This window comes from Rissa tridactyla, chromosome 11 (assembly GCF_028500815.1).
Source record: "Rissa tridactyla isolate bRisTri1 chromosome 11, bRisTri1.patW.cur.20221130, whole genome shotgun sequence".
In the NCBI taxonomy this organism is placed as follows: domain Eukaryota; kingdom Metazoa; phylum Chordata; class Aves; order Charadriiformes; family Laridae; genus Rissa; species Rissa tridactyla.
The window spans coordinates 10280816-10352904 of NC_071476.1; the positions used below are offsets into that span (position 1 = coordinate 10280816).

Here is a 72089-nt window from a genome sequence, read left to right on the forward strand (position 1 = left end):
GGAGCCGCATTTTGCCACGGAGTTACGGGTGATTGGCACAAACCTTTGAAAGCTCAGTCTTGGTGTCATCCACATTCTAGAGCCACAGAAAACTTGCTATCAGGACTCGTGAGAAAATTACAGATTTGAAGTATTATGAAGAGCTTTACCAGTACAGCTGTGGTTGATTTTCATGGGTGCAATTGTGCTAAAACTCTCCGCATTGTCTCAGAAACTAGGAAACCAGCATCCAGTGCAGGGGAGCGGCAGTAAAAGCACAGCAGCATTATTAATAGCATCATTCCAGAGCACAAATGTATGGAAATTCCCAGAAGACAATCTGTGAAATTCAGATCAAAAATATGAGGTAATATTTGACTGGTAGTGAAGAAAGACCTTACCCAGCGCCTTTAGAACAGAAAGCAGTTCATACAGTTAAATAAAAACCTCAAAGCAGCGCTGCCAGGCTCTCGGCATTCTGGAGACACAGTTAACTCCCGGCAGCTCCTCCTGATAGCTGCTCGTCTCAGACTCGGCAGAAACTATAACTTCCATTCTCATCTATTTCTCTTTTTCAGAGTTCATAAGCATGCTCTTTTATTAAAAGTTAAAAGCAGCGCATAAATTAGGTGCTTTTTCTTGCGAGGATGAGTCTGCTTTTAAACTGCAGGCAGATGTTAAATTAGAAGGAAGTTAACTTCAGAAATCTTAGAGCAGTACGAAACCGTTGCCAGCAAGAGAGGATGATTTATTCATGCTCTTGCGAGGAGCTTACGCAAGGAGGGGAGTCGTTCCTCTCTTTCCTCTCCAGGTTGCACAATCTGCCTTGACACTTGACCAGCCGAAAGTCCATTAAGAGGTGCTTCATTATTGATATTGTGAATTGATTTAAGATTAAATTAATTATACATGCTCAGACAAAAAACTATAGCAGCATCCCGTAAGCACCTCTCCTGGCCCGTGGCCCTGCAGTTGCCCGCTCTCCGGGAGCCACGGCAGCCAGCCAGGGGTACACACGCGTTAAATACTCCAAACACCTTCCTTGTAATGCTTCGGTGCATTGTGTTTTTTTAATATAGGGAAGTAATCGCATACAAAACTTTGTTCAATGCTTGGCAGTATTTTGGACCATTAGGCACAAAGCCTCCTGTAACAGCTGCTTTTGGCCTTTATGTTCAAGACATTTTTCCAAGTGGTTGGGGTTTGTCTGCATGGACTTATTTTCTACTCTGAATCCATTGTTTGCCCCCAGCTGAGATTAATAATAGTATTTCATCACACCACATGTACTCGCCAGCCTAGGGGAACACTCCCTGATTTGTTGGTTTTTTCTCTTTCCTCCCATAAAATGCTTCATCAGTTCTGACGATGTAAAAAGCATATCAGAAGCCAAAATTGCAGTTAACACATTACCGTGCTTCCCATTTTCTAGGATGAAGTCTAAGTATTGACTCCAGCTATTTCTGTGACAGAAGATGTGCTTGAAGTCCCGCTCAAGTCAAATGAAGGACCCCAAAGGACTCAGCTGGCCCAGGACCTAGCGAACAATTTGCAGCAAAGTTCATAACAGGACTAATTAAATTTTTAAGGTCAAATTTTAAAGATCAAATTGGGCTTGATCAGGGCACATTTAGCAAGCACCTGCGCGAGTAGCAATCTGTTTTCAGATAAAACTGTGTATTTATAAGGATGCTGTTCATTAGATGCTGTGCTTCTGCAAGAGGAGCACATGCATTCCATTTATTTGCATACCTTTGCCTTTTCTGCACAAAAATACGTTCACCGATTTCAGTAAAATCTTCCACTACCTCCTTGTAACACCGGTAATCCTGAAACTGATAAAAAGGGGGAAAGAGAAAGAGTGCAGCAGTAACTGAGCACGAACCCCCTCGGGCCTCACGGCCTCGTTAGCGACACGCCATGCGTGGGCTGTGGGAAAAGCCTGTGGGCAAGCTGAAAAATGAGTTCGTTAAAATCTGTGTACAATAAACAGTCCACATGATGTATGATTTATAAAGCGTAGCAGCGCTCTTGAAAAGGCTTTTAATTTTGGAAGGCTGCTCCGGCAGAAGCGTGCTGCGTGAGGAGCACAAGGGGCCTCCGGGCCGAAAAGCTCTCGGAGGGACAAGGGGCCTGTGGGGCAAATTCCCCTTTTGTAACTGCAAGTATAAGGGGCTAATAAGAGCGGTGCGGGCCAGAAAACAGCAGGGCGAATTTATACCCCGTATGGTAAAGGATAAGCTGTGCAAGCAGAGGAAGAACGAGGAAGGCAGTGGAATGGAAAGGCAGCAGCAAGCTCCCGAGCAAGGGGCAGCGGCCGCCCTGGGTCAGCCCCCCTGCGAGCCACGGGGAACGCCGGCCGCCACATCCTCCTGCCTCCACAGAGTCTTTAGCTAAAATTTTGCACTGTACCAGCTCCATTATTTTGTTAGAACTTTCTGGGAAATAACGACAGTCATGTCCTACACATAACCCAGATCTGTTTACATTTCTAGTAGAATTACTTTAATGATTATTTCTGACAACCGGGTTGCTGAACAACTTTACCCGACATTTCCATACAGATCTGTGGCAGGAGCAATGGTTTTGCTCAGCCGTGAGCGACCCTTGTCTCTGCACAATGTCCCGCCCCGGTGTGTTGGTACAGTTTATATTCCCCGTCCTGGTCAGGGTCACTATCACACACAACCCACCACATCCTTGCAGAGCTTCCTGACGGTTGCAAAAGCAGATTTCTTCTGCATTACTTCCTGTAGATCATTAATCAAGAACTTCAATTTCAGCAGACTCTCCAGTAAAATAAATGGACAAATAAATTCCTTCTATCAATGAAAAGTGATTCATAACCACTTTTTGTTTCTATCCACAGTAATGGAAGACGATGAAATTCATCTTTCTCCAAGTATTTTTTTTTTTTTGCTAACATTATGAGGCAACTGTATCGATAGCCACTTTCGACACTCAAAGTATAAATACAGAATAACTGAAAGAAATCTGTTTTCAGAGTTCTTATTGGGATTTTAGTGAATTTTTAAAATCCCCGTCTTTGAAATGATAGAATCACATTTCATGTTATTCTTCAATTTGGAATGTTTTCAAGGGACCAGTTTCATTTTTCTATGCTTTCCACAGTCCATCAAGAAAATGCCCTCAGAGCAATGGCAAAGTTTTGTTCTGGATTTCAAAGGGACTGACTTTTAATCTCCACTGTACCACTGATCTATACCTCAGCAATCCAATTAATTTCCTTGTGTGTTTGTTTTCTTTCCTTTCAGTTTTCTACCTTGCCTACTTAAAGTTTTCCGGAGCAGGGAATATCACTTATGGGATTTCCCAAAAGTGGGGAACCCCAAAAGATTGGGGCCTTAATCTACGCACTAATACAGTGTAAATGGCTTATTTCCAAATATTAATTTTGTACATCAAAACAAACAGAAGTTTTCAATAATGTAAAGACAACTGGTCTGATTAAAGACTAACTCCTGGGGAAGGACAAACACTGCTTCCATCTTAAGGGATGCATTTGGAAATTATTGCTCCCTTTGGCAGCTGGAAAGATACTGGAATCTATTATTCATCAATCAAGCTGTCATCACCTAGAAGATTAGATGGTGGCCCAAGAGACATAGCCAATATAAGTTTCTAAATTTCTCAAGAATAAATAATAAAAATAAAATCAAACTTGAGCAGGATTTGGGCAGGGAAGAGAAGAGGAGGGCATGGGGGGAGGCACAGGAGGGTCCAACGCCCTCGTCACCGAGGCAGTATGAGGCACTGCCTGCCTCTGTGAGCACAGTTCCATACAGAAGCCCGTAAAACAGTCTCACAAGTAAAACTCAAAAAGCACAGTCTAAATGAAATTAACATAATGCAAGTATGAAGTGTGTTGAAAACCGCCAGGCAAAGAGCGGTTATCAGCGTCCCCTGTGAAGAGGAGAGGAGAGCTGGAGCCCCGCGGTGTGCTCCGGCTCAGGGACTGCGGCAGAGAAGACACTGGTATCATTTGTGGATGGCAGCGAGCTGAGAGTGGTTGCAAGCGCTCTGGAGGACACGACCAGAATTCAAAATGCTCTTGGCGATGGAGGAAGTGTTATGAAATCAGTAAGGTGAAACGCAGTGAAGGGCGGTTACAGAGAGTTGTGCTTATAAAGGGGGAATCAACTGCACAGACAGAAAATGGGGAGCATCTGGCAAAGCAGCAGGAACGGCTCCTCTGGTGCCTGAATATGAAACAGCAGTGAACTAACGTGGTCTCGCCTGCAGACGGGCTGGCCATGGGATGAAGCCTCGGAGAGGGCTTTTGGAGACCAGCTGCTTCAATACGTCTGGAATAAATCCCTGGCTGGCTGTCACCCAGGTGAGGTACCTGTGCGACTGGGAATGTTGCATCAGTCCCCACTGCTGACTGTGCCCAAAGACATCTCCCCATGCTCAACACTGTTTTCTATTTACAAGAGAGGGGGAAACTGTGGAACCAGTAATTTGTGACTGCTTGAACCAAACCACTGCCTGTGAACTGGGGGCTCTCGTGCACCCTCACGTCTTTCCCCTGGTAGTCCCTTGGGTGAGCTCAAAGTGGCTACTGATGTCTCCTTGTCCTAGAGCAGCCCCAGGTGACCTCATTAACAGTGGAGCAGAGGGAACGCAGGAAAAAAGACCATTAAAAAAGTGTATTTTTAGCCAATGTGTAACAAACGCATTTCAGATCATTCACTCTGAGTGTCCCATTATCAAAATACGTATAGTCATCTCTCAACCCTTAATACGGTTGAAATTATCTTACCTGTCCTCTCCATTACTCTTGGTGACAAGTGAACAGCATAAATGCCCCACAGCTCTAGGATAAATATACTTCCCATACAGATTAGGTTAGATGATATACTGCTAACAAACATATCCATGAAAAGAAAATAGACGTGCTAATCTATAAAGATTTAGATAACAGAAGAAGCCATCAATCTGTCAAGAGTTATCAGTTTGTTTTCCTCCCTGTGTTACTACAGAGATTTCTTTTTAAACTATCTACCCTTGCTATTCAGGAGATTATGCATGAATTGCAGCTGGAACACAATTTTTCCTAAAAAACTGGGGATTTACCAAAAAGACATCCATCTCCAAAGTGTGGGAGAATGCCTTGACTAGGAAACTATCTCCTCTTTGAAACTTCTATTTCCCTAATTAGTAAAGCTCTTACCCTGGATTTAACAGTAGGAAAAAAGGCGGAAAACAGACAAAAATAGCATTCCAGCACTGCTATCAAAACAAATAAAAGCGTGGCTTCCAAAAAGCTGTGCCATATGTATTTATATACACTTTGGTCTGGTTTTTGTTGTTGTTTGAGTGCTTCATTGCTTGCTTTCCTCTTTATCTAAGAAGACATTTGTTGTTTCCTGAACCCACTCAACACTTTGTAATTCAGCTGGTACCAGGCTGGGCTCCTCACAGGCCAGGCTATCCATCGCACCAGGGAAATGAGAAACCCAAATCCGCCTCTCGGCTCTTCCCCGGCTCACATCAGCTCCAAGGCCACCAGCCACCGAAGGAGAGTCTCAGCCCAGGCCACTGTCCCTGACCGCGGGGCTCGGCGCTCCCTCACACGCACCATCCCAGAGACACCGAGGGAATCGCTTTCACTGTCACCTTATGCTCTACACCAGCTGAAATTCAAGACAGCCAAATCAGCAGGAAACGTTAGAAAGTTGTTTCAAAAGCTATGAGAAAAACTCTTTTCTTCATGCTACCTGTACCACTTTCAAGCCTAATAGAAATTTTAAACCCCCAGCATTTCATTAAGCTGAAAACTGGGAAAATCAGTGTGCCTGTGCAAAGATTGTCAGCTGGCGTGGTGATGCTGCTGGCTATTTCAGGGCTCAGCCTGAAGGACCCAAAGAGGGACAATCCTTGCTGTCCCCTGGGGCACAGCATGGCAGCAGCCGAATGCTGCATCCCTGCTGGGAAAAGCATGCTGAAGTCAGTGTTCGATCCGTGTGGAACTGCAGGGGAGTTTAAGGAGGCGGGATCCAATTTCCTAACAGGAGTTTGGCAGGACTGTGGACTTTAATGGCTTCCAAAGCAGCAGAGCCATATCCCCGTCAGCACAAAATACGACAAGTTATTTCAGCCGGTCCGCACCCTGCGTATGGCCCCAGAGTTCTATCAGCAAATCTTTAGCAGAAAGGTTTTTTTGCTCTTTGCTGATATCAGTTCCATAAAACCAGGTAGCTCTGCAAGACCACTCTGGAGTCATCCACCACTAACTAAAGAATTAACCAAATTCTAGACAAATGGCACCCCTGACTAATGATGTCTTATCTGGAAAGAAGCCAGTGTTAGATTCTGCCTGAGTTTACCATTGAGGTAAGAGAAAGACATGGGAAACGTTAACTGAGAATCTCACGTTGCCACTGGCAGGAAAAGATTAATTCTTTTTAGTGTGTTATGCTTCTTAAAATCTGCCTTTTTCTGCATATGTTAAGTGATAATTCACGTCATGTTTTCTGCAGTGAATGAGATAGAAATGCCTTCCATTTCTACATAAATTAGAAGCATTTATACTCTGAACAACGGAATAGTTATTTGCTAAACTATAACGATGCAGCTCTAGTCCAACTGATGTCAATAGTGATTACTTGCCGATGTGATTAAGGGGTCACTCACTAATGGCAAATGAAACACCCTTTGCATAACATTGGTATAAAAGTCCCACAACGCTATAAAATGATAGCCAGCTTTCCACAGTTGTTCCCCGCGTAACGCAGGGACGTGTCCCAGCTCCTGCAGCACCCCCAGCCCTTGGACGTGCTCCCCGGGTCCCTCCCCGGCAGCCCATGGACCCAGCCCTGAGCGCCTCTGGGACGAGGTGCATCACGTGCCCCTCGGGAGGGGAAGGAGTCTATGGGACACGGTGTGTGCATGTCGCTTCTCAAGTGGGAGTCAGCAGAGGTTTCTAAATGGCCAAATATTTTAAATGGTCATCTGTTTTGTACTGCACTCTACACCACGCGTACACACTGGGCATGCACAGGGGTGACTGTTGGCATCTCACAACCTCCGCCCACAGACACCATCTCCTCCATCCTTCTCTAAAACGCTGCAGCCACGCACCAGAAACATCAGCAATGGGTTAGGAGAGAGTGAAAAGTAAGAATATACTCTCCCAAAGATCTGAATGCAGGATGAATTACATACCTTTGACTTTGGCCAGGACATCCATTCTGCAGACCGCAGGAAATCAGATTGCACGGCCACATTTGACACATCCTCTGCAGATGGAGCCCATGGTGTTCCAGCAGCCCAGTTCCGAGCTGGGGTATTTGTTCAGCATTGACTCATCGCAGAAAGTGCCATCTTTAGCGACAAACAATTCCTCACAGCATCACGAAATTCCTATGAAATCTCTCATCCAAGTACTGGCCAACCTCCAACCAGCTTAGTTTGCAAGATCTGACGAGATCAAAGACTGAAGTGCAATAGCCCTAGGCAACAGAAAGTACAGAAATGTACATACGTCAATTCAGTGAATACTAATTCTACCCCCAAAAAAGTTAGAAAAATAGGGAAATAACACCTGCGTCTCTCTGTGAATACTCTAAGGCAACCCATAAATTACATGACTATGCCAGAATACATGTGGGCATTAATTTATAGGGTGTGCTATATTGTTCTCCACCTCCCTGAGTGTATAGACAGATATTTTTGACATTAGTACTCACTGCCAGTGTTCCCCACAGCAACAGGTACAGGTTTGTCTCCCAGAAATTTCTGAATCCTCTCCTTTGTGATATCCTTGTGAATAGATTTTGGAGACTTCACTGAGGGTAAGTGGATGTTACCAAGAAACTCAGTATAAGACCCAGTCCTCCTGGCAACTTTTATATGTAGAATATTAAGCTTCTGTCTAAAAACTGGCTAGTGTATCCAGATACTGCTGAATAAGTTCCTGTAGCTCTGAGAGTAACATATCGCTCTTGCTTAGACTGGGCAAGGACAGTCCCTCTAATTCTCATGCTTTGAACTACTGATTTAAACATTGGCACCTTTTCTTTACACAATAGCAATTGTAATGTTAAGCAATAAATACAACAATCCCTTTTGACAGAATACCTTGATATTCTCCAGCAGGAATAACACGGAAGGATAACTGGAGTAACATGGAGGGATAACAGGAGTAACCAAGGAATAGCAGGAAGGCATCAGGACCGAGCTGCTTTCCGCTGCAGAAGAGATGGCTGTATTTTCAAATACCACCAAGCTGTTAAGAGCCGTTGAGTAAAGCGGTAGGTTTGAGCCCCTCACATGAACCAACGCACAGGTGAGGCTCGCGAGAGCCGCTCTCACAGAACAGGCAGAGTTGTCTCTTCCTCCACAAATGACACCAAGAGGTGCGTGTCTGAGTGAGCTGTTTCCTTCTCTGTGTGACAGCCCAGACGTCACCGCACAAGCCACGGGGGACGAGCCTGGACCCGCAGGAGCCCCGGGAGCAGCCTGGGAGCCAGGAGACAAATCATTGCTCCATCGTGAATCCCTTGCTTATTAGGAGAGCTGTTACAAACAACACTAATTGCTTCACGCCATTTAAAGTACTATGAGGGATTAGATACTCCACTGATAATGAGTTGACAACTGGGTTCTGAATCTTTCTGTTATCCCACTGCACAGAAAACTTGGCCAAGAACAGCATTTGTTGGGCTCCCACTTGGGAAACACGCGGTCCCAGGCTGGCAAACAGACACAAGAGGGGCTATTCATCTGTAGAAGACCAGGATTCAGTGCTTTCACTGGACAGTATTGGCATCAGCACAATTTACCAAACTGATGGCTTAGAGGACCTCAGTTTGTCTATCGGCTTTTAAATCCACTTTATAATAGAACATAATTCCTGCTCCAGCTGCTAACCTGGTTAGCATGCTTCCCCAGCTCCAGCTGCTGCTGAACGTAAATGATGTTTCACTCAGTTCTTTCCCCTTCATTTACCAAGAAAAAAAAAACCTTTTAACTTGTAGGAACTTAATAACAGGCAGAGAGTGGACAAATCTTCACACATTTAAGTATCCATTTGACAAAACAAAGATCAATTAGATCTGCCAATTTCCTCTGCAATTCTGTCTTTGGGGAAGCAGCAATAAGGAGATGTGATGAAATGGCTTCCTTGCCGAAGACAAGCTCTTTTGGTACTAATGCACAGCTGATATACAGCGAGAGACCTTCAAACAGGCCGTGAAGGCAGGTAGCACAAAAAATACAGAAAAAAGGTACCAAAGTCTTGCTCAGGGAAACCTGAAATGTATAGTCTCTCATGCTAAGGGAGCTTTTCTGAGGAGAAAACTATAGAGGAGCAGTCTTCTGTAAGAAGGGAAAGCAATAGGTATTTACTTACACATTTCAGCACGTTAAAGCTGTTCTGGTGGCACCTGGGATTCTAGAAATTCTTTTCCATACTGGACACTTCAAGATAGTCACAGTCAACTCCAGAATTCAGTTTACAAAAGTTATTAGGATGTTTGTATCTCATTAAGGACCATTTGACTGTAGATCCATCCTATTAGAGAGTAAGTTGGATGGAGCAGCAAGCAACCCGTTCAAAAGTTTATGGCAAGATAAATCAACAAGGAGCATAATGAAGTGATAAGCAATTTCCCCATGTTTTTAGAGAGCTGTGAATACTGTCCTGTTAGCAAGCGGATGGGCTCCTTCCACCAGCAGGTCCCTTTCATCCCTTGGTTCAGCAGGTCCCTTGCAGTGGGGCTGGCCCTGATGCTCTCCAGCTCCCACCTGCTGGAGGCGGTGGATGTGTTTCACCGCTTTGCTCTCCACTCCTGAACCGTGCCCACCTTCAAATGATGAGCCTCTCGCTGGAGACCTTGCATCTGTGTGTAAAGTAATTCCAACTTTTTGCCAGAGCCGTGCTCTAGCTTCATGATGGCAGTAAATGCATTTGAAGCCTACCACAGCCTTCTCGTCAATACCATTCTCATCGCCGCCAAGTCAAGTTAATAAGCGCAGTTCATCAGCCCTGTCCCTTTGACTGCTTCTTTCCTGAAGGGGAATATAATGCATTTAACGTGTCAGATATTTAAAGGGTTCTTTCATGTGCAGCCTCAGTTCATCGCTAATAAAATACATTTTACTCTGCTGTTTTGTTCCCTGTGTGCTACATGCTGTATTGAATTTAAGATACAGCTTCTCATCACATTTTTTTAGCAGCAAAAAGTCATCTGAAGATTCATTAAAGTCTTCCAGACTGGCAGTTGCCCTATGTCAGATACCATTAAACAAGAACTGTACTGAAGAGCAGCAACAAGCGCAGGCAGGCAACGCTGGCCAGACCCATCTGATGATGCCCTTTCTCCAGAGCAGAAGCAGTTCTTCAAATCGCCCTCCATGCCATGAACTTTTCCGACCACCTCCTTCCTGGCAAGGCAGAGAGCGAGAGACTTGACCTGTGCGGGGCAGAGGTTGCGAGGCAGGGACAGTGCCAACCAGCTGGCTTCCAAGACTAAACTGACCCCATCTATCCTGCTTTTCCAAGAGGAATTACTGCCCAAGATGCATGCATCGCTCACTGGCTTTCAGTCTTTGCCTCAGACACATTTTCTAGAAAGACACAAACTTTGGGATGCTTGTCCTGAGCAAAAGGAATGTCATTCATCACCTTTGGAGAACCACCAGTCACTAAAAGTTAATGCCTCCCAAAAGCTTCATGATTGCAAATTCCTTTCTAATACAAAGTTAAAAACAACCTCTGAAATGCAAATAACCCAACAACCTACACAAGATGATTTATGCCATGCCATCTTTTTCATGCAAATAAATTAAAAGAAAATGTAATTTAGGGTGAACTGCATTGTATAATAAAATAAAAGAGTGACATTATGTCTGCAAAACTCTGAGTGCAACGTGTTGCTGCCATTGCTGCTGGAGGTTTAACCTTCCCAAACATGGAGAAAAAGATTCTGATTTATTTAGTTTGATGTTGTATACAAATCATTTTATGGCTTCAGGCACGTCAGGAAAAGACTCTTGATTTCTTTCTGTTGGTGTCATTTCAAGGGAAGGCAGAAAGTTTGATTCTCAGTTAAGGTTTGAAACAGCAAAGGAGAATTAAGAGCTTCCTGTAAGAGCAAACCCACACCGGCCCAAATCCCTGCACGAGGCCCAGGAGTGTGGGATGCGCTCCTCGCACAGCAGAATTCCCATGCCGGCACAGTCAGAGGGCACTGGGGATATCAACAGGGTTAGATCCTGCCTGATAAGAAACTGTTGGAAATGCAACCTCAGAACAGGAAAGGTGTTTTGAACAAACAAGAACTGAAAGATGCAACAAAAGGTACACATGGAAGAAGTCAACAGCAACAAAAAACTAACGTTATTAAGGAGCCCTACAGGAAAGATGGGAACAACTCTGTTAGGGAGTGGAATGATGGCACGAGGGGCAACAGTTTTAAACTGGAAGAGGGGAGATTTAGATGAGATCTCAGGAAGAAATTGTTTGCTGTGAGGGTGGTGAGCCCCTGGCCCAGGTTGCCCCGAGAAGCTGTGGCTGCCCCATCCCTGGAGGGGTTCAAGGCCAGGTTGGACAGGGCTTTGAGTGACCTGGTGTGGTGGGAGGTGTCCCTGCCCAGGGCAGGGGGTGGCACTGGATGGCCTTTAAGGTCCCTTCCAACCCAAACCATTCTATGGTTCTATGATAATACTAAGGTCAACACTCTGTAACTCTTTGTGTTCCAGTAGTACTAATGACAGCAGAGAAGACGGCTTTTTCTGTAGGGGCTACTGGAGACCGAAGTCTGTAACAGCGAGGACGGGGAGCGTAGGGCAGCTGGTGCGGAGCCCCCTTCCCTGGGCAGCAATCTGGGGCGAGTGCAGACAGAGCTCGGGCTCCCCTGACCAACATAACCGCAGCTCCCTTTCCGTTACCTTATGGTTAATGTTAACATTGGGATTTTTCTTCTGCTCTATTAAACGTTATCAAATGGAGGGGAAAAATCTATTCTGATAAACAGAGTGGATATGATCAAGCCAGATGAGGTAACTGTACTCCATTCAGCAAAACTCCCCAGCAGCAGCTCACCCTTACAGCTACGCTGGCTGCTGTACCGTACAGCTCACTTTAGACTGGAAGGTAAATGGGAAAGGACTTATAGATTTGTTTACTATCGCTATGCAGCGAGTCAGGCGGGGCGTAAATGTGCCCTCCTGTAAATAACGGCTGCGAGGGGATGTCAGTCCCAGCACAAGGAGGAACGCTAAAGCTTTCTCAAAGGGATGACTTGCACAGTGCATAAATCTGAACCAAGCGATGCTACTCGGAGCGCCATTAATAGCAAAGAGCTCGTCCTAAGCTGTCGGGCTGTCACCAGACACTGCCAGCTCAAGGACACCCTGTGCAGGCGCCCGGCCACGCCAGCTCCCGTCAGGAGAGACGGGGCTGCCAGAGCCGAGCGTGACAGACAGCTTGTGCGCAGAACTTGGAAGGATTTTGTGGTCTCGCATCCACATAAATTGCCACTAGCAGCTTATAAAACCCAAGGATGGATCTACAAGGCTCGCGGAATTCCATTTTAAATCACAAATTTCATTCAAGTAAAGACATGGGCCTTAGTTTTATTTTTATTAACAGCAGTAAGAAAAAACTGTACTATTAAAAAGCAACACCTACTTATAAATGTACGGATCTTTTCTAAATCAGGGTCATTTCTCCTGGTAACGATAAGACCCTGTCAGGTAATCATAATCCTTACAGAAAAATGCTTTGCCTTCACTGCTGTCCTCTAAGATAGTAAACCTGAAGCAATCTGTCTGGTTCTTAAAATATAATTCCTCTTTACTAGAACTGATCTTCTAAAATGGGCTGGAGGACGTGTCTTCTCATCTCTTCTTTTTCTCCGCGTTTTCATTGGCAAAGCCTCAAATCTGCTTAGGGTTGTTTTGTTCGTCTTCCCCTATGCATGTTTTTTGCAGGAAGGGGAAGTCTTCAAACAGAAAAATACCATAAGCATCAGCCAGGGACTGCAAAATCCCAAACTCCAACTTGAATTCTGCCAAAGAGACAATATGTGGCCTTGGGAAAAATCACCTCTCCTCCCTGCAGGCTCTCCATCTGCTTCTCACTAATAAAATGGGATTATAACACTGCCCCATCCCAAAGGGCAGGTAAAACTTTGAAGGTGGAAATTGTGTTACAAGCATGATACATTATTATAACCCAGGAAAAACCCTTTCAGGCCTCTTTTCTCTTCTATTCAGTGTGGAGCAGCCACATTTCAAAATGAAAGCTGTGGACCCGCTTTTCCATTTGCACAGATTTCTTTCAGCAGGCGGCAGATTAAAGCGGAGAGAATAATCCATAGCAATTAATTTATTCAATGAATTTAGCTTCATTTTCTGTTCACAAAATGTCTGCAAGCCATTTACTATTTTTTTTTTCATGGTTTACTCATTATTCACAATTATCGCAGTGTAACTCTTGGTCTGTAAATTACTCTTGAACAATTAGCTGAACGTATTTTAGAAGCTATTTGGGTTAGTTTCAATTTAATACACAGGGCATATTGTCTCTTCGTTCTCCACTCACCATTAAGAATAAGAAGAAAGGGAACAGATGTGGCCGGGATCCAAACAGCCGCATTCACCAACTGCACCCAAAATCACCCCGGTCACTCTCCTAAGCCTGGCTGGCTCCTGCAAGAGAGAAAAAACCCACTAGAGAGTTCCCTGTACGCTGCTTCCCGACACAGGACTGTTTCCATCCCTCAATGGGTCAAGATTTCCTCTTTAGAAACAGGCCCAAAGAAAAATGCATTTTTTGAGAAATCGAGCATTTTTTTGTGTCTCTATCAGTTTAAGTGTATGTTTTTGCAAGTATTTCCATCAGCATAGAGAATTACTGCAACGTTAACAACTTTGCTTTAATTTTAACCAAAAAAGAGGAATCCTTCAAGGTACGTTACCAGAGAGAACACACAGAGAAGAGGTATTTTAACCAAAATGGATGGGTTTACTGGTGGGTAAAGGAGATGCTGGCAAAGTCCATGCAAGTTACCACCAGACTGGCTTCATATAGGTTCAGAGGCATTTTAGCATTTTAATGTGCTGTTGGCTTAGCAAATAAATAAATTACAAAGTGCAAAAAGAGCTTCTGGAAAATACATTAAGGCAATTTGCAAATAATTGCAGTGAGCTGGGCTATTATGACTTTGACTTCTGAAGTATAAAATCTCCCAGAGATAATGATGATAATCATATTGAAAATAGTTGCCACCCTTTAATCTTCTAAGACAAAACAGAGATCTTTGGGAATTTGGGACCCTGTCACTCTAATTGAACATCTGACAGGAAAGTAATTAGAGTGGAAAGCAAAGGGGTCACCTGATTGCCCATGCAGAATCCATCAGCTTCCGCTTGCCATCACACGGGGCAGCTAGTTCATCTCCTGCACAGGTTTCTCATTTAAATAGCTTCGTTGCCAATAAAAAGGCTGTCAGACAGACTATTTCCAGAACAGATTTGGATCTCAGTAACTCGCACTGGGCATGTAAAGATTCACCATTCATTATAAAGGCAGGTCAGGAAAAATGGCACCAAAACATTGGAACAAAAGTCATTTGCTGACAATTCTGTTAAGACACAGGATTGCTACCTGGAGTTTCATTTTTCTAAAGACAGCAGAAATGCATCAAAAATCGGCTGTGCAGAGAAACACCACCATTTCCAGCAGAAATCTCTTTCTGCCCCCCTCAGCCCCCTCTTCTCAAAGTGCAGCCTGGTTTTATTGCCCATTTATTTCACCGGTGCAGCCAGGCAGCCAGGACGCGGTGACCGCTACCAGCGAGGAGAGCGATGCTCGGGCACCTGCGCCGCATCGTCCAGGACACCCCCGGCCACGTCTGCAGGGACGGCACCACTCGGAGCGCGGTCTCTGCAGCAGCAATGGCCTGGAGGTATGAGAAGGTCCATGGGAAACTGCAGCAAGGCTCCTCCGCAGGCAGAAAAGAGAGGGGGAAAAAATCAGGAACTGCTGCTGTGGTGCTAAAGGAGGTTCTCAGAGCAGGTTTAATTCAAGAGCCTTGGAATTCAATGGAAAAATCCCACTGGCCTCCGAAAAAAAATCAGACTAAACCCACTACAACCTTTCAGAGCTCAGTGGATATCTGTCAGTATAACACGTGACGCGGATGTGCAAAGAAATCAAAAGATCATCCATTCAGTTAATTCAGCAGCAAAAGGACATACCAAGTGATAGTCACAACATATTTCATAGACTTTAATTAGTGTGAAGTATGTTTCATCCATGATGCCTATCTTTGGGAAATAATTTGGGGTTTTTTTAGTTGAAATGTCTGTATCCCATTATGTGTTCTCAACACATAATTCTCACCGTATTTCCACCTGGCTATTTAATAAGGATATTTCCTCTGCTTTTCGTATATTCTTTATAGGTTTTATTTCAGGATATATTAGAGAAACTCCTAGAGGCTACTACCTATTTTTCTTGTTTAATGTATGAACCTAATTCCCATAGAGAGCAGCAAAATATTCTCTACCTCAGGATACAGGACTCTGAGCAACCTGGTCTAGCGGATGGTGTCCCTACCCACGGCAGAGGGGTTGGACTGGATGATCTTTGAAGGTCCCTCCCAACCCAAAGCACTCTGTGACTCTACTTCATCTGAATACCGTGGTTTGGCAAAGCTGGCTCTCATTTCTGTTAAAAACCTTAGAAAATAAAGGACAGAGCCCAGGTCCCACCTCGTGCTTTGGGCTGGAGGTGCTGGATGGGAACCAGTTCACACTCAGCACAGGGGTGACGGACAACACCAGGGACCCAGTGGGGGAAGGACAGTCCAAAGAACACAAACTGCTGTGCCTGGGGGTAAGGAAGGGATGGAGCAGCCTCAAACCAGGACATCGGGATGCCCGTGCCAGCTGAGCTCCATCCCACTGGAACTCACCCCACCAGCCTTCAGAAATTTTTTGTTTTCAGCCACCTTGCAGGCATTCAGTTGATGCTGTTTAACTTTGACTCATTGCTCAAGGCTAACAATAAAAAAGCTTCCCTGCATTTTCAGAGCTCCGGATGAGGTATAAAAACAAATTACCTAGAAAAAGCAGCACTTTGAGAAAGTGAATATGGTAATTGAAAAATAAGTTTGGTGCTCAGCCAGTATAACATTTGGATTTTGAAATAAAAATGATTCCTAATACGAAGGTTAAGCTCATATCAAAAAACTATTTTTCTCCTTCAGATCATCTAAGAAGAGTAAAAGAAAACAAAACAAAACCCAAGCCACACAGCACAGGGGGAATGCAATGCAGTATGGATTATCATTTCCCAAGTCTGTTTTCAATAACCGGTTTAATGATATACTTGGATACAGGTCTCAATTAGCAAAACAATGATATTTTGTATCTTTAGTCATGACAAGATATGTTTTAGTCAAGTATTCTAAAAGTCTCTCCAATTTGCAACCAGTGGGTAGGCAGTAAAACTCCTGTGATTATAATATGATTATAATATGAAATATATAAATATGAAGACAGTGACAACGATAAGCACTTCATCATGCGGGTACTTCTCTGGATGTTCCCTAGAGCCTTCCAGACTACCCTGCTATAGTATGGCCTGTAGTTAATTCCGAGCATTAATTCCTTTTATTTCTACCCTGGTTAATCTGTCACATCGATCAATCTCATCTAGTTTCCAGCCTGGAAACCCGCCATGGTCTGGTAACTGGGATCCAAGGACTGACTAGTTTTTCTGTCCTGTCCATCTTCCACCTAGTGTCTATAATTTTCACATGCAGTGAAAACTGCCCCTTTCCACCCTAGAAATTGATTCTTAACTGTGTCTCAAGACCAATGAGGAGCATGGTACCCCACAACCAGTTGTTCTCTTGATGAGACACCAAGACTACGAGAGGCAGAATATTCAGGTTTGTCTCCATTTGCTGGAGTTCCTGTGCCAGTGGATCTAACACAAACTTTCTTGCCGGCGGGTGGAGGTGTGGCTGTGAGCTGCGTGCAGAGCTGGCTGCCTTTCTGCGAGAGGCGCAGGGACTCTGTGAAAAGACTCTGGGAACCAAAAACCTGAAGAGGTCTCCACAGATCTAAGTCATTCCTGTCATCTCCATGCAGTTAGATTTTGGTTTTCCCTTATACCTAGCCCTGATCACATGGCGTTGCCAGCATCGGTAAATTTACTTTTTCTTAGTATAATCCCATTACTCTTGGTCCTGCCCACGACATGCTGAATGGCTCGTCCAGTCCTTGACATTTTTAACCTTGAAACACTCAGAAAGACTTATGCTTCCCCTTAAGTCATCATTTAGCCAGGCTATACATATTTAATTCTTTAATCTTTCCTCATAAATCCTATCCTAGCTTTAATCATTTCAGCTGCTCTTTGAATCACCTCCATCTCCCCAGAACTGGTGTGATGAGCAGAGCCCCCAGCAGAGGCTGACAAGAGATGTACATTGAGACACAACTGCAATTGCTCTGCTTTGCAACTTAATGCCTGTAATCCATAATTACGTTGTACTTTCATTCAACTATCAGTCTTAGAATTTAACCCACCATTAAAATCGCTTTCGAAGACTCTGTTTCGCATGTGATGCATCTCCATTCTATGGATTTGATTTACATCCTCAATACTTCAGCTCTAGGAAACAGCAGCGAGGCACCTCTCCTCTCCTTGCACCTTCCAGGAGAAAGAGCTGATGGGAGAGCTTGTCTCTAGGGGTGCCAAACGCTTCCCTGCAAAAGTCAGGTCAAGATGATGAATTTTAATTTACTTCTGCTCAATATCTTCAGGTTATTTTCCCCAAAAGTGGGCTGAGAAACTTCATCTGCTTCAGTTCTTTGGCAGTAAAGTCGCGGTACCAAATTTGCTGTGCCTTTCCTAACACCTACCAGCTTACCATTGCAAGGGACCAGCCCAGGTTTTTAAAACGTTGGCGTGGAAAGCACTGACAAGCCTTATGCTGTTCTAGAGGAAGGAAAGGCTGCAGGTTTTGACAGACAGATAGATAGATGGATACAGCCGTAAATATGTTTAATTATGCAATGTCACATTTCTGAGTTTTTCATTCTGTTCTCCTCCCTTTTTGGAATAACAAAGACAAATTTGAAAACTTGAGATAAATTACATACAGGACCAAATCTATTCATCTGGACTATTCAAATGGATGATTTATTCTTCTGCAGATGTGGTCTTAACTATGCAGTACCGCTCAAGCGACGCTATTAAAATCCTACCCCAGTCACTGCTGTGTTGAAAATTAGCCAGCATCGAGCCAATAGCTGCACGGTATTATTACTTAATATATATGATTGATACAGCAGCTCGACATTATCTGTATTCGATAATGCGAGTATTATCGAATACGAGTATTCAGGAGTTGGCTTTTAAGCTCTATTTTTATGGGGATTTTTTTACTAAACAAGTCAGACGTTATGCTGGGTCATCAGGAAAGCCATTGAACTTCGCGTCTGGAACTAAAATACAACTGATAGATGTTGCTCTCAAAGTCAGCTTATCTTGCAAGACCCAAGGCAGAAAACTTGAAAATGCAAAAAGCTGATAAGCTGCGAGAAAAACTAAGTCAGGAAATAGTTTTTGTCTAAAGAATACATGATCAGATTAAAAAGGTTTTGTTCATTTACTAATACTTGTTTTTACAACCAGGAAATTAGAGAGGGGAGTCTCTCTCAATCAAGGCCCTGAAGACCCACAGTCAGTGAGTTAGACTTGCCAGGGGTAGCCTAGTACTTACCGATACTTTCATTTATACTCATCCTAAAGTAAATGTACCAACAGTAGCAGCCACTTCTGATTTCACGGCATAAGCACAAATCAACAGATCGGTAATACTGTCGAGAAGGGTCCCGAGCTGAGCTGGGCACACCTTGAAGGCAGCGCTCACAGGGAATGGCTGTAGGGACACAGATGCCTTTCAGAAGAGTGTGCAGAACTTCACGCAAGGTAACAGTCAGGTCAAAACTCTGCTGAACCAGACTTCCCAACGATGTACATTGATCTGCATGCCACTATTAAACTTGTGAATGACTCACTGCTGCCAGTCACAATATATTAATATTCATTAAGATGCTTTTCCTTTTATCTTGTGTTTGCCAGAATGGTTTTACCTACAGCCATAAACTACAACACTTGTAAGGTGAGGAAGGGAGATCTACCACCCGTTGTTCAAACCAGAGCAGTAACACCTATCGCAGCAGAATTTGAAGGACCAAAAGGCTCCATCTAAAAAATTCAATACAGTTAAAAATCACCAGTACCTTTAGGGGAACTTTCAAGCATTCCCAGCTCAAGCCAAGCGGTCTGGGACTGAGCTGCCGCCAGTCACACCAGGAATTAACAGGTCTTCCCCGGGCTTCCCGCCACCAGCGAGAGAACAAGAGCCTGTACCTTCAAATCTCACTATTTTTACCTCAAGTTTAAAAAAGTAACAGAGACGTTATTAAGCAGATTTAAAGAAGACTCACCTTATATATCTCCATGTATCTCATCAATCTTTTATACCAAGTTGGCTGGAAAACGAGTAAGGGATTTTAATAAGAAGGAGGTAAGATCTTGTGAAGCGACAGCTCTTCTGAACGGCTGCTGCTGTCTCTAGCACAGAACTTTGATACTGGCAAAGCAGAAGAATACACATGGTGAAGAACGTTGATTTTACAAACACGCAATTTATCAAATGACACAAATCAGCTAAATGACATGAAAATATATCTGGAGACTTCATAATGTCACCGTACATTCCTGATAGGATTTGACAGATAACAGCTGAAGAGAGCTGCCTTAAGCTGCACAGAGTACTATTACGGGGTAAGATTATTCTATCACTTTAATACCAGCTATTTTCTCATCTCTAGGGGTTTTCTTTCCTTCTAATTTTACAACTGTAAACTATTGACATGCTTTGTACTATTCCAGTTAAAATTGCACCCCATTCCCAAATCAAAGTACATCCTTGCTATCCACCCAGGGAGGAGATGGAAGAATTCCTGTTCAATTACATCCAACGAAAGGATGGGAAGGAAGATAAGGTGAAGTAACCTTTCAGTATATGGCTCTTTGGTTGGGAGATAGTGACCACGAAGCTTCCCTTCTGCTTCACTCTCCACTCTTTCTGAATCTTGTCTCCTATCTTGCTGCCTGCATGGGATCCCCCGCTCTCAGGTCAAGCTCACAGGAGAGAGTCAGGGTTTTAGCACCGTATTGATGTATCTCCCGAGGATTCGCACTCCTGCTGAAACCACCAGGCTTTTCAGCAGCTCCTCAGAACCTTCCAGTATTTTCCCATGGCATCTGAGACATTTAGGACTTCATCAGATGAGCACAGACAAAAGCCCTGGCCCTGCAAAAACATTCTGATGGTGAATGTTGCTGCCACCAAAAACCACTTTAAGTGAGCCTCCAGGTAGCAACATTTCAGGAATGTTCTTGGGGGGTCCCATATTTTCCTGATTTTTTTCTCTTCTCTTTCTGCATTATCTATTTATTACTATTTTGTTAGTCAGCAGCAGCTTATCCATATTTCTTGGTGTGAAGCTTGGTCCACAAGCTTCATTTCCATACTTCAGCCAAATGTACTAATGATATCTAATTTACTAATTTGGATCCTCCAACTGCTATTAGGCAGGTATACAAGTAACTGGAGAATCAGGACACTTAATTGCATCTCCTTTCTCTCCTACCCTGTATGTATTTGTCGCATTACAAGACGCAGCCCAGGTTCCGTGCCTGTCTCTAACAGACCCGAGCCACGCGCTCGGGAGGGGCCGAGCCCAGCTGTGCCCCAGCAGAGCCGTGGTACCCAAGAGCAAAGACTCCATGAGCATCCCTCGATGCAGTAATATCTGAGCTCGGTGTGAAGCAGCGCAATACAAACCGTTAGGGAAAAATAATCCCCAGTATTATCAGTTATGCTAGACTAAACTCATCCACTTGTTCTTCCACTTTTTTGAAGCAGCAGAGTAGGCGTTGTGCACGTCATGGGCTGAAAGCCGATCTTTGCGGCAGCGGGCAGAGAGGGACACGCACAGCAGGGTGCCTTCTGCAGGGACCCACAAAGGTCACCCTGCCCTGTCCCCAAGACACAGGGAGGCTGTTCATGCCCCTGTGATGTGCTCCGAGACAAGACTGCACCTTGGTTTCAGGAGATAATAGAATTATTAAAGTTATTCCAATTTAGATCGGGGGGAAAAAAAAAAAAAAATTCAAATTTTTCTCTCAACGCTTCTGTGCGATGAAACTGAACAAAAAGATCTCAATATTTTTAAAAGCCTGAGATCCATTTTTTATCATTAGGATCAAACTTGATCCACAGCAGATGAAGTCAAATGAAAGAAATTTACACTAATTTCTGATTTGCTTAACAGCGCGTTCAGCTCACCCCAAATGCCATCAGCCTAATTTTCCTAATAGTATTTTTTTCTGCAAATTGCTTTAAAATAATGAGGAGCTGAAATAAAACTTTTCCCTTGAAGAGAAAAATCGGTATAAATAGAGATTTAATTGTGCATGCTAATTGTTTTTAGCAGTGCGCTTAATGTCACAGCAACTATTAGTTGATAAAAACTAAAATTTGGAAACAGGAGTCAGCGAAAACAAAAAAACTTACAAAACTCAAGAATCATTACAGAGCTTATTCTTTATGCTCTAAACTAAACTAAGGGAAAAAAAGCCAGGGCTGGATTTTTCTGTGTTTACGTTGAGTTTCTCGTTACTTAAGTTGCTTTGGGAGAAAATGAAACTTCATGTAATAGAATTCTAAATGGTAACGGTTGAGATGATTAAATGAAGTTTCCAAAGAGCAGCTGTAGATGGAACAGCTCAAGGCTTCATCAGATGAGCCATGCTTGTCACGCAGCACACTGTCCGCCGCCCAAAGAGAGCTCCCCGTGTGAGGGGCTAGCCCTACGCTGCGCGGCTTCCAACCACACAGGGAGAAAGTCCAAAATACGTTGAATATATTAGAAAGGCAAAGACAACCGAGAAGGATGAGGGACGGACGGTGCTGTGCCTCTGGCTGCACGTCACTCCTGACGCAGGACTGGTCACAACCTCTGGGGTGGACTTTCCTCCTCCAGCTCCGGTGCCTGCGACGGTGACAAACACGGAATAAAGAGCCGCTTCCCACGAGCCTGCGCCCGCAGGGCTGTCACCCGCAGACCCCCAGGGCTGCCCACCGGGAGGGGTTTTCTGCAGGGAAGGCTCCTCAGGCCATGGCTTTGGTGGCCCTTTGCCGTGCTCTTTACTTGGCTTGAGCTCACTCCCCTAATTAAAGCTTCCACACCAGCTACAAGTACTCCGGATGACAAGTGCTGCTTGAGACTTAACAAATAACTCGCCTTCCAGCTCCTCCCTTATCCCACCCACTACGCGAAGCAGAAGAGATGGTTTTGGCATGTTTTGAAGCAAATGAATAACCAGCATGGATCCTATTTGTAACTTCTAAGTTTAATTCAGCTTGATGTAAGGCTGAACTGGGTTAACACGGAACTAAAAATAGCTCCTCCTGTTATCAGAATTTGTCACTAATTTTGACACAAGCCAACATCTGTTTTTATTAGGAACTCACAGGAGTAATTTATCTAAATGAAATTGCAACACAAAATTAGTATTACGCAGCTGGGCCTGTTGCTTTCGCTGTTTTGAATCTTCACACAGCTTTCAAAGCCAAACAAAGAAATGCCAAATGCATCCTGAGCTTTCCTGCTATCGCTTGTGTCAAACACCGTCAGAGGAACAGAGCCTGCCTTTTTCCTCCAGGCAGAGGAGGCCGGACAAGCAGCACCCTGGTCCTCTTTAACCCTTGGATATGCACCACATCAGCATCCCTTGACTGATGAAACCCAGCAGAAAAGACGGGGCATCTTCCCAAAGCCATCACCCAACAGCTGCATTTTGATCTTTGGCTCAAAAAAACCAGTAACTATAAAAGAGACGTAAAACCCCAGATGAAGGGTTTGGAGGAGTGTTTTTCCCACACAAAGGGGTTTTTGGCACCAGTGGAGTCGCCTCTCCCGCCCCCATGGGAACGGCTTCTGGGCCAGCAGCGCGTTACGCCGGGCTGGTGTGTGTTGGCTGGTGGGTTTGAGATTCCGGCTGCGGCTCCGTACACAGGATGAGCTGCCCGGGGGCACTCACCGGGAGATTTCCAGCCTGGCTGCCCACGGCAGGGAGCCCAGGGCCAGCGCTGCCCCAGGAGTTCCTGCTGTGCCCCGGCCCCCAGTTGGCGGGGGGAGGGGCTATGGGGCAGCCCCCTCCATCGATTTATGGTGGGGAGATTTGGAGAGATTTCACCCAGATTAAAGGGGCGAGGAGCACTGTAAAATGAACAAAAACATTTCATACCTTGGCACATTTTGTAAATTGTATTCTAGTTCCCAAGCCAACCCTATCAGCGACACTACGCCAAAAAATGTAGTCTACCTTCATGTATTTCCAGGGTCCAGCTCTCCCCATCTCGCTCTGGCTGGCCCCGGTGCAGTCACTCCGCTGCTTGCGGCTTCACACTCAAGTGATTGCTTGATCAGAAACAGATGTGCAGTTGCTGGATAGAACAAAACACAAACAGAGGTTGCAGGGGAGAATGTGTTTATTCAGTCATAAATATCCCCGCAGCAGCACCCTGGGGAAAGCAAGAACAACTGAAAATCACTTTGCTTCTCTGGGAAAAATGGAAGGCAACTGGAGAAGCGTAGCGTTATGGGACCGAGCCTTTTTTCTTTTCTTTGCACAAGTTCTCTTTTTCAAATTGCATCATGCCCGTTATTTGGGTTTCCTGCGTTATCAATCACAGGCCGCAGTGTGTCTTTTGGAGACGGCATCCCTGGGTCACCCACCTGCGCTGGATCCACCATCCTCACAGTGAGTCACCTCCCGAGAGGAACCAGCCGCTCGCACGGGGTTCATGGTCCTGTGGCTCTGCTGCCCGCTCGGGTGCCCCAGCGGCTGCGTCATGGGGGATGCCGAGCTCAGCTGAAGCCTGCGGGTGTCAGACTCTCTCCTGCCTTCCAGAGGAGACCAGCTTTCAGCCAAGTGACCGCACGCACTGTTTGTCCTGTGACAACACAGCCATCACCCAAGGAGCTTTTATTAAGTGGTCGGGGAAAAAAAAAAATAATCTAACTTAACTAAGTGCACTCCCATCCCTTCTAGCTCTGATACGACACTCAAAGACAGCACTAACGTAACGGGGAGACAGGCCTGCACTGCTCCCAGAGGTCCCCAGAGCTGGTGGCACAGGTTCGTACTGCAGAGGTGGGCACAAAGCTCCGCATACACCTGGGTCTGACGTTTTACTCACACCTGAGCGCAGATGTGACTCGCTAAAGGCACTGCTATCTGGGAGTACTTAAATATCAAATATATCTCCTTTTAGTCAAGAATTGAAGCATTGCTTACATTTCACATACCTGCTGGAGTCCCGGGGGGGAGGAACTTTGTACCTACCGTTAATTGAAGCCCGACCTCAATTTGAACACTGTTTTCAGAGAAGGGCTAGAATTGGGGCAGGTTTCAGAGTTCTGCCTAACCAAGAACTGTAAAAGTTCAGTCCCTCGGTCCTCAAGGACCCCAGCCCCCAGCCGGGCTTGTGCCCCGCACTCAGAGCGGCCTGCCCACGCTGCCCAGCCTGGGAGGGCGGGTGGCAAAGCCCCATCCTCCTGGTAGAGCCCCATCATCCTGGCAGAGCTCCATCCTCCCCCGGCAGAGCCCCCACCCTCCCGGCAGCACTGCGGTCCCCGCGGGGGACAGCACGGCTGCAGACTCCCCCCAGTCAGAGCGCTCCCAAGATGCACGTCGCCAACCTCAGCAGCTGAGAATCGGCATCTCCAGCATGTTCTTCATCTGCTTGGGGAGCGCTTGGGGGAAAGGCTGCAGCTTTCTTCCAGAGGACAGAAAAAAGAGCAAGCGTTTTATCTGCATCAGTTGCTGGCACTGGGGCTTTTCCTTGCCTCTGTCCCAAAGCAATACAGTAGCTCAGCCGTCATTTAATTAATTTAATCTGTCTGAAATATTCACCTTGCACCAATTAGGTAAAGCAACCTATAAAACCTCCTCCAAACAAGATAATTTGCTGTTTCAAGTCTGAATCATGTTGGCCTGAGAATACAGCAACTACAACAGGTACACTAGACACATGTGAAGGGATTTTAATTGCCTGAAACTCCAGCACTGTCAAACTGTAGGACAGGGAGGGAGAAGCCTTTATAGTTATCTCACTGTTATAGATGAGTAGGGCGTTTGAGCTTGAAACGCTTCTATATGATAAGGGGCTTAAAATAGTAATCAACTTTTCTTATTCAAATAGATATCTGTTTTTCACTCCCGTGGCTTCCTGCATGCACCCAGAGTCAGTAACTAGGTCAGGGAGATAGGAGAAGCCGTGGGAGGAAAATAACTCCTGTATTCTGGGGATAATTCATGCTGCCAGTTTCTCTGCTGCGAGGCAGTTCGGGGCTGGGGACTGTGCTCCTCGTCTGCGGGTGCCTGCGCTGCCCACCACGGGGCTGATGGCACCAAAGACAAGTGCTCCCCGAGGAGCAGCCCCCACCCAGAAACCCCCCCTCTACACATTGTCACTCTAGTTCCGCCCTTGGCGGCCGCGGCCTCTGACGAGGCAGGTCGGGCTGTGCCCGTGGGGACGCCGTCGCTGCCAGGTGGGCTCCAACCAGAGCGTGGCTCCCCGGGATGCTCCGCTGCACCCGGCTGCCAGGGCAGGAGCCTGAGGAGCTGCGGGCAGATGCGCTCCATAGCCCAGACATCAGTATTGCTCTGCTACCCAGTGGAGAACAGGGTAACTGAGCACTTACGGCAAGCTGCTTTCCTAATTGCTGAACTATTTGATGCTAAATGACCTCCAGACCAGCCATGAAAGGTCTGGAGTGAAACTGTTTGTGACCACCCTGGCCTGGCCAGACCCACCTGCTCGTTGCCCATGGCCATGGCTGGCCAGGCCAGCGCGGGAACCCGGGGTTTCGCCTCCCAGCTGGTGAAGATGCCAGGGACACGCAACAGACACCTCAGAGCGCTTGGCTTTCTGAAAATGAGACATAAAGTACATTACCCAGGAACAATTCTGTATACGTGTATTTCAGTTTCTAGGGATAATCACGATATACTCACAAATGCTTTTACAAATTACATGTTTACATTCTTATACCTAACTCTCTCTCTGATAGAGCTGGCCATGCGTAGGCAGTCTGTACACACAAACGTCTCTCTCGAGCAGGGATTGCTCTCTGCCAGGGGGGCTACAGTTTCTGGTGCCTCACCCACCTCACCCTAACAGCCCAAACAGAATCATAGAATCTGTTGGGTTGGAAGGGACCTTTAAAGGTACGATTTGTGCCAGTGGCGCTACGGTGATGAGATGGGGGAGTTTTACAAGCTGCATCAACCAGAAACTAATACGCGTCCAAGCAGTAATACACACCTATAAAAGGCATAGTCTCTATTTACCTACACATTTGCTAAACAGAGCTTCATTTTCCATATTCGTTAACAAACAGGATTTATTCTACCCCTCTATCGCTGGCCACACGTGAAGGCACACCCCTGCGCAGGGCAGCTGTGGGGTTACCCGCCCCCAGGATGCCCTCGCGGTCCCCGCAGCATCCTCCCGCCTCCCCAGCAGCCTCCAGCTCCCTCTGCTGAAGCCCAGAGGCTGAATTCCTCCGAGCCTGAACACACATCACACCTTTAGAAAGCAACAAAATGAAGATGTTAATTATGAAGAGAGAAGCTGCCAGGATTATTAGAGATGTGTCGAGCAAATTAGAAACTGTTATTCATGTGGAGAATAGTTTAGCATATGCTTGGAATTTTTTTCATCTATTCAAACCCAAGACTCCAACATATTGAACTGCTTCTCGTCCCCATGCTACCTACCTGTGGCAGGCATATCACAATGAATCCCCACGCTTCCAATTTATTTCTATCTTCCAAAGGCACCCTTTTGGCATAGTAATGCACTGAAACGCTGCCAATAATTCCCTCCAGCGTACGGTGACGACTGGGCTGTGGCTCTGAAAGAGAAAGTTCTACAGATGGGTCCTTCAGATCAAGTTAGCATCTCCTCACAGCTACCCGACTGTGCCATATTGTAGCTTAATTAATAATAGCCTTCTCTGGAATTTATTCATTAAAACAACAAAAAAGAAATGCATAATGCAATGTGGCAGCTCCTCAGCAATTCACACGAACCTCACATGGTAGCAGTCACATTCCTGCTAAGGCAAGGGAGAATTTAGATTATGCAAATGGTGAGATTGTTAGTTTAGAACTGCAAACGCAACCAGGAGGTATTTATCTTACCCATTCTTGCCGAGCTGATGAGGTGGCCTGTGCGTGCCTGTGGAAGGGAAAGCATGCGTGGGCTCCTCAACTGTTCTCAGACTCCAAAGCATTTTGAGCTCTTACTAGTTTCCAGGCATTTGCATACTTTCTCAAGCATTTAATTTCCAGTTCTGCTTTCCTGAAACGAGTATGTTGTAGCTGTCAAAAATCTGTATGCGCAGATAATCATACAATCAATTTGTATGGACAACCAAGCAACTGGATGTGTACGAGTTGCGTACGAGTAAGTGCATGTATAATGACAATAGGCTCACATTAGCTATATTAATGCCTTTTTATTTCTAGGCATGATGTTCCAAATAATTTGCAGTAAAACTGCAACATAATGAGATTTTATTCTTCACGGTGCCTACAATGTGTTAGGTATGATGATATTGAGATATACTGAATAGTGAACATAGATATCTTATCAGGTGCAAAAAGACGTGCTCCGTGGGGAGCTGGAGAGAGGCGCGATGAGAGAGGGGTTAGGGACCTATCCAGGCAGCAGAAGTTTATAGGTCCAGAGAACCTGGGACTCTGGGAGCTCCCCGAGCCTCGGGAACCTGGCTGGCACCTGCCTGCCAAAACACAAATGAATATTACAGGCCACAACCTTGAAAAAACTGTTCCTGAAGCGAAGCTTTTAAAGGCAGGAGATCGGCTCTGAAGCGCAAAACACCCGCGAGGCTGGCGATGCGTCAAACAGTTCTTACATGACGTTACCTTAACCATCCAGCCGGAATCCACTGCTTGGATGTTGAATACTAATATGATGTGATCATTATACAGAGGCACAAAAATTCACTTCCCTAAAACCCAAGTGAAGTTTGAAGCACATCAACCAGAAATGTCAAAGTCATGAATAAAATGAGGGGGAAAAAAAAAGAAGGTTATCTTGAGGTAATTGTAGGCTTTTAATGAAAGGAGTCATGCTAGACTCAAAGCCTCGTCACATCACACAGATATGTAAATAACACTGACAGATTAATGCTCAATCTGTAAAAGAACTCGGACTCAGTCATTCAGAAGCTTTCAGCGCGCAGCTGTGGGTGAACATTTGGTAGCCCACCTTTGGCCCAAGGCAGGCAGAGAGGGACGGCAGAGCCACGGCACTGCCTGCAGGACCCCGCTGCCCCCACGCCACTGAACCTGCCGGTAAATAAGTGACTGGTACCAACAGCAACCTCCTGCGCTGGCGGCCAGCACGAACACCGACTTGGGCAGCAGCAGCAGAACTGCGCCGATCCCCGCACAGAAGCGGCAAGAAGAAATCTTAATCCTTGCCTGGAGTTTATGTAGGGCGTGCAGTACAAAGGAAATCACCGTATTTGTTTTAGCAGTGCCTGGGTTTCTTCACCCTGGGTCATAAGTAACTGTGCTGAAGGCGCAGACGTGTTCCCGCACAGGAACAGCCACCCTAACGCTGTGCACAAAGAAACCTCTGGAGCAGACGGACAGGTAAAATCATTACAGCTGACAACAAGATTAAGAAGGCGTCAGTTCCACAGAAAAATATTGTCCTTTGAAAAGCACATGTAAAACTTAAGCCTAAAAAGCCACATGCACACTCAAAACCCCACACTGTTTGAACTATGTTAGTTTTGCTTCCCTTTCCTGCTCTTTCCCTTTTCCTGATACTCCGTCCTCCCAGTTCCTAATGAGAAACTGTCCAAATTTGAGTTACGAGTGCTAAATAAACAACCTTAGGGCTACACCAAAATCAGAAGGTTTTAATCAGGTGCCTCTCTTACTTGGCAGTCCAAATATAAAAATAAAACATTTATTTTTCCAACTTTAACTGCATATTCTTACTTTCTACTAACTATTTGCCTGCATTAATTCAGCAGCAAGGTTCTCGGAGAAGAGCTCTGCCCTCAAGCTCTGGTGGTGGCTTTCCATCTATTCCAACAACATACATCAAAATTTTATAAAAGCCATAAAATATGCTGCAGTCTGGTTTTATCTTCTCTCTTTCAACATGCAAATAATTTGACTCCCTCTTATCCAAACACTCAATAACCAGTGATAGGAAGGAGCAGGATAATTTACTGGCTGGTGCAGGCAGAGGAGAGGAGGGATGCTGCTGTGCCCGAGCCACGCTGGGAATGGGGCTGCTGCTGGAGCCGCCTCATCGCTTCTCAGTCTCTTATCACCCTGCACCTCCAATCCGTGCCGTTTCTGAAAGAGAAACCTGAAGGTGAGCTGCTGCTTGCCACCGTGCTGCCATTCCCAGCTCCCTGCCTCCGTGTCCGCCTTCCCCCCGCTTCTCCGCTCGCTCTTCAAACACCCTCTCCCCGTTCAGCCCCGTCTCACAGCGCTCCGTGCTCAGGCTCTTCCAGCAGCAGCCCAGGCACGGAGAAGGTTATGGGTCAGAAACCGGCACCGGCGTGTGCTGCCAAAGCCGGCAGCCTCGGCTCCTGCCCGCCGCCACCGTTGCTCGCTTGGGCAAGCGCTGGTGGCTGCGGCCGTGGAGCAGGATGCCCTCGGCCACCATGTCTGCGCGTGCCCCCCTGCAGTCACAGGGCTGTTCGCGCGTGTCCTCAGGACATCGACAGTGGGGTGGCCAGGAATGACAGTGCTGCCCGCCTCCAGGACTGCAGCCCCCCCGGCGGCTCTCCCTGCCAGGGGGGTGATGCCGCCCTGCGGCCCCTCACCAGCGCCCTGCAGCGACCGCCCGCCAGCTCCCCACAGCCCGTGCGCAGGGGCAGCCCACGGCCGCCGGAGAGCCCAGGCCTTGCTTCATCTGCACACACAGAGGTACCCAAGAGTTAATTAATTTTTTGGTTCTGTTGTCCTCCCTGAGAATCAGGCAAAAGGAACAGAGGAAAGCGAGAAGGGGGCAGGCCAGAATACGAGGAGCAGATCCTGGCACTCCGTGGGCTTGCATTTTCCAGAATTACTTTCACTGACTTTAATTAAGCTCTCCCCAGACTCACCAGCTTGGAGAGATTAAAGCAAGAGAGATCGTGCCAAAGAACTTGCGTTCCACATAGCTTTCCCTATAAGCTTTTACAGTTCTGTAATTGAATTCACATACAAATGCATCACAATTACGCTATGTGAAAAGCCATGCTGACCTACTTTCAAGGCAATTTATATTTACTCCATGGATGCTTTAAGTCACTTTAGAACCAGAGTATCTCTTTTGTCTTTGTTAGACAAATGTAACCATTATTGGCGAAACCAGAAATGCCTCTCGTCCTGCAAAAGACCCCTTCTACTGAGAAATTTTGCGTGAGGTTTACTGACACACAATTATCTTGCATTTCCACGTAATCTCGATCGCTTGCTGTTAGGATGTGCATAGCGTCGAGCAGCAGAGCCCAGCAGGGAGGCTGCGAGCGCGGCAGGCGGCAGACCCGCGTGGTGGTCACTGACAGCAGCCCCTCGCCATGCATGGTGGCTGGCGGGACCCGCAGCCCAGCCCCGCTCCGTGCCACGGGCACCAGTAGTCCCAGTCCCAAGCTCTTCCACCTTCCCGCCCCACGCCAGCCACAGCCTCCGAAAAACCACACATCTAACCAGCCCCCAACGCTAAATCACCACAGCTGGGGGAGATTTTTCTGGTAATATTTAGTGTTTTCTTTACATCCTGAATACTGGAGCTTTGGAATTGCATCTGAGCCTCAGCTACTTGGAGGTTTTTAAAAGATAGGCAGACATAGTGCTTAGAGATATAATTCAGTGGTGGTTTTGTCAGAGTTGGGTTGATGGTTGGACTCGATGATCTGAAAGGTCCCTTCCAACTGAGACAATTCTGCGATTCTTTCTTTTCCTAGTGAAGGGTGCAGCCTTGCTGGCTGAAGGAGCAGACAGCCCTCTTCTCCCCCCTGCTAAACACCTTCTTTTCAAAACCTCCATGAAGCGTACATCTCTGAATCTCCCCATTTTGCAACTCTGATAACCAGTATTTGAATAATTTAAGCGGGCACTGCAGTGTTTCCCTGTGGCCATGGAGAAGGGCCCCTGCAGGCTGGAGGTGGGACGCAGCCCCCAGCGCTGGCAGCGGCCCCCGGCGCGGGGCAGGAGGCACCGACAGAGCTGGGGAGGAAACATTCGAGCAGATTTCCAGAGAAGAATGACAGTACAACGGAACTTAAACTGCTTGCAAAACTGTATTGTTTTGATTCAATTACCCACAAAAAAAATTCTACCCAACACATCTGAGAAACAAACTGAAGGAAATGTACATCCTGGGAGGGAAAAAAATAAAACAACAAAAACCTTCCAGATCAAATATTCACTTTGAATGCGTGTTTTCTTATTTCCACTTTTATATTACCTTTATAATGGTACAGCGTTCAGCTTCAAGACCTCCTCAGGCTCTGCAAATGCTCTTTTCTAATCCCCCCCCAACACCCACACACGTGCAAGGAGAGAGGAGAGGGGACCAGCTCCTACCTCTCCTACCCAGGTGTCCCAACGTCCAGAGGCAGCCCAAGAGCAGCAGCAAAGCCAAAGGTGCTACAGGACGGGAGGGGACACAGGAGTCCCAGCCAGCAGCACCAGATCGGGGCCCTGGCAGAACACAGGAGCCCCTCCTGGAGCCCCTCCTGGAGCCCCCCCAGCTCCCTCCCCAATTGTCAACACAAATCGGGATCCCCCTTTTATACCTAAACTTGAAAACCTGCCCACAGCAGCTGGAGCCCTTTGACAGCAATTAGATAAGGTGCCTTCGATCGGGAGCTAAACCCACTCACGCACCAGCCCTCCCCTCTCCTTCCCACCCCCTGCTGCAGTTTTCACAGGTGAGCTTTGTTACAACATTTAAAAAGTGATGGACTGCTGGCCTTTCCATCTTCTGCCTTAAATCAGTGAAAGCAAATCATAATTCTATTACCAAATAAATAAAATATTGAGACATGACATCATTTTGAAAGACCCCAAGAAACAAGCTAGCTGTAAACAACTCGCCCCGAGCGGAAATGCAATACGCTTAGCTTCTAGATGGCTGGACTTGCAAACTAATTACTACATGCAGATCCCAGTTTGGAGGCTTTTGGTGGGGGTGGGGGTGTGTGTGTGTGTGTGTGTGTGTGTCCCTCCAGAGCGGCACCGTGGCGCAGCCAGCAGAGAAGGAGCGTCCTGCCGCCCCGTCCTCCCGGGCTCTCATTTTTTGCTCCACTTCACAAGCAATAACTGCGGGATGATAAGGATTTGCAAAACAAACAGAAAACTGCTCGGTGCTTGTGTTTGGGAGCTCTGAGTATGAAAATCCATTTCAGGGCCTATCTCCCCCCGCACCCGCACAAACCCCTCCTGAGCATGCTGCATAAATCTCCTGCCGGAAACGTAAACAACCCCAGAAGCTGTTATTTTCTTGGCACAATTAGCACTCGGCACATGGGACCTGAGCACCCCGGCCATTTGCAGTCTGCATTTGCTCAAGTTCTCCTCCTCGCCGTTGAGAGGATGAAAATGGATGCTGCCTTCCACAAAGGATAAAACCGAGCTGGTTTCATCGACCAGCCTTTCCCCGTGGGACACCACAAAGGGATCCTGCTTCCATCCTCGTCTTTTGCACCCCTTTGAAGGTACACCATCTCCAGCATGGGCTGGGGGTCCCATGGGAGCGGGCTGGGGACCCGCTCATCTCTGGCGGGTGCGCAGGGCCAGGGCTGGACTCAGACCCAACATGGGCAGGATGGACAACCCAGCTCACCGCTCAGCCCAGGCACACGATGCCACGATGCTGGCCTGAATTTCAGCCAAAACGAAAAATGCCGTGTCACAAGCAGAAATATTTTGGCAAAGCTATACCATTTTTCCAGGGGTGGGTTTTTCCTCAGGGCAGGGAACTCCCCACGGAAAGTGGAAGCCCATCAGCACCACTTCCAACAGGGAGCAGATTTGTCACTGATCGATGCTGATGGGAAATTCACCAGCAGCAGCAGCGTTTTTTAAAATTTTGTTGAACATTTTTCCTGGGGAACATACGCTGTGTCACAGATACATATGCTTTAAAAATAATTACGAATAATATTTTTCACTATTTTCCCAACACTCTTCATGGATGAGCAAAAGCAGCGCACTCCTTCATTAGTAAGGCAAAAAATTCTTCTGTTGAGTCTAAAAAGTACTCCAGATATTGCATCTTCCGTGACCCTGGGAAGGCACCTTCTTCACGCATCGCCGTCTCGGCTGGGAGGCACCTTCGCGTTACCCACAGATTGGGAAGCACCAGCCGTAACAACACCCGATGTCAACCGTCGGCTTCCAGGGCTCGCTGAGCCGCGGGGGGTGTCTCCCTCCCCAGCCGCACACCCGACAAGTCTCATTTCGAACAGACACCACCGCGCTGGGGTTTACACCAACAAAAACATAGGGCGCGTTCTCACGGGATGCTTCGTAGCAAACGCTATTGCGTTTCATCCTTCTCAAACACGCCTGTCCCAGGCAGAGCGCTCCCAGGCGCGCAGCTGCCCCATGCGCTGCAAAGAGGAAAACGGAATGAGAAAATGGTAAATATTAGCCATCTTTTTCCCCAGGAAATGTGCTGTTTTCCTGGGGAGCAGGTGCCCGGTGCACACAGACCACGCCAGCCCCCACAGCCACTCCGCTGCTGGGCTCCCTTCTGCCTTCCTCCTCCTCCTCCTCCTGAACGCCCACCTACACGTTCCTCCTGCAGCCACAGTCTGAACCAGCCTCCTCGCTGAGCTTTTTTGTCTACTAATTAATCACCTGATATCCTACATGTTCCTCTCTAAGGACAAAGCGATTTTGCTATGACAGACACCAGGTGACTGGAAAGCACATTCTCCACGGGGGATGTTTGTAGCACTTTCACGTGGAGAAACAGCTTCTGTGCAAAGGCTGCAGGAGGAAAGGAGCAGCTCATGTGGTGGCCCCGTCCCTCAGCTGCGTCCCAGCACCCTGCTGTCCCCCGAAACACTGCTGCCTTTTCACAACAAAGTTTACGTTTCTTCTTCCATTTCTTTTGAGCCGATATTCAGCTACATGAGGACAAAGCCCCTGCAACAGGCATCCTGGAGAGTGGAGGGACCACACCGCCACTCCTGCCACCACCCCATTCCGACCACGCCGCCACCCCTGCCACCACCCCACGGTGATCACACTGCCACCATGCCGCAGTGACCGTGCCACCACCCCTGCCACCATGCCGTGGTGATCACACCAACGCTCCTGCCACCACCCCATGGTGACCACGCCATCACCCCTGCCACTGTGCCACGGTGACCGCGCCAAGGCACCCCGCAGCTCTGGGGAGGTCGGCAGCGGTGCCCGCAGCACCAGGTGCTGGGGTGGGATTTCTGCGGTGTGGACACACGCAGGACTAACACCCACCGTCCCACGGCCACCAAGGGGACGTCACTGCTTGGTTGCCGCACATCTTGGGCGGGTGTGAGCTGGCACCCCCGGGTGCTGCACTGTTTCACCCCGCTCCTGCCTGAGCCCCAGCCCCAGCGTCCATCGTTTCACCCAGGCAGGGACTGAGGTGCTCAGCAAAGCACCTGCGCCTTCGCCTGCAGGTGAGTTTAGACACAACGGATACAGCCCTGGTCAGCAGCGCACTCAAGTGCCAGCGTTTACACTTCAGCGTTTGGCTGAGCGATTGCATTTCCATCCCAGAGCAGAAAACGCACTCTGTTTTACAGACAGAGGGAGGGGGGCCCAGCTGCCTCTGGGCTGGGGTCTCACACAGCAGCGGTTCCTGCGGCCGGTGCCGTTCCTGCCAGGCCGGGTCACCTCCAGCAGACCCCCGACACCCAGCAGGGCTGCACCCGGCCAAAAGGGCTGGTGCCCACTGGTCTCCAGGGCCAAAGCAAATTTAACAAATATTTGTAAAATTTCTCTACCATCAACAAGACTTGCTAGCTAAGCACACCCTGGGGGAATAACGCTGCTCCTGCCTGGATGGGAAACCGTACTCATTTAGGCACTAAGCTCGTTATCTAACACCGCAACAAATTGCTTTATTCCAATATGGCCATCTAAAAGCACAGTTAGATTTTATATTAATAAAAAGTAAAGGAGACTGAACAAATACAACAGAGGGGAAATCCATTAAGAGACACGAAATGCCAAAGATTTGTCTTGTTCTGCAAGTTTCAAGAGCTGAAAGCAGTCGGAGGCGGGGGGAATGTCAGAGACCTGCCCTGGTTCTGCTCCCGGCGGGACAGCACACACGCGCACCGCACCTCCACAGACACACACCGCGTTCAGGAGAGGAGAATAAAGCTGTTTCCCTTAAAAAACTTCAACATAGAATTTTATTTTCAGAACAATAAAGCCCCAAAGGAGAAAGAAGCAATTTTGTTAACATAAAATTACCCCTTTCACTCAGTCTTCACAAATTTTTTAAAAGGATATTGCTCTGTCTCTGCCCTGCCAATCTTCAGCTCTCCCTCTATATTTCTAATAGGGCTAAACTAATTAAATTAATTTCCCAGAATAATAACTTCCCAGGGACGTACAGCTAGATAATCCTTAACCCCTCATGAAGTTAGTTTCCTGTAGGGCTGGGGAGCAATTACAACTCATTAGTCATCTGTCGTACGAGGAGACGACAGTGTTTTATTGTTTTTCCAGGAGCACCACGAGAGACAGCAAGAGCGCGTAGGTGTCTGTGTCAACAAGAACCTTGCGGGGAGACAGCACCCAGTGAGGGGCTTGATGTGCAGGGATATACACAGCTCTTTAATCGGCACTTACACGAGGTGAATCCTGCCTCCCCAGCAGGGGTGGATGGATGTCCTGCCTGCGGCTGGGGAGATACCCCCCCACCGGCACCAAAGGCAGGTCCCCCCTTGCCCAGCAGGTCAGGGGACCCCATGGTCGAGACCCTGGTGCACCCCCCATATCCGCTGCTGCTAAAGCTCCTGCGCATCCCGGCTGCAGAAGAGCTTCTAAAAACAGTCACTGTGGTACTAGGTGGACGTCCCGGCATGTGACATCTGGCCAGAAGTTTGAGAAACCACTGAGTTTCCTCAAGAAACTGGAGAAAAGCCTGGAGGGGATGGGTGAAGGCCACAGCCGGCCGCCTCCAGGAGCAAAACACTGCCGGAGGGTCCCGCTGCTGCCTGGCTCTGCGAGTCACGATTAGGGGAATCGCCCCGTAACTCTCCGTATCAATGCAGGTAAAACTACTGATGTCGTGCAGTATTATCACACTATGTATATCACATACGCGTGTACTAATACCAGCATAACATCCATTATCCAAAATTATATACTGTTAATACTGACAAGTAAGTTTTGCCAGCTCCCCGGATACCTCTCAAGCTTTACCTTCCATAGTGCAGGGCAGAATAGTTTAAATAAAATCCAAATTACGCAGCAATTAGCCTTTTCCGGGGATACGCACAGTGACAAGAATAGCAGAGGCTGAACTGTTTTCACCTGAGTGAAAGATATTGACTGTATTTCCTGAAAAGGAGATTCAAAGTATGGATCCAGACACCTGGAAAACTGAGTACATACCCATGAAGCTTCAAACCGTCAGAGAGATATAACCTAGGTTCTCCAAACCATGGTACTACTGCTCTGAATACAGCGTTATTTCAAACTGTGTTCCTTATGCCAGGTAGCGAATGCGAAATCGTGTATAAAATCATTCCTCAGGCCATTACTAGCAGTGACGGGTGAGAGGCCAGGCTGGCGATACCCCGGTTGCTGCTGCAGCCCCGGCTCGGGCAGGCGCCGGGAGCTCCGGCCTCCGAGGCGGGACACGCAGGCAGGCTCCCAGCTGGAAATAACATCCAGAAAAACACTTCTCAGGATGGAGCGTGAGATGCTGGGGCCGCAGCACATGCCAGCAGGAACCCAGCGACATTTGGGGCACAAAGTACATTTGAAATAAAGCACTCATTTGGCTCAACTTAGATAATTTAGTCTTCCTCTCCGATGTCCAGCTATCTTCAAAATTTACAACTGCAGACTTGATTGGAGTCTTTCATGTTCTATTTTTGAACTATATGTTGCATATGTTACAGTGCAATATATTTGACATTTCAAATGCCAACAAAATGGCTACAAAATTGGCCCCTTGTGAATAATAGCCCAGCAGCATTTACACGTAATTATTTTGCCCAGGAATTTAATTTGCTAGACATAAAAGTTATGCTGAATGAAAGAGCGCTGGATAATGATCTTTAAGCACAGGCAAGAGACAGCCGTTACTATAGGCACTGGGATACGTGCCACTCTTCCCGAGCCATAAAGCAAATTCCCTGTGGCGAGGAGCATTTCTGCTACAAATTTAGATAATGCTTTGTGATGAATGGCAATACTTATTTCACAAAGGCTGTAAGTATGTAAATCATTAGTCACCACACTGCCAGCTGTACGTGGTTGTTTGAGTCACCCCCGTATGAGTGCGGACCTGTGTCCCCCAGGGCTCTGGAGGAGGAGGAAGGGGGACGGGGGGGGGGGGGAAGGCGCTGTGGCGGCTTGCATGGGAGTGGGGGGTCCACACTACCACCACAAACAGCTACAACAGTGACAGCAAAAGGAAGATTTTAGCCCATTATTAGGGCAAGTTGATGTCTGACGTAACACTGTTCCACGGGGGCAATCTCTCTGGCTGGGGAGACGAGCACGTTGCTGTTGGCAATACGCGTTGGCCAGGGCACTTGCTTTTAAAACGCTTCCCTCTGCTTTCTGGGGCACGGCCGTGCTCTGTCGTAACTGACCTTTTTAAGAGCAGTGTGTTGTGAGCAGTTCTACGCACATCGTTCACATTCAAGCAACTACCAAGGGGTTTCTGGCAGCTGTATTAGCCACAATACAACTAGCGTGAAATAGAACTACCATCAGGAAAAAAAAAGATCATCTTATCTTAAAAGACAAAAAACCCAAACTGAAATGAAAGAGAACAGTACAAAATAAAAGCCAAGGAGAATCTCATGTAGGGTATACAGTGCTAATCCAATATCTGGGAATCTTATAGAATATCTGTTACATTTCTGTAAATATATCGAAAATAGAATATCTGTTACATCAAATTTGAAATAGAAAGCTGGGCTTGGCACAAAATCAAAAAATCAAAGTAAAATAAAAAAGCTCTTCAGATAGGAAAACTCCAGGAATTTTTTTAAGGATCAGTCAAGGCAAAAGGTTGATTTTCGCCTTTGGTGTAACACGCTGACCCATCCCACCACCACGGAGCAAGCCCCGCTGTCCCATCAGGCTCCCCCAGCGACACCAGCGCTGAGCCTGGTGCAGCCAGGAGGAGGATTCACTGGCGCGTTGGATGTCCCCGGCCCCTCTTTAGCCACAGCCTTGACCTTGTTCCCTAACTCATCGCTTACGGGCTGAAAACACGTGAAAACCCACCATTTTCCTCAGCATACATGTGTATTTAAAGGCATATTCTGGCACATTGAGGATTTGCACTGCAAGTAAACTGCTAAATTAAGACTTTTAAAAGTTCCTAACAGAGGTACGGGCAATCCCTAAATCTCAGGAAATCAGCCAGCAGTGACACACAACCCCCCAGCCAAATGCCTGTTTCCATCCCAAGGAACGCACGATAATCTGGAATAGGTAACTTGCAGCAAGAGGCTGTTGGTTTTGCGAGTCGCACTCAAAGCGGCGTTCAGCTGTGTGTTATATTTTACATTTATCTGCATTCTGCAGTTTCAAGAAGATGAAAATCTAAAACATAGCAGGAATACTGGATGTGGGTGTCAGTACACACACGTGAAACTGCCGGGGCAGAAACAGGCACATTACTAAGGGGAGATTCAGCAAAAATTGGATACAGCATCTTGTCCCACTTTTGACACTAAAAACACCAAAGCGAAGCTAGATTTGAGTGACAAATTCTAAAATTTTCAGGCTAAATACATAATTTATATTCCATACCTGTACTCAAGGCTGTGACATAAACATCTAGATCCTGTGCCGGACGGTATGGCCCTGACCGGTCCGTGCCCAGTGGCTGCGCGGGACATTAAACTCCGGCCCACCCTCTCCAGACTGAGATCTACCTCTATTTAATAACAAACCAACACATTTTGAGTACCTGGGCTGCCCAGAATTATTAGCTTTGGAGGACAGTGAGCACTGACTCAATTTAAAGCAGATGGCATTTGAGAAATTTCATATCGTTTTAATCTTGATTTACTCCACATAAAGTTCTTACATAATTTGACATTTACTGGCTTAATCTAGGGAGAAATTTCCCATTCCTTATCGTGTACTCACTCGCTCGCTCTCTTTTTTTTTTTTTTCCTTTTTTAAGATTTAAAGTTAAATGTTGATCATGTCGCCGTTGAAATAGATTAACTCTTCTAGTCATGAGGGAGGAGTAATCAGTGGTGCGTGATGTGAGCTGTCTGACAATCCCGTCTCAGCTCGGAGCCGGTTCTGGAGAAGCGGAGCACCCCGGGGGAGACGGCGAGCAGTGCTGTCTCCTGCGCTGGCTGAACGCGTGTTCGTGATCACGGAGCCAAGGACAAGCCTGGAGCAGCTGGGGACTGGCAGGGAAAGATATTTTAGCTAAGCAACATAAACCCAGTCGTTAGCCATCTCTGAAACGCCTCTCATCTCCTAGGAAACCTGGGGTTTGGACAAACTGCCTACCCTCCGCAGGCTTTTTTCTGCGTTGGGATTGATCACGGGTGTTGCTGGCTCAGTTTTGACTTTCACAGGCTGTTTGGCCTTTTATTTGCCTACCCCCGGCATCAGCGCCTTCCTTAATCGTCCACGTAAGGGCGTTTGAGTCTTGAGGGGCAGCTCGAGCAAGGACTCCAGGGAGCCAAACAGCAGCTCCTTGTGCCCGCTCCAGGAACCAGACCCAACTAAGCAGCTGACGGTGAAATTCGTGTCAGTTCACACAAAATACAAGTCTACCCTGAGTCAGAGCGTGAGATCGGAGCAATGCCCGCGGAAGCCTCGTTGCTGGCCTACAGCGGTGCCGGCAGAGCCCAGCCCCCAGCCCCTGCCCGGCCACCGCCCCAGCGGGACTCGGGGAGGGCTAATACAGCCCTCAGCAAGGTGATCGTTAGTAGGTAAAAAACCCCACCACAATCATCCTGGAATCTCCTTAATTTATTCCCTACCAGCCCTGTACCTCTCCAGCCACTTGCTTTAAATAATGCAAATGGCAAAACTTGGCATCATTAGAATCAGGATTTTACCCTTCATTGCTTAAAGTAGGAGGTCGATATCATTAAGGTCTCTACAGGGTCAGCAGAGAGGGAGCAGATGCCTAATTCAGGGAATCTAAATGACCCTAAATTACAGAACATCAAGAGAAGGGTGCAGACAATTAGCACCCCAACTTGGCCACATCCCCTGGCTTCCAGTAGCCACCTGCTTTAACCTCAGCAGCTTCCCACCACGGACTGCCCCCGGTGCAGCATCTCTGCTCTGATCATCCAGTCTCTGCCCAGGCAAGATTTCCTCCTTTTGAAAGGAAAAAGTCAGCAAAGAGGAGAAAATCTGGATAAAATCTTCTCAGATTTTGAACCAGGATACATTTCTATCCAGAGCAAATTTTATTTCATAATTGTTCCAGTTAAACTAAGCTTAGCAAAGTACTTTCTCTAAAAATTGACAAAAGGTGTGGAAAGACAGAAGCAAAGACAAATCACGGGATTACGCACAACGTGTAGAAATAGGACACTGACAAGTATTCGGATAGTAGGATCGAATTGAGCCTTGTGGGATCTTGAGCCTCCTGACTCGATCAAAAAGACTAAATCCTGATGAACCCACTTATAAGATATCAGAAATGAAAGCGTAATGCTGTGCTTAATTTTGGCATTTTTATCTTGGAAATCTTCCCACCTACGTTGAGTTGCCAGAGCCAACGGCCTCGGAAAAGTTGTGAATCTCCATTAGACCTTTGTCAACAAATGTAGATGGAGAAGTCTCTCAAATCATTAGAGGAAATGAAAGAAAAATTCTCTACGGTTATTTTAAGTACCTCTCTGCAGCGGGATAACTAATTCCTCTCTTTCTCTCTGCAGATAGATGACAGGCTGTTTGTTATCTCCTTGATGATTTTTAACTAAAAAGAAGCCTCTCTAAATAGTTTTTTCCCACACTGTAGATTGTGAATTCCACATTACTTTGCTTATTTGCAATTGATAAAATAAGCAGCCAGGCCTGGTTTCGGCTGCGGGAAAGAGAGCCCCCTCCCAGCCTTGGCTGCTCCGGCGTTCGGATGGGAAGTTCTGCTTCTATGAATACAGGCACATACCCTTTAAAACAGGCTGTCAGCCAATGTTCGTCCTCAGAGAGCTGCACCGCTGACAAGTTTCTGGAGATTGCAGATATAAAAGAAGAATAGATGAAAAAAATAATTTCAAGAGACAGTGAACATTTGCAGGAGGTTTTTCTCAACAAACTCACATTTTTCGTTGAGTAACATATTTTAAGATTTTTACCCCTCCCCATTATTCAAAATAATCAAGAAATACACAAGCTAATCTGCATGCCCATGAGAAATCAAAGCTACGGGCATCAATCACGGTACCGGAGACATTAAACCTCGGGTTGTTCGCTAGAACCACGTCCCGAGTGTTGGCAGATTTGTGGCAATGCCGGGGACGCGGCCACAGTCAAGGCCTGCGAACAAATCATCCCAACCCCTTTGCCTTGTTTTTCCATGTGCTGTTGTTTGTTTAACGGCGAGCAGGTGCGTGCTCCGACCCTTCCCTTCCTCCCCGTGGCAGAGCCGCTGCCATCAGCCACCCGCAGCCCAGGGGCCTGGAGCTCGCGCAACACCAAGGGGCACCGGCGAGCAGCAGCATGCAGAAAAGCACATTTATTTCAGCCTTTTGGGGTGGGTTGTGAATGTTCTCTGGATTAATTCTAACAATTCTCCAGGCTCCAGCCCCTCCTGACCTGTGGAAGCGCACCATACCACTTTCTCTGACACGCTCATGCCCAGAGCTGGCTCACTGGACGAACGCACGGCTGTCCTGTTTTATCCCGTAGGAGGAACGTAGGCAGGCTTTCAAAGCAGCCAGGAGCAGTCTATTAATCAAACCAGTAACAGGCATCCTACTGAAATCAACAGAACACGAATTAAAGTCAGAGAGGTGGTGGAAGCCCCATCCCTGGAAGTTTTTAAGGCCAGGCTGGATGGGGCTCTGAGCAACCTGATCTAGTGGGAGGTGTCCCTGCCCATGGCAGGGGAGGTGGAACTAGATGATCTTTAAGGTCCCTTCCAACCCTAACAATTCTATGATTCTGCGAAGTCAGCGTCGGCCACACTTGCAAATCCAGCCCATATAATTGTTCGGCAGGTGATAGGGAATATGGAAATCAAATCCTTTATCAGCGCCAAAACATTTTCAAATCAACACATTGTAAAACTATTTAAAAATGTCGGTATGGTCGTTTACACCAGGACATAGCTGATTATCCTAGAACATTAAAGCTTCAAACTAAATCTATTAATTAAGGATATTAATTCCATTCTACATCCTAGACTAGCAAATTAACATCCCTTATAGCATCCAGAAATTGTCTGTTAAAAATATAAAAGAGATTATAGACCAAATCGATGTTACCTCCCTACCGCCTCCGCTGGTGAACTTTCCCCCAGACGCGCCATGGCACAGCATCCCCCCCGTGCAGAGCTGCCACCGGCTGGGAAGAGCCCCGGGAGCGATCCCGCAGTCCCAGCCGTCTCCTGCTGACCACCTCCTCTCCGGAGCTGGAGGAGCCCCTTGTGCCTCCCCTGTCTGAACGCACGTGTGTTCCCCGAAACTTAACGAGGTAAAACGTAAATGGCTGCAGAAAAAGGAACCGCTGTTCTTCCGTTTCATCCGGTCCAGAGGATTACTTTTTGTGGCACCGATCTGCAAGAAAGATATCTGCGCTTTCAACATCCCCCTCAACACCAGGGATCCCCACATTGGGTGCAGTAACGTGTCCCCTGTTACTTCCAGCCCTGTTCCCTACCCACTTTGTCAGTAAAACACACAATGCACTCTTCTTTATTTAAATACTGCAGGGAACATGTACATGTATTACACCAAGATACAGTAGAAAACAGCCTTATTTCAGTATTCATAGTATCATGGAATGGTTTGGGTTGGAAGGGACCTTAAAGCCCACCCAGTGCCACCCCCTGCCCTGGGCAGGGACACCTCCCACCACACCAGGTTGCTCCAAGCCCCGTCCAACCTGGCCTTGAACCCCTCCAGGGATGGGGCAGCCACAGCTTCTCTGGGCAACCTGGGCCAGGGGCTCACCACTCTCACAGCAAAGAATTTCTTCCCGAGATCTCATCTAAATCTCCCCTCTTGCAGTTTGAAGCCATTACCCCTCGTCCTACCGCTACATGCCCTTGCAAACAGCCCCTCCCCAGTTTTCCTGTAGCCCCCTTCAGATACTGGAAGGCCACTGTAAGGTCTCCCCGGAGCCTCCTCGCCTCCAGACGTTCCGTGGGTGGTAAGCAGAGTGAAGCCAAAGACTGCACACAGCTCCGGGAGCCCGGCCTGGGGACGGAGCCTGGGTCCAGCCACAGCCCCAGCTCTGCCGCCCCATCCCCCCCCTCCAAGCTGCCGACCCGCAGCCACAGCCCTCACTGGGAGCAGTGAACGGGGATTTTCATCACTATCCTACCATCTTTTTATTTCTAATGTATTAACCTGGGAATTTCGTACAGTATATTACAAGAGATTACTGAGGCAATTGGGTCTTATGCAAATTACTCAGTGAACCATTTATTCAACTAATTTTAACCCCTTTTCCTTTTTTAATTACCCGCTAATAGAATTTCACTGCTATGGGTGCATGTGGCTAATTCTTTTTAGTGAACGTTTCACGAGATTTCCTCTCAGGTCGTTCACAGCCAATTCACCTTAACTGTAAATTATCTGTGGCATGTGGCCACTCAGAGTATCACCTTGGAGGATTTCTGTTGCAGAACTGGACCTTCTACAAGTAAAAGGAGTAAAATAGCGATGTTATAAAAGCATGACAGCTGTGCTTCAAAGCGTTTGAAAGAAAACAATTCGCATGGAAAAAAAAACACCAGAAAAGATCATATGCCAGTAAAACAAAACCCCGGAGCCACCAGTCACCCGCGTGGCCTCTCGCAGGGCTGCACGCGTGGCTCGGCACCGCAGGTGACATCTGTCTATTCAGGGAAAGGGCTAAGACTCCGCCACGCCATTCGGCTGTTACACCAGACACTTCTGCTTCCATTTGCCGTAGTTAAGGATGCTAAAAACAGCGCTTTTGTACCAGACAGGCTGGAGCTGCACCCCATCCCATGGGAGCAGGAGCAGCCAGGTTCCATGTGTGTAACATCAGCCAACAGGTCCCGGGCTCCTGACGGCCACCGGTCCCTCCAAACGCTTCTGTGGGGGTTTCTAACAACCTTCTGCAAGCGGGGCTTCGCTGCTGCTCAGAGTTCACCGCTAGAATATATTTTACAGGCAGATGAAAACTAATTAGAAGAAAAAATAGATTGATATTGAGGCAACAGAAGGCTCTCATTATCCCAAGAAATACGAAGTTGGTGACTTAAACGCGTTCTGTCCTCCCACTGCTTGTGCTTCACCATCCACTTCTAAGGTGCTCCCGGCTCTGAGCTGCGGAGGGGGCACAGGGCAAGGCAGCAAGTGCGGCGCTTGCTCCAGGGGACTGGAAAATAAATAATTTCTCCTTCAGGGCTCGATACAGGGGGAGCAGCAGCTGCTTGCCGAAGCTGAGCTGGCAGCTCCCATCCCCCTCCTCAGCCCCCCTGGCACCAGCCCCCTGCATCGCTCTCGTCCCCTTCTCGGGGGGACCTCACAACATCTTCACCTTCTGCGCAGGGAAGGGACACCGGGCACAGCTGTAAGAGTCTGCTAGTGCATTTTAAAGTGCTTATATTTAAAGATTTTATTTGTTTTGTTTTAAGTAACAGCGTGGTTATCACCAAAATGAGTTTAGGCTAAAAAGAAAAGAAAAAAAAAAGTGGTGTTTATGTTTAAAGATCTTCTCTTTCCTTGAGACGCTCTAGCAGCCATGCTTTGGGGCAGAGAATTGAAATATTAGTCTCCATGAAACTAGTTATGGGCTATTAATTATTGGTTAATGGGCTAAATTAGTCTCCATGAAAAATTAGCCCCATTTGACTTTATCATAAGCCTTTGGCCACATAAGCATGCTTAGAGGAGATAAAGATCTATTAATTAATACTTGTTATTGTTGCCTCAGGCGGCGTTAATTTTGCCAGAGCTCAGGCAGTTGGTTTTCCAGTGTAATTATTCCCCGTGGAATACTGTATGTCCGTGCCCAGGGGCTCCCAGAGACACCCCAGTCCCAGGGCAGATTTTCTGCTGTTACCTAATGGTCACCAATGGTCAGTTTGGGCCTTTTTAAGGCAGGATCCTTCATTTTCCCCGCAGCCCCGTCACATCCCCCTCCCGCGCAGTTTGGCTCGTCGGGTCCCACCCCCACGGTGACAAGTGACAGCAATGCGAGCAGAGGGGTTTGCATCTGCCCCTTCCCACAGCCCACCCCGCCGTGAAACTGCTGGTCCCTCCTCACCCCCGCGGGGACCTGCTCATCTCCCGTCCCCGGCGCCAGCGCAGTTCCCCGGGGTGGGCCTTGGGGTGCCCCCGTCTGACACCAGAATTGATGGCATATCCCTGGAGCTTGGGTGCAGAACAAAAAAAAAAAAAAAAAAAAAAAAAAAAAGAAGTGCCCCTTCATATAACAACTGTAGCAGCTGCTGGGGGGGGAGTGAATCCTCAGGCTTGGCAATGAAAAGCATCTTTAGAAGTTCATGGGTATTTTCAGGGAAAAAACCATGAAAATTAATACTAAGCATTGAGATAAACAGCTATGCTACATTTAAAAGGATGCTCTATTTATCCTAGGGATTTTTTAATTATAAAATCAATGAAGTGTTAATGATTTTAAGCATTACTTCAGCTCACTGGGAGTTCCAAAACAACTTTTTTTTAGTCTATGGCATAAATTCATAAGTTGCTCAGTTTGACCAATTTGTCAAGACAATTTCCATTAGTAAACATGAATATTTAATGAAAGGGAAAACTGGCATGAGCAACTTCACTTAAGCGACTAATGACTTACTGGAAAACAAGAAAGATACATTAATATGCCACTTCTTCAAGTATTTGCAGAGCATAACAACACAAATACTTCAGTAAAACCCTTATTTTACTCTGTCTTTATCTATGTATCTACATTGCCGTTGCATACAGATGTCAGCAAATCAGCTCAAAAATAAACACTTTTCTGGTTTAAACTAAGCACTGCTTCATGGCTTTCACAGGAAGATCTAAAGGTATTTTCACCTCTTGCATTGATAAATTAACTAGATTTTTTTTTGTTGTTTCAAGTTAAATACAAAGGCATTATGACTATAACACATTAACGCACTTCTTGTTAAAGCACATGGAAGGAGAGAAAAGTGCTGCAAGGCTCTGAAAATCCAACTTAAGGCCCTGGGGTTGTTCCAGAAGTGGTGAAACCACAGCAGGCTCCTGAGAGCCAGCGCCCTGCTGTCCCACCGTCCTTTGGTGCAACATTCCCCAAGGAAACAACATCAAACTCAGCCTCACCACATACACCTCAGGGCATTTCACGGAAAAATACCAGCAGAAACAGAAACGCAGGCGCGGAAGTAAGGCTGTCTAACGATGGAGGCCTTTATAGGAGGAGACGAGCAGTGAATGGTGTCTGCACCTGAACTTCACTGCGGCCGCACCAAAGATGCTTCGACTTTCCTATTTACATTTTCTCCCGTTGCCTCAGCCTCCATGCTGCCGTGAATCCCGCTTTCCTCCAGCCCACAGCCTTCTCTGCCCACGCTTCCGAGCACCGGAGATTTGTTCTCATACGAAGTGTAAGAGCTGGCATCAAAGCCCCGGCTCCGCACAGCCCACTGCCACCCCGTCTCTCTGCAGAAAGGGCTGCAGGTTTGGGTCTAGGGGTTTTTTTGGTCTCAGATTTCAGCGCAGGCACTGCATGCCCCGGGAGAGCCGAGCCCATCCGTATGCATGGCATCTGTAAAAAGTCATCGTTCTCATGAACACAATTATATCCTTCCGCGAAGGAAGTCAGCTTTCCTCCAGCACAGCTCCCTTCCCAACTGACCTCCCTTTGCCACAAATCTCTTTTGACAGGCGCTCACAATTACTAACGTGAAAAGCTGTTTCCTTTAGTCACTATCCCCGTAAAATATACTGACTCTCTTAATTACGTGCTTAGTTTTTTTCCAAAAGCTCTACCATGCATGTAGGCAATAACTCAAGCTCGGAGGCTTGTAGTAATAGAGCAAGAGCGGCACAGCCGGGTGGAAAACAAACCTCCTCGGAGCCCGCAGGAGCCAGGGGACTCTGGCGGGGGCCAGCACCAGCCCCCCAGGGCCACCTCCTGCTCGGGGAGCTGTCGGCCCCGGTCGCTGGAGCTGCAGACCCCCATTTGGAGATCCCCAGCCAGCACAGCCCCACACAGCTCGTGTTCTCCTACGGGTAGCCACTGGGCTGGCCAACCACACCGGGGACCCGGGCACTTAAATTCCTGCCAGCTTCATCTGTGACTCGCGGCACGGAGCATCTCCCTTCTGCAGGTGCCAGAGGCATGGAGACACTGCTGAAGCTCCCTGACGGCCAGAGACACCCAGGATCAGCACAGCTTTGTGCTGGTGTGCACCGAGTCGGGGCAATAGTTATTGTAGGAGACCATGCCCAGTGGTGGGCACTGAATATTAAATCTGGGCATAAAGGCCCACAAAATCAAGGGATTCCCAGTCCCACGCGTGCTTTCACTGTCCTCTTCCCCAGTGATAAAGACGCCAGGACCAGCAGCAGCCAGTGGAGCAGGAGCCCATGGCCCCCAGTACACACCAGAAAAATTATCAAAATGCTACATCGTCTCATTTCTCCCTTCAAAATACAGAAACAGAAAAACAAACGCACTCTCTTATTGCTCTTTACTTCAATAAAATTATAAGCAAAGGCGGTCAGAAAGCAAATACCTGCGTAGTGCCTCCATCCTGCCGCTGAAGAGGTCCCCCCCCCACAGCACCTCCACGCCTGTCTGCTGCAAAGTGAAAAATGGACCCAGCGACTTTCACAGACCCATCTGCCGAATCCCTGTCTCCTTGGCTCCGTAAGAGGAGGCGAACCTGGTAAAAGTCAAGCCACCTTCCCCGCCAACGTTTGGGAACACCTGAGGACGACCACTTTACCAGAAAACTGAAGGTGATCTCAATGTTATCGACAAGAAAGGCACCAATCGATCCATTTTATATCAGAAGGAAGAGATAACCGCTATTAGCTAGGGCTCACTGAAGATGAAACATTTTTGTTTGTTTAAAGAAATGCCTGACTGAACTGAAAATCTTAATAGATAATCTCTGTTGAGCAGTTTTTGTGCAGTAACTCGAGTACATCAAAAGCATGCTAGCCAACCCAATTTTATGTGAATTTGATATGGATTTACTCATGGCAGAGTTTGTTTGAAGCCTGCGACAAAACACCTTTATGCTCTTTCACCCCAAAGCATCCTTCTTCCATGTTTCAAGATAGATTAGGAAAAAAAAAAGGGGGGGAAAAGGGGGAGAAAGGAAAAAAAAAAAGGGCAAAAAAAAAGGAAAAAAGTGAGCAAAACAAACCCAAACCAAATCAGAAAAACTAAGCAGCTATTAAAAAGTATTCCTTTGAAAAGCAAAAAGTAAAAGAAAAGATGCCTTATTTTCCATATGCTGCCTACGGTCTACCCAAGCCATTTATGAACTCTGGTGATAATACTTAATTATGGCAGTCATCAGGAAGCAGAAAGTATATAAAGCATTTTAAATGTCTGTCTAGGAACTGAAACACTGTCTTTGGAGCAAAACGTTAGCTGGGCTGTCTCTGACGCCAGGAGCCAGGGACAAGCTAAAGAGCAAAGGACAAGACGCCCTATGAAGTATCAGAGCTATAAACTTTGCTGGCCTTCCTGCAGCACTTCTGCAAGCTGGCCGAGCCGCGCTGAGCGCTCGCCAGCCTTCAAAGGGGACTTGGAGGCAAAAGCTTTCCCACCGAGTGGTTCTCCGGGGTTCTCAGGCAGGTTTTCAGTGAATGCACTTTTTTAAAACCATCTTGCTAAAAACCTTTCTGCTTCCACACGCTCGGGGTTGAATCTCTTTTCCCGCAGTGCCTCAGCCCTAAGAATTCGCTGTGTGCCAGCGGGAACAAGACTAGCCCTCAGTTCTCCCAACAGGGAGAGGCACCTCCCGTCATCAGCATCTGCCTCATCCCGATGGAGACCCTGCCGAAACCGGCGGAAAATGGAGATGCAGAAAAGGTTCCCCACTTATGTGCCGAAGATGGAAATGAAGCACTATTTTTCCCGTGTTGTTTCACTAAGACCCATGCCCATATTACCTGGGGATCCCCTGACCTTCCATAATACTTTCTTCCTTATCACTCAAGACTCAGCACGGAAAGGGTTTATATCTACGTACAGCGCGCTAACGGGATCAACTCAAACCTTTCACCCTCCTGAAGGCACAGCTCGGAGCAGGGAGAAAGCGCATACAGACATCCATGTATTCACAGAGGGGAAAAAGAGCAAAACTTTTCCTTCAGTTGCCAGTGCAACTCCAGACCCTTGACACCATTTCTCCTCTCACTGCTTAAATTATTTTGAGTATAATTAAGGAGGGAGCAAGAAAATAAACAGAAGCCGTTTCCCTGGAGCACCGAATCACCTCATCCGGCTGGTGATCACAGGCCACCAAAATCATCAACCTTTCGAGAGAAATCTGGGTCAGTTTAGGATTGCCCCGGGGTGAGTGAGCCTGCCTGGGTGTACGGCAGCCAGCACCTTGCCCGGGGAAGGAGGGCTTGCCGAGTTCTCCAGAGAACAGTTTCAGTCCTCATCGTAAACCTCCACCTCTGGTTCACAAAACCAACATAAAATAAACAAAACCCAAGCCCTCTTGCAAGTCAATACTGTTCACTTCAGTGGGGCCAGAAAAATCACTCACAAAGGGCAGACTCCCTGAATTTCACCATGGCTTGTTGTGCGGGTTTTTTTTTTTCAGCTGAGAAACCAATATGAAATAATCCACTGGGCAAGTCACCAAAAAATGACACTCCTTGTCAGGTAGCGTTGGATGGTCTTCAGCAGCTGGAAGATGCCTTTGTTCACTTCTGCAGCCTCTCCATCAACAGTCCTGCAGTGACGCTCCTCATGCAGAGGAGGAGCTGTCACCAGAAGGAGAAGGAATTCACTGACTCCAGGTCTTGAGCAGTTACTATTTGCTGTTGGATGATGCTAACATGCTTAGTGTTTGGTTGCCTTACAAAACAGCAGGAAATTCGCAACATCAAATTGTTCTTTTCCTGAGGTTATAGGAGACTCAGGACAACTCCCACAGGTATTTGTTGTGTTTCCTTTCATGGCACACATCGCATCCCCCAGGCACACAACACGCCCCACAGCCACTGTCTTCATTGCTGGGTTTTGTGTTGGGGCGGTGGCGCAGGGACGATGGAGGGAGGGGGACACCGCCAGACCAACGCTCTGCCAGACCCTGGAGCAGAGTGTTAAACGCTGCCCGGTGTGTGGCACGTCATAGAATCACGGAATAGCTTGGGTTGGAAGGGACCTTCAAAGACCATCCAGTCCAAGCCCCTGCCACGAGCACGGACATCTTCAACTAGACCAGGCTGCTCAAAGCCCCGTCCAGCCTGGCCTGGAATGTTCCCAGGGATGGGGCAGCCACCACCTCTCTGGGCAACCCGGGACGGGGTCTCACCACATTCCCACTGGACCAGTGCTGTGCTTATAGACCCCCGTAATATCCAAAAATAACATGTTGACACAAACCCAGACTCCTCGTTTTTTAGCCTTTGATCACCAGAAGTTTAAAAAACGTTGCATGGAAATATTACTTAACTGAACTTCAAATAAATTCAACTCTTTTTTTAATCGACCCTTGTTACTGGGAACTAGGTATCTATTTTTGTTCTTCAGCCTAGAGAGAATCAGTTCATCCCACGATGAAAGAGAGGGGAGGGTAAAAGTAATTTCCATTTCTTTGCCCTGGGCAGAAACTTGAGTGAGTAGTGACAGAATCGCTGAGGGGGGGCAGGCAGCCGGTCCTCCTTGGCGTCCTCTACCTGCAACGCTGAAGGGACCGAGCCCACGGCCGGGAGACACTTCCACATCCCCACTGCGCCCTAGAGAAGCCCCACGGAGCCACCTCAAGCCCTGGCCCTGCAGAGCAACGTCCCACTTCTAACTGCAGCTTTTCGCTCACACAGCGTTTCACCAAAGGACTGCAAAGCATCAGTCAACCCAAATGAACTTTTAACTTTGCTCCTCTGAGAATTCAGAAACAAGCCTATTTCACAACTGCTAGAAATAGAGAAATTTCATGGGTCTCCCAAGACCCTTCCCAGCGCATCTGAGGAACTTATGCAGAATCACCAGCCTCATCAACTGCACTGTCCGCTTCCGGAGTTAACCCACGTGGGATCACACGTGTGTGATCTTGGGTCAAACTGGAAGGACACAACTCCTCTGAACCATAAAACAAGGTCTTCATTAATAAACCCAGTTGCAGAGTGTTTTTTAATATCAGTTCTCACCTCCTTCACATCAAGATGGTTATGAGACAGATGGAAGAGAGGAAAAAAGCAGGAAGAAAAAAGCATCCTCAGAGCTGCACTCAGCAGACCCAGACTGCATCCCAGCCCTGACGTCGCAGCAGTCTCTTCCCTGTCGTATATCACACAGCAGGCAAAAACTCCGGCCCTTGATTGCTTTACAAGCTCTTCTGGTAAGAAAAGGCAGCGTGATGTGGAGAACGCACTTCGGTCATGGATGGTGTGTAGAGCCGGCACAAAGGGAAATGAAAGCAGGGCCTTGGTTCACAGCCAGCTGAGGGGCAGCTGGATGGAGCAGACATGATAACAAAACGTCTCATGTAAGACATGGGAACAGTATTTATAGTTTCAGAGGACAGGGAGCAGGGAGCAAGCATGTGTGACCATGTAACCCACTGCTGAAATTAGCCCCTTCTGCAGATGAGTGGTGGAGCCAATTGCAGCTGCTACTTCCCTTTTTTTTTTTTTTTAATAAAAAAAAATGCTTGTTATCTTAGGAATCATGCAAGGAAAGACATTTTAGGCTGGAGAACTGATAAACAGCCCTGGTTTTCTGCAAGGCATCGACAGCCTCACTGAGTGTTTTTGTGAGTCGGTACACGCATGGGTGGACACCAGCGATTCAATGTGCCTGCAGCGCACAGTTAGCCGTCACCCTGTGCCCTGCCTCCCACAGTACTCATTTCAGCAGCTGCTGTAGTAAAAAAATGTCTTTCCTGGACCTGCTTACCATGAATGCCCTGGGGACAACTGGATTAGTGGAAATGCAGGCTGCCGTTGTCATACCCTAAGTGGTTCTTGATCGAGTTGCCTGCCTGCGTTTCCCCAGCGAGCTCTTCACGGTCTGCCACAGCATCCTCACAGGGAAGCTTAGGAAGAGTGGGTTAGATGAATGGACAGTAAGGTGGATAGACAACTGGTTGAAAGACAGAGCTCAGAGGGTCGTGATTAGGGGCACAGAGTCTAGTTGGAGGTCAGTGACGAGTGGTGTTCCCCAGGGGTCGGTACTGGGTCCAGTCCTCTTCAATATATTCATCAATGACCTGGATGGGGGGATAGAGTGCACCCTCAGCAAGTTTGCCAATGACACAAAGCTGGGGGGGGGTGGCTGACACACTGTAAGGCTGCGCCACCACACAGAGAGACCTGGACAGCTTGGAGATTTGGGCAGAGAGGAACCTTATGAAATTCAACAAGGGCAAGTGTAGGCTGCTGCACCTGGGCAGGAATAACCCCATGCACGAGGACAGGTTGGGGCTGACCTGCTGGAGAGCGGCTTGATGGAAAGAGACCTGGGAGTCCTGGTGGACAACAGGACGACCATGAGCCAGCAATGTGCCCTCGTGGCCAAGAAGGCCAATGGCATCCTGGGGTGCATCAAGAGTGTGGCCAACAGGTCGAGGGAGGTCATCCTCCCCCTCTGCTCTGCCTTGGTGAGGCCGCACCTGGAGTACTGTGTCCAGTTCTGGGCTCCCCGGTTCCAGAAGGACAGGGAACTGCTGGAGAGGGTGCAGCAAAGGGCTACCAAGATGCTGAGGGGACTGGAACACCGCTCTTATGAAGAAAGGCTGAGGGATTTGGGTCTCTTCAGTCTGGAAAAAAGACAGCTGAGGGGGGATCTTATCCACACTTATAAATACTTAAAGGGTGGGTGTCAGGAGGATGGGGCCAGGCTCTTTTCAGTGGTGCCCAGCAACAGGACAAGAGGTAACGGGCACAAACTTGAGCATAGGAAGTTCCACCTAAACATGAGGAGGAACTTCTTTGCTGTGAGGGTGGCAGAGCCCTGGCACAGGCTGCCCAGAGAGGTGGTGGAGTCTCCATCTCTGGAGACATTCCAAACCCCCCTGGACGCGTTCCTGTGCCACCTGCTCTGGGTGACCCTGCTCTGGCAGGGGGGTTGGACGAGATGATCTCCAGAGGTCCCTGCCAACCCTATGATTCTATGATCTGAGCCAATCGATCTTCAGTCAGTTTGCTGGGGGATGAGTCCAGGCTCCCCACCTCGGGGACACAGAAAGAGCCAGTGAGTTAATTCACGAAACTGCTCAGTGATCCTCCCGCATTCTCTCCAGGAAATGCAATCTATGACAACGAAGACTAAGTGGACCTTGTTCTGCTTACTAAAGTTGTTTTTAAAGAGGTGCCCTATCTACAGATTTGGCTTTATGAGCGGTTGCTGGGCGCCAAGCACAGCAGTTACCATGAAACCAACCAAGGGGGAAACAAAACAGAAGGAAATAAGGATGCAGCAGACGGAGGAGGACTGAGGCGTCTTGGGAGGAGAAGGAAGAAAAAGAAGAAAAAACAAAACCAAACCAGTAGACTGGACTAGCAATTTTAGAATTCTGTACCTAACTCTGCCCACAGTTTTTTAGAGTTATTTATCTAACTCTACCGTCATGTTTGCCTCCAAGTCCACTCACCCCAAAATCAACAGAAATAGCTACGTCCTTACAACTTCTCATAGAGCTCCCCGCAGTTCTCTGAGTCAGTCAGAATTCTGTTTGGAGCAGTTATTTTGGGCATAACTTTACTATCAGGGAATGACTGAATTAAAAACTAACTTTTCTGGTCAGAGAGTTTACTGCTGTTTCTTTTACATTTCATTCTAAATTTTATTTTTTCAGTACATTCTTTTTCTGGAGCAATCATTCACAGAGGTGATATAACCAGGGCGCTTGGACAACAGCTTTCCGGCACGGGGACTTTATTTGGAAGGTATAAAACCCTAAGAACTAACGAAATATTCCAGACTCCCCAAGGCAAAGCATGTGCCAGATAAGAAGGGTCACCCCTGAATGGATTATAAACACACACCGTGCGTCAAGTTTCTGCGAATCCCCTGCCCCCTCTCTCACTCACTTTTTAACACAAAATAAGATATAAAATTAAAATAGCTTTGAGCATACTCGAAAGTTTAATCTCGTGCTGGGAGAGCTGAAGCGTGCTGCTCTCCTTACAGCCTGGCCAGCAGGTCGGAAAGCCGGCTCCCCCTGGCCGGTGGGATGGGGCATGGGGAAACGGGAACGAGCCTCACGGGAGGCAAAGCAGGGCTGTAGTAGTACTAATAGTAGTACTAATAATAATAATACCACCACCACCGGAAAACAGATGCTGGAAATTCTAACGCCATTTCATCCCAGCCCCAGCCAGAGCCAAACCCAGGGCGGTGTGGGAAGGGCGCGTTTTTGCACCAAAAACGACTGGGATTCATTGCACGTATACACCCGCACAAACACTTCTGTTTAATGCGCACAAGTAAAGCTTCCATTTCCATTAATTTGCACGATAAACATCCTCACTAATTATACACTGTGCTTACACTAATCACCTGCCTGAAGCCATCAGATTTTATGCGGGGTTCCTGTCAGGTCTCATAAACCAAATAAGGCTGGATCAGGTTCTTGGATGAAAACCCTCCTTATGATACACCCTGGCGCTAAAATAACGTCATCAGTTGCAATTTTTCCTTTTAAATGAGCAGAACAGCAGCTAACTCTCAGCTGAGGCTGCCTCTCTGATACTGGCCACTCATTGTCTTCACAGATCCCATGCTAAGGCTATTGGGTTTTCCTCTTTTTTTTTTTCTTTTTTTTTTTTCCCATTGGGATGCTTATTTTTGCTGTTTACCAAAATTCCAGTTCCCTGCTGGTTTCATCCTTCCTGCCTACCCCCCCGTCCCAGCATGCTTTCCCCCAAGGTGCACGTTTCTTCGGTGCTTTTTACCGATGTCAGAGAGAGAATTAATAAAAAACTATGAGCCAAAGTACCTTAATAATGACTCAAGGCTATTGCATATGGCCACCAGTGAGATTGCTACCGGAGAGGGATTCGTACACAAAGCAGAGTCCCCAGCAGCAGCCTTCCCTCCTTCGCCCTCTCTTCCCGCGGAGCCCCGGCTGCACACCCGGGATGCTGCTGGCAGCGGGTCCCACGGCACACACAGACCCAGCTGCTGCCCGGGCCCCTGCCACCAGGCTCTCGCGAGAGAGGTGGTGCTTCACAGCTTCAAAAGGTGTGTGGGAACACGGGCAACGTCCCAACAAACCCCATCAGCAGGTCATGAACCTTGTCCTCTACCCGACGCCCCTCCTGGCTGTGCTCACTGCGAGCAGCGCTCGAGAAAAGTCACCACTGCACAGGACACAGAAAGAGAAAGAAGGCAACCACCAAACTTGACAGAGCAGACAAAAGTTTGTCCTGCTGCTTTATTTTGGTATGCTCAGAGACAATCTGTAGTATCTTGCCCCTTCCACACAAAGTGCTGCACCACATCCCAGCACAACGTTCACACGTGGTACACCAACTATCACGGAATGGTTTGGGTTGGAAGGGACCTTTAAAGCCCACCCAGTGCCACCCCCTGCCCTGGGCAGGGACACCTCCCACCACACCAGGTTGCTCCAAGCCCCGTCCAACCTGGCCTTGAACCCCTCCAGGGATGGGGCAGCCACAGCTTCTCTGGGCAACCTGGGCCAGGGGCTCACCACCCTCAAAGCAAAGAACTTCTTCTTGAGAGCTAGTCTGAATCTTTTAGCTTAAAGCCATTCCCCCTTGTCCTGTCGCAGCGGGCCCTGCTAAAAAGTTTGTCCCCATCTTTCTGTAAGTAGCTAACATGAAGACAGGTTCTTAAAACCCAAAGGCCCTCCTCCTCCTCCTGTCACTCTGCCCAGTTGCCCTGAAGAAATCTCTTATTTTGAGATGATTAACGCTCTGCCACGGTAGCAGCCCCGTACAATTCTGAATGCTCTGTGCAAATGTTCCTTTATTAATGAAATTAAACATCAGAAACACATGCTGTCAGGAGAAATTGGTACAGTAAGCTCTTCTTTAGTCCGAGTCTGACAAATAATTACTTAGAGCAAGGTTTGTGAGGGTTTATTAAAGAGCTCAGATACTTTTCAATTCCCAGGTTCTGATCCAATGAGGTTGAAACTAGTATCCCATTAAAAGTAATTGGAAATGCTGAACCATTCCATGATGGATTCATTTCATACTTAAATATGCATAAAAACAACTAGACTGGAATGACCTCTAGCCATATATATTTTTAAAAAGAAAAATCAAAATCAAAGTTACTGTGGAAACACACGGGACTTAACATGAAATAGTTTTGAAAAGGATGTGGATAGCAGTAATTAAAGATTTGGGTTTACTGGCCTGGAGGAGTTTGGTTTATTTTGTAATAACCAGCCTTCTCTGTTCTCCGCTGTACCCTTCTCTTAAGAAGAGTCCAGCTAAAGTCTTTTATTTATAAATTCTGGTTTTAAAACTTTTTCTCCTGATTAAAATAACTTCTCTCTAAGCAGCTTTCTTTTTTTGGAAGGGGGGCAGGGAAAGGATAACAATTCTTGTTTGTTATTTATTTTCTTGAGAAGTAAAAAAAAAGCAGAGAAGCAAAACGCGTTTGTTCTAGAGTTTCTGAAATGGACTCTAACAAATGGACTGTAACATTTTCCCAGTGTGCTGCAGGATCGGAGCCTAGTGGTGGAATCTGGTGTTTCATTGCCGGCAGCCTCGGAAGATTAGCCTGTCGTGCAAAAGGTAGCCCCAGCAATAGCCAAAGGGGCTATCGTTGCCTTCAGAGCAAGTCATTTGTCACCAGCCCACAGAAGAGGGAGCAGACACTCAGATCTGGGAAGCAAATGCACCTTCTCAGTTCATTACAAAGCTCCTCTGCCTGATCCAAAACATTCAGCTAAAGACCCATCTTACAGAAACGCTTCGTTGCATATCATTAGTGTTGTTTCCTGGGCTCCAGAGATTTAACATGTTTTAAATATTTTAGAAAGTGGCGTTACAAGGATTTTATAAATGCGGCACTTATGCATGCAGTCCAACTATACAGAAAGCAACAAATGCGAGTGCAGGTGCTTCAGACATCTGCACTGGCACTTCAGACACAGCAAGAAAAAAGCACGCAGAGACTTTCAGTCCTTTGCTGAAATCCGCTCCTTGAGGGCTCCCACATCCCCATTGATGTGTTCGGGATCGCTTCCCTTTGGGAAGTGCTGGTTCTTTAAGGGCACAACTCCCCAGAAACGCTCATTAGAGAGGAGTAAGTTCAGAGATGAAGATCTGGATGTCACTGGCACTCCCTGGCACTCCCACGCTCATCCCCAGCGTGGGAGAAGCTCAGGACCTGGCCATGGAGCACCTACCGCTGGTCCCTCACAACCCGGCTCAGCCACCCCAAAGCACCGCCCCGAGGCCGGCGGGAGGGGAATGCTGCCAGGGGAGCGGGAGCACGGCCTGGGGAGGGCAGACAACCAGAGAGGCAGGAGATGTGTCTGGGGCACTATTAAATATTAACTATCAAATGCCTCCAAACCCCAAAACTCAGCCTGCAGGAGAGATCATGCAGCCTCAGCCTAAACAGGATCCAAGGCATAAATGCAATTTGCCACCTCTTTGAGACAGAGCTTCTTACAGTGACCCAGTTCATTTTGGTTTGCCTTCCCCGAGAATTCAACAGATAAGCATGAAAGGGGCTAAATGCCCGTTGTTTAAGGCAATGCCAGGAGGCTTTCCTTACAAGATTCGCTGTAAGACTCTTCGAAGGCAGGCTCCTGCCTGGCCAGGAGAGGCTGGGCGCATATAGCTGTGCCCCCCGCCATGGACATGCTTCAATGGTGGATCCAAACCCTTTTGAGACTCCACCTAAAGCCACCTGAGGGAACGCCCTGACCAGGTCTCCACTGTCCTCTGCCCCACCACAGGCAGTACAGGGCCCCAAGGCAGCACCTGCAGTGCCATCGCCGGGGCAAGCTCCGCGTGCTCGGCACCCACGCACCTCTGCTCGCCACCAGCCCACTCGCCAGGTCCTTCTTCCCAGGTGTACCCCAGGAGATCGTCCCTGACCCCAGGCTTATTAGGGTCTCAGTGTCATGCGATTCTTCTAAAAAGCCTAACTCCACCAGCTGAGCTCATTACAGTCTCCTTGGCAATCTACTTGCCCAATTTTCAATGAAATCCCTGAGAAGTTCTGCAAAGAATGTTTTTTTCCTTCTTACAGCACACAAATAAGAGCACACAGCCCCCCTCTTGGATGGATCTATTCTGGATCCAGTCCGGACTAACACCCCCAGATAATTGCAAGGCTGCACTTCACTCCCGATCGCCCTCCAGAAAGCCCTTGCAGGCACACTGGACGCTCACAAACCACTGTCACCCCACGGCCACTGGCCCACGGCTGAGGGCACCCCCGTGCTGGGACAGACCCTCAGCTGCACAGACCACGGCAGCCAGGGCATCCCGGACACCGGCATCAGCAGAGGAGCCACAGGGGAGTTCACCACAAAAGAGTTCGCCTCTCATCTCCGGCATGACACGAGCGTCACTCTCAAGCAGCTTGATTAACTGCCGCAGCAGTGACAATCTGCACGCCACGGGCAAGGGTAAGAGAGAGACTGCTAAAATGGTGCCAAGAGAAATAACAGTGATGGGTTTCAGCTGACGGTCCATATCCATCTAGAACATATGGTATGGAGGTGTACCAACGAGACCACGCTATTCTCCGAGGATGGAGAGACTTCAACTGTCAGCTAAAGCCTTTTGCTTACGCACACGCAGAAGGAAACAAACAGCTCTGGTGAGGACGGGGCAGGCAGTGCCACCCCAGGAGGCACCCGTGTCTCCCTCCACCCTGGAGTCACCTCCCCCTGCAGCCACCGGAGAGCCCTGCCCTGCGGGGTCACAGCCTGGCGCCAGCAGCGGGGTGGGAGATGCCATGGGACGGGGAAACGCTCACTCCCCCCATATGGAAATTGTCCGAAACAGAAGAATCTGGGACTCAGCAGCTGCTAACACTTCCTATACCTCGACTCTTGAAATACAGCCCGAAAAGTAAAAGACAGTGTTTAAAAATGGTTTAACAGCTGTAAAGTAAAGAATGGATTAGACAGGGCAAAGATCCTCAAAGTTACACAAATGTCATTTTCTCCAGTGTAAAATCTAACAGGAAAATATCGTGTCATTATAAAAAGCTCCCAAGGAACAGAACACGATGCACCTCAGGTAGAACTGAAATCCACTTTCTTCCCCAGACAGCTGGCAAGTTTATTCATAGAAGGTGACATTCACACTCTGCAAAGGACCAGAAAAATAGAGGATAAGTGGCATGGAGCAACGCTAATGATTTCTGCAGACCCCCAATTTTCACCCAAACAAAAGAAACTGCAAACAAGACACGGGGATAGGTTGGTACAATGGCTCCACGCGGTTATCCGCGAACTGCGGCAACTGATAGTTATTTCTGCAGGGAGCAAACGCGTTCATGACATTGAAAGCCTGGATACTGGCATGCCATGATTCCTTCTTCCTCCCTTGCACCTGCAATATTTGGACTTTTACCAAAGTCTGCTTTTGTTGGAGTTTGGAAGAGGGTTAATTTCACTTTTTTTTTCTCCACTGAAAGTTACATTCCCCTCCTCCCCTTCTCAAAAACAAAAGATTAATTAAAGCAGCATTGGTTTTCCATTCCCTGTGTTAGCTCCTATTTGATCTGAAAGCTTAATAAACTATTTCTGGCATACAATGAAATACCGGGAGTTAAATTCAGATGAGAGTTTGCAAGCAGTGTCTTTCTTAATTATAATCAAAATTGCTTACATAGGAAAACACTGGAGTCGGCATATAATTTCAGTATTAGTGAAGAGTCTGTGGAAATAAGAGAGGCTACCTGGATTGCCAGGGTGGCAACCCACTCGCCCACCAGCCTTTCTGCGCTAGTGGGGAAATGCCATCCCCCGCGGACCCCATAAAACGGTGATGTTCTGCATTTCACCGGCTGCTTCCCAACTCAAGGCACCTCCTTTCATTGGAGATTCCCCGTTTTTCACCTTTTCCATCAAGGGCCCACCATGGCAGGTCTGAGAGGACGCGGCACCAGGCACCGTGCTCCCCGGCTGCAGGATCCTCCGCTTCCTCCTCCCGCTGCCCCCCGACACCACCAAAAGCCCTTACGGTTAATCAGCGCGGTTAATCATTATGGATTCGTTCCAAAATAAAAAAGAATTCACGGTTTGTACCTCATTATAACGCTCAGGTTCATCCGTATCCAGGTTTTAATCTGAAAGCAACTAACGTAGAAAGAAATCCCTATCAGAAACACAATACATACCTAAATGTGTGCTATAGCTAAAGAAACATTAAAAATAGAAAATGCCAATTCAAGACATATTTATAAGTAATTTTTTAGTGGGAAAAAATAGTAATTCTTTAATCTATATTTGATCCCTAAATGTTTTTTGAAAGTGAGCACAAAAGAAACAGGAATATAGCGAAGCTGAAGCTTGATTTTCAATTTGAAAGTACTTCAGGGAACAATTGTCCCACTATCTGCTGCAGCTTCGGGCGTGTTATTTTGTTATCAGTTCAGGAATGTCTTTTTTTTGTTTTTACGCATGTGACTGTTCAGCAAATTACAGTATTTTAAGTTGTCACCCGAAGCTCCGGGTAGGCTGGTTCCGGCTGTGCTGACTCTCCCAGCCCTTCCCCACACCCCAGCCCCGTTCCGCGGTTGCTCTACGAGGCGCGCAGGAGCTCTCAGCTCACCGCGCGGGGCTACATCGGCTGCGGTGACGATGCCCACAGAACCCCTAGAAACAGACCCTGCTGATGCAGCAGGTGACACCAGCCGTCCCCAACGCCCCAGCCCCGCCGGGGCGGCGCAAGGGGACAGGGCGGGGGGTCGGACCCCCCAGCCAAGGGTGACACCGGCAGGTAGGGCAGCTCCTGTCCGGGGAGGTTTGTTCTCCAGGCAGGGCTGGCACGCGCTGATGCCTCCCCACCCCAGCAGTCTCATTTCCCTTTGTCAATCTCCTGTTTCCCTTATTTAGGAGTCCCTTCAACTTTTCCACATCAAACATGGGCCTTTCTTGCTCGCCACGCTGCGCTGTCTTCTCATCAGCATGAAAGTTTTTGAAGCTTTGTAGAGGATATGTAAGAGGAATATTATGATCTCACCTTTTTATACTTGCTGAATATTTAAAGGTTTTTAGCTCCCTTAAAATAAATCTTTTCCAATCGGAAGGACAGAGGGCTACTGTTTCCATAACAACCGCTGCTCAGAAAATTTTCTTTTGGTAAATACGGCAGAATTAACTGTGTCGCTTTAATGTTTAATCATATTCTGTTAGACATGTATGAAAAAAGGTAAACTTTAGTTCACCTTGCCTCTCTACCGTCTGTCTCATTGACCAAAATATAGCTCCTTTCAAACCAGCGAAAGACAGTAAAAGAGAAACACCTGTGAACTCATTCATTATGCCGTTAAGCAAGCCGATAGGCCCGACTGGAAAAGAAATAAGATTGAAAATTGCTGATGCATCTTCCATCACTGCAATTTCCACAAGGTTAGAAAAAGTCACATTGGATAAAATCTTGGGAGTGCTAAGGCAATGCTCTGGGTAATAAATGCAAAAAGGCATTCTCCGTTTTGCATTAGGTGCGGAGAAACTCAGAGTGCTGCTGGCAGAAAACCTAAAATGAAGGTGTGATTTCCCCAATTTGGATAGGAGAGGAGAGCGGGCAGCCGAGGGGCAGCATACAGCCTGGCCAGCGGGCGTGAAAAACATTTGTGCCCTTCTCCTGCCAGATAAATGGCACAGCTCGTCACAGGAATGACTGAGGGGTGAGGGTATCTCACCCGACGCATGGAGCCCCGGGCGGTGCGATCGACCGGGGGAGTTTGGGAAGACGCAGCTGACCCTCAGAGTGGCCGGAGCCCGGGTACATTCCCAGCACCAACTCCGCGAGGCCCCGAAGAAATGATGCCGTGGAGAGCCACCATCGTGGCTGCTCACCACCGCCACCACGGAGACTGTGTCCCTCCTTCCCCATTTCATACAGCAGCAAAAAAAGGTTTTGTCAATAGTCTTTTTCAATCAGCCCAGCTCATTTCTAGGGTGTTCCCGTGTCTTTGTGCATTCGCTCCCATGCCTACTCCATCGAGCAGTTCATTGGCAGAAATGCCTACGTGTAAGAAAAACATTTTTAGAGATTCCCCATAGAAACCAGCCCGGAACACCGGCCTGAGCGTTCCCACCTGCCGGAACCCAGCGCCAGATCTCAGTTCCTCCAGCCAGAGATGGGAGAGCACCGGACCTGCTGATCAGATCAAAACTGCTCACATCTCAAATTAAGTTCCCACATACGAATGAACTATGAAATTGAAATTCGCAGGTTAAAAGGTTTCACACAAAACTCAGTAAACATTTCTCACCAACTACAGTTGGAAAAAAACACCTTTAAATTGATCTTAAGCTGCTTTTTGCCCTGCTTTAAGCTATCTAACATATTAGACCTTATGCATTTCTGCCCGTTTTTAATAAGAAGAGCTCAGCACAAACTGCAGTACATGGAGCAGGTAGAATATATTTACCATATGTAAATACATTTGTATGGGCTTTTAATAAAATTCACTGCAATGCTATTCTGACTATTTTTCTACTACAAAAAAGCCTTTGGTTTTAGGCTTAGAAAAGATAAAAAAGCATCTCTCTCCTTACCAAGTAGAGAGAGTACTGCATAATGACCTGAGAAGAAAGAATATTACAATTCATCTATTTTTTAACCTCTCAGAATAATAAATTTGAAGGTCTGACTTGCAACCTCAACTAAAAAGCTTCTTTGAAGCTCTTGATAAAGAAAACATTTCATAAAGGCCATTTCTTCCTCAAGATGCCTCAGTACCACTTATGGAACCTCAGACACAATTCAGGTTGTGTCAGAACATCACTGACCATTACCCTGGGCCGCGCAGCTTGAGTGGAGCCCAGGGGCTTTAAATCTCCACGCATACGCCCGCGCTGCTGCGTTATCACAGAGAAAAGGGAGCCGAGAAAAAAGAAATCAAGAGGCAGGTACCCACTGAAAGAAACGCAGTGAAGTAATTAGGCTCTCTGAAGTTAAAAGCCATTATTATGGCGAATGCTGATAAACCATAAAACGAGATCAAAGGATGTGCCCATCGTATTGAAAGCAGCCAAAAGGAAGAATAAAAACCGTTGTTAAGAGCAGGTTCCTTCATGCTGCTTTTGGAGTACATCACCGACAACTACCCAGCTTGTTCTAGGACATGCTGTTAAACCCTGGTTTAAAAGGACCCGGCCTTCCCGAGCCATTGCTTTATGAAACAGCTCATGTAGCCGAGGGTAGTTATTTTCCTAGAAGTTTTCATTGAGAGAGATCTTGCCAGGAGGTTTTTCTCTGATATCAACGGGTCCCTGTGCATAGCCGGGACACAGTCCCTGAGAAGTGAGGGACCTTGGGCATCTTCCAGCTGTACCCCCTCGGAGGTACCTCTGCAGCTAATTAAGCTATCAACTTTTCAGCATTTGAATGAGCTCATACATCTCTGTACAGCATCACCATATGTTGTTTAGACAGACCATTACTGTTCCTTCATTCCGGGCCAAAAAGCTGAAATTAAAAGATATCCCTCTGGAAACACTTAAGCAATTTGGTTCCCGTGAAAACGCGGACAGGTTGTCTCAAGGCCATCAAGCTTCAGGAACTTTCCCTCCCTCCTGAAAAGCGACTCTGCCGCTGGCCGCCCCCTGCCGGGCTCGGCGCTGTGCCCATCCCCGCTTCCCAGGTGGAAAAACAGACAATGTTTCGCCCCATGCAAGTCGGACCACGGCAGCAGATATCGGTCCCACTTCTATATGACACTGAATCTGTAGGACATCAGACAACTCCCAAAGGATCTGCTGACTGAGGATTTCCTTCCTCCCCGCTGACTCCATCACAGGTGCTTCAAAAATCACTATTCATCAAAAGTCTTAGTCCTGCCTTGACCTCCCCATACCCTCGTGTGCTCACCTCATACCTGCACCCCAAACGGATGGATCCTTCATCCTCCACACACCTGCCTTTACCAAAGATCAAAGTCTTACTCATCTAGTTTGCATTATACACTCTCTCATTGCCCTTGTGCAATTCAGCCCACAGCGGCATTGCAAACCCTCCTAAAGCCTTCAAGACCGCCCACGTTCAACCCACATCCGAGACTGATAGGAGCTTCTGCTGGTGGCAACCCAGCGGTGATGGTGAGGAGGGGCTCACTCAGCCCTGCCTGGGGAAGGGACGGCTCCGTCCCCTCGCCCAACAGCTGCCAAAGGTCCCTGCAAAGGAGAGCTACAATTTTACCGAATCACCCCTTTCTCGTGGCGCACGTTGACAGAGCAAACGGCCACCGACGGTGTGAAGGGGCAGAAATTGCGCCAGCTGCCCAAGGCTCTCCCGTCCCACCCCGTCCCGCTCACGGGAGGTGGGGAAATCTCTTCTGGAAACAGGTGAAAACAAAACCCCATTCTTTCCTCTCCAGCAGCACCTTTTTGCTGCAGCTTCTCCTTCCAAGCATTAAGTGCGCTTTTCACGTCAAAGGCAAGCGGCCGATCTGGCTGCATTTGACAGCAAAGGGCTTTTTATTTTAACAGGCAGCGCGGGAGGGCTCAGAGGGTACTGCAATCAGGGAAATCCCAACACACCGGCTCCCTCGGTGGAAGCCGCCTGTGTGTAGTGATACCTTGTGGTGCCTGCAAAGTAATAAGCAGTGGAAAGAATTGTTCAAGCTAAGAGAAATGTAAATTGCTGAATGTGGAATTATTGTGCAGTAAAGCAAACCTCAGCAGAGCAGACGAGCAGGGAAGAAAAGCCACATCAAAAGTTACAAGACAGGCAAGAGCGAGCCGTGCTGCTTTGTGCTCCTGGAGGCTGACACGTTTCCCAGCCAGCGGTAGCTTTGCACTCAGTTTAGATATCAAGGCGTGCAATGCTTTTCTGTCACTTGAGCACCTTAAAACACCTCCCAGTAATTATAAGCAAATAAAGTCTCATGCAAGGAAAGGATCTGTCATTTCTAGAGGATTCCAGCACTCCCTTTGCCCAGACAGGGGCCAAGCAGCCATTCAAAGTATCGGGAGGAAAAAGAAACCACCCCCAGAAACCAGCACCTCTGTCCCACCCTGGCCTCGTCCCTCTGCCATCGCAGGGATCACAGCCTGTGAGCACCACGGTCGCTCCCGCGTTCCTTCCCACCCTCCAGGGACACGACCCCCATGGGCACGACGCCAGCCTGTGCCCGATGACCTGAGTAAGAGAAGCCCCCGGTTGTGAAGGTGACACAGGGCAAGGGAAGAGGGAGCATCCCAAAGAGCAGTTTCTTCTCCAGATTCACTTTGCCAAGGTGAATTAGACAAAACACATCAATACGCACCATCAAAAGAAAACAATCATTTCACAGGTGTTACCAGTCCTATTTACATGGCTCACTAACGGAGAAAAATGTGAATTAAGAGGGCGACGCAGAGGGCAGGGGAACGTGTCCTACCCTGGTCCCATGTCATTGCATCACATTGAACCGCTCATTCAAATTCCCCACTCAAAAAAAAAAAAAAGTGTTTGTAAGGCCCTTTAAACAGCAACTTCCAAAAACAAGGGCTCCACAGCCACTTCCCGAACAACTGCAGCATGACGCAAAAAACAACCGAGATTTTACCTGTGTGTGACATTACAGATGAATGATCAGATTCACATCAGTTCGGGGTTGTTTCTTTTGGAAGCAAAAAGCTGAGGAAATAACAGCAGAAACAATCTCATGGCTTACCCCAAAACTGCCCGTACAATCCAGCCAAGACTCTGAGGAAGCCGGTAGCAAATGTGTTACTGAAAAGGTTAGACAGGGCCCTGAGGTCAAAGGGAAGGAACCGGAGCCTGGTTTCTGGCTGGGAAGGGGGAAACGTTTAAGGAATAACCATCAGAACCATTAAGGAGCTACAAGAAAAAACACTTTTTAAAAGGCGTCAGTGTAATAACTCCCTGGCACAACACGAGTGGCAGCGGGGCTTCTCACAAGGCGACATTTGGGGACAAAAAGGAAAGGGTTAATGCTAAGGAAGGGAGCCCGAATTCTGCAAAATAGACAAAACAATCTCTTGGGAAGTGCTGCCATCCCTTGAGGAACTGAATTCCTCCCACTTTTCATACCACAGATGCAAATTAAAAATAACTAAGTGTGTGTAAAGAGTTTGATTTATCAAGGGTCTAGGAAGTGGGGAACAGCAGTGAACCAGAGAGGCTGTAAGTCAGCTGTCACAAACTTGGCTCCAGCCATCGATGAGAAATTCAATTCCAGTTTGCTAATGCCATTATTAAGTAGTTTGGCAACACGATGTTACAGGGATCGAAAACGCGTTGTGTAATTGATGATTTTACACCGCCGATACATCAAAGCAGCGGGGACGGGGAAGGCTTCACAGCAGGGTTCCCCCTTCGCTCTGCCCAGCAGCGAGCGCCGGTGGCAGCGCTGGGAGGCATCGCATCTGCCGGACACCGCCTGAGCAAGAGGAAGCGTCACAACTTTTACACTAACACAAAGGCAGCGATAAGAAGCCAAAAGCACATCCCCCAACCCGATGGCTTCATTAAACTGAAAGGTTGGGTATCTATTCCTACCGATACAGTCGTAAATTTTACTGGTGTTTCATTGCATCCATCCCATTGCAGGCTACATTTTGTGTCAATTCAATTACACACCTAGCAGAAAGGAGAGGGCTTGGACTTTCTAATTCTGTTTCGATAGAGGATCCAGCTGTGGTGCTTTGCGTCTCCATTTTGGGCTTTCTGTCACACACGAATTGTTTCCCAGGAATGCCATCGCTTTCAGCAATATCCGTGGACAACGTCACACCAAGATAACAACCTGGGGTAGCGAACGCCTTTTGAGCGCTCCAGTGATGGGGACCTGTTTGTTTGAGCAACTCAGGCTCCGTTATTCCAGCAAAACCATCAGGGTGGATGATACCATTTCACTATGGAACAGTCAACAAGGAAAGAAAGGTTGTTGGGTCTGTGAAAAACACCTTCTACCCTCAGCATCCCTAAACTCTGCCATAAGTGAAAGCTATCCTGTACCGGGGGTGGGGTGGTGGGGGCTGTCTAGCATAAAAACTGCAAACTTTGCAGATTTTTCCTTTCTCTTCAAAATTTTTCCTGCTTGTGGAGCGTGATGAGGACAGACCACACATGCAGAAGGATTTTTCACACGCGGGCAGAGGGTCAGTTATTCCTCGGGGATGGACCCATACCTGGGACACACTCCTCAACCAGGGCTATCGAGTCAAGCACCGGCCCCGTCCACAGCCAGCGATGGAACGGGACTGGCTTTCAACGCAAGAAGGAAAATTTCATTATGGACCAAGGCATGGTTTGAGCTGCTCACGTGGGTCTTTCCTCTACTTGACCCAGGGGCTCCTGCCTGGCACAGGGGGACGAAAGCCGGCGCCCGGGAAAGCCCCATTCCCGTGGAGTGTCACAGGGGACCAAGTGGAGCAGCTCCACTTGTCAGCTGGTGCCACTTACTCTGGGCTTTCTGCAACAGTAAATTTCCAATTTAAAAGATTAAGAAGAATTGGGCTGTGAGGAGATCTGCCTAACGGGCTTTTTTTCTGTGACTCACTCGCTCCGTTTCCTGACATGATCACTAAGGACTGGGAGATGTCAGATCTGAAGAATTCAAGCCAATACTGAAAATGGCTGAAAACTGGGGGTAGCAGAAGTATGAGCACGGGCAGGAATTCTGCAATTTCAGCATTTCAGCATATTGATGTTTAACTAAAATTATTCAGAGATAATTTTAGAAGCCAAAACTTTCTCCCAGCACTGCGGTTCCTCATTCTCTCCCAAAGACAGAAAAATAAAGAGAAAACGCACATTATGGAGGAAAGTTCTGCAGCACAAACCACGCGCTGGTGCTTTAGAGAGTCCATTGAAGACGCACCTTGCTGAACGGTGCCAGCAGCTCATGCATAGCATTAATAACTACAGCAAAAACCAGGCTGCCAGTTGTATGTTCTACACCCAAACTGCTGGCCCATATTAAGAGTTCTGGAATCTGATAAAATGTCCAGACATAGAAAATTAAGACAGATTTAATGTTGCCTTGTAAAGTCACTTGCAATGTTTTCTCTTAAACAAGTGTGTGCTTCCAAAATCCTCATTTAGACTGTTTTGAAGTTTTAGTATAAGTTCAAGAGACTTCCGTCATAAAATTAATTGCAAATGATTTGACTTAATTTTCTGTATGCTGCAGTCCTGAAAAGAGATGCAATATCTTTGGTTTAGAAAATCAGTAAATGCTATCATGCATGATTACAGGCTAACAAACACGGTGACCAGTTGCCTGTCAACATCTTGCAGTTATTTATAACACATAAACAGGAATATGCTTAAGGTAAACTCAAAGTTATTACTACATTATTATGGCATAGAAGGCCTAGAAGTAACACAGATGATATCATGCTGCATTATGCAGTTAAGGTCGTATTAATGGCAACAGTTTCCTTCCTAGGAGCCATGGAATACTTGACACGAAACAGAATGATCCAGTGAGAGAAGAACTTGTGCCTTATGGATGCGGGAAACTGTGTGCTCCAGCTATTTTTTCTTCTTTATTTGTTCTCCTTTATGGGAGGATTTTGTAGACTACTGTTCGCTTGACTGACAAGTATATATGCACAGTTAACCTTCTTATTAGTTAAACATCTCCTTGGGGAAGTCTAAAATCCTTCAATAATGACCAGTATGTATACTTTCTAATGCAGTTGACGGGTTCTGCCTTAAGAAAGGCTTAGGGCTAAAGTGAGCTCAAGTAGTATATTACTTAAAAATCCGCCTTTGCTTTACAAGCACAGGCTTAAAAAAGGTTTTAGTGAGCTCAGACTTAACCTTCTCGCTGGCAAAAACGGGCACATCCACTGTGATGTCCTCAATGGCAAACGGGTGAATATTGCACAGTAAAAATACCAACATAGGGTATTTATGTAGGCGTCTAAATTTGTACTCTGAGCCAATTTGGCTTGCTAAGTCACAAATGCACCATGAAGCAAAAGCGGTTTGATAACGTAAGTTTTAAATATATCCAGGATACAATTTCCAGATCCCGTTTTTCAAACAAATGAAGAAAACACGAGGCAGCGAGGTTTGAAAACTTCACACGTCTTGAATTGCGATGGGAAATATGGCCATTCGTTCAGAGAGCTGCAAGACGCCTTCTCATGAAAAATTCAAAATGCGGTTTATTTAGAAAACAGCCTCTATCATATATCTTTTGTTGTCTGGTTTTCATTGCTTTTCATTATAATTATTCCTTTGACTGAAAACAGAGGACCAGACTTGAGCCTCCGGATTCAGCATCAAGAAATAGGTGTACTATGTATTATTTAACACATATTTAAGTATCTGTGACAAGCAAGTAAGGACAAAATATATTGATGAAAGATATAGAAACTGATCCTGGTTTAGAGCTAAACTGGAAGGTCGTTATGTGGGAGGTGAAGGTAGGTTTTGATTTTGTTTTCTGGGAAATCCGTTCATACTATTTCAGACAACGTGAAGAAGTGAGAATCTCTCTGGATAGTGACTGTGGAAAGCAAAGCGGTACCACAAGCAACAGTACAGGTTCAAGATAAGGAATCAGCACAAGATGAAGGTTTCAGAAAAAAAAAGTATTAGTGATTTATCAAATGTAGTCAAGGTCAAGACTTCATAGCACTTGCCCTCAGTATAGAACAGGGAGTTGTTTTCGCTGGTTGACACATCAGTGATTCCCTCACTTGATCTTAAACTCTATGTATGCAAATTAAAGAGTTCTTTTTAATCTAAGGATTGATTACCTGCATCGCGTACGAAAGAATAAAAGCTAGTTATACCTAAAAGGGAACAGGAAGATGACAGATTGTTCAGAAGATTTCCAACTCTGCCATATAGCATTGGGAATAGAAGACAGACGCCGCAGTGACAGGTCTGTATGCCATGGGAACAAAGGGTTTCTTCCAGGCTGACTGCCTGAGGAACGCCGGGGTTTGTGCATGTTGCAGAATATACAACAGAGGGAAAGAAAAATGGAGGTAACACAATTAGGGTCAAGCATGCAAGAAGGTATTTTAATTTTGCTATCTCTTATGTTCAATTCAAGGTCCAGTAGGAAGATAACACTACCAGATACACTGCCTAATACAATCACAGGAACTCGCTCTCCGTCCTTTTAAGAGGCCATAAGAATCAGTTTTCTTCACAATTAATTGCACTGGGCTGTGCTCGTATTTACAACCTATTTGGGAGGAAAAATGTTGAGAGGAAGGAAGGTGTCTTTGACCTTCATCTTCTCAGAGGGATGGAGATGGCGCAGCTGTCTGTTTCCTGTTCCGTCCTAATTTCCATGGCATTGCACCGCTCATTTGGGAAACATGAAAAATATGGTTGAGTCAATTCCTCTGAGTTATTCTGGAGGAGTCAGGCTCTTGGTAAGGCGGAAGGTGATTGAAATTCTACGGCTCCCCTTTTTAAGTTATTGAAAACAGAAAACTGTCAGCTGCATAGTACTGAAAACAGTAGAGTATCCTGGCAGAATACGTTAGACCCCATTATTTTGCTGCTATTACTTATTGTGCTTTTTTAACCCTTCATATTCACGCAGGAGATGGTTCCACGGTCAGAGCGTACGTGAGCGCGCACAAAGCCAGCCCTGCAGAGCCATCCCACCCCTCCACCAGCAGCAGCCGCACCGCATCTCACATCACCTCGGTGTTCCTCACAACCAAAACTACAGGGGCAAACTACGAAAGTTTGGGGCATCCAGGCCCTACAGATGTTATCATAATTGCCAAGCTGCCTTGGCAACCCCTCACAGAAGCAGTCAGACACGATTTCAGATATTTCACATCTCACACAGCTCCTATCTAGAAGGAAGAGCCGGCTGGAGGAAGGGTCCTGTGCTACATGCTTGGAAAAAGGCTTTAAAACACAAAAAGCCTGGAGGGTAGTAACAAGACAGAAAACAGTGGTCGGGGCTGAGATCAGAGCGCTGGGACAGGCCCCCCACGCAGCGTGGTAACCAGGTGATGTTATTACACCTGATGTCACCTCGCCTCGGGACACTCAGGTTCCTGGTTTCACACTCCGGCTCCACTCGCCACCACAGCGCAGGACAATGCATTTGGTGCCTCAGCCTGTAGAGCTGTTCAAGCCTAACACGGCAGGGACCAGACCTTTTGGACATAAACCGTACCAGAGGAAGCCTCTCCCAGCTTCAGCGAAACCGAGCTCAGACACGTGTGTGCGCAGGAGCGTGTAACCCTCCCCGTGGGGAGGGCACCCATGCCCGGGGGAGTCCCGCACCACGGCTGGTG

At 47.3% G+C, this 72089-nt stretch overlaps 1 long non-coding RNA gene across 1 annotated transcript; it reads right to left on the reverse strand.

Moving 5' to 3' along the window:
* Positions 1-27357: 27357 nt before the first annotated feature.
* Positions 27358-42965, reverse strand: LOC128915926 (uncharacterized). Its single transcript, XR_008468810.1, has 3 exons — positions 42835-42965; positions 41517-41576; positions 27358-27482 (listed from the first exon to the last, which is right to left on the reverse strand). It is a non-coding gene; the product is annotated as an uncharacterized LOC128915926 (long non-coding RNA).
* Between the last annotated feature and the right edge of the window lie 29124 nt (positions 42966-72089).